Source organism: Camellia sinensis, chromosome 8 (genome assembly GCF_055761805.1).
Source record: "Camellia sinensis isolate YWXY chromosome 8, ASM5576180v1, whole genome shotgun sequence".
NCBI classification, from domain to species: Eukaryota; Viridiplantae; Streptophyta; class Magnoliopsida; order Ericales; family Theaceae; genus Camellia; species Camellia sinensis.
In genome coordinates this window covers 148,308,849-148,380,937 of record NC_138968.1, presented here as the reverse complement: position 1 = coordinate 148,380,937, position 72,089 = coordinate 148,308,849, and the positions used below count along the sequence as shown (strand labels likewise).

The following is a 72,089-nucleotide window of genomic DNA, read 5'->3' as shown; positions in this document are numbered from 1 at the left end:
TTTGGGTTTTTTTTTTCATTTGCAGGCGACATTGCGTAGAAGTACCTCTCTTGAATCGAAAATTAGGCAAGCCACGAAGGATGCTTTGAGGGAATTGAATTCGGAGGGTGTTGGTTGCGTTTGTCGGAGACCGGTGTCAGATAATTGCCGGAATTGTGTGCAAAATGAAATCTCGAATCGGCTTCGAACTGCAGGTCATAATTGTACCATTTGCAAGTCCAAGTGGAAGGGCTCTCCAGATATACCCTCAGGTAAATAGATATCTAGTTAATTTATTTATTTATTTATTTGAGATTTTCTTGATAAATTTTAGATTATGAGTTTGGGAGTGTTTTGGAAATGGGTTTTTAGCGCTTTTTTTGTTTTTTTTTTTTCGTGACTTTTTATGAGAAGATCTACAGAAAAATAAAGAAAAACAATTTGACAATTTATAATGATAATAAAAAGTCTACTACCCAAACATGATCACTATGCTCAACTCAACAAGGACGGGGTAATGGCGGTGTCTGGCTGTTTTGGATTTTTTTTGATTTTTTTCATTAAAAGACACAGTTTTTGCAAAATCAAAAAAAAAAAAAAAAAAAAAAAAAAAAAAATCCAAGCAAAATATCACATCCAACTCCATAATCATTTCATTTTTTTTTTCACAAACATCACATCCAACTACAAAAAAATTCAATTATCTTCCCAAACACAAAAAAAAATTTCTTCAATAATATCCTACAACTAAAAAAACTTACATAAAAACCCATCTCCCAAACACCCACAATGTAATATAATAAATAATTTATAAAATTACCAAAATACCCTTGTTGCTGTCTTTACAGAGGACTTTGTTTTTGGTTTTCTATAGGGGAGCATACCTATTTGGAAGTGATGGACAATACAAGTTCAAAGAGAGGAGAGACGATAAGGGTGGTCATTGAGCTGAATTTTAGGGCTGAATTCAAGATGGCGAGAGCTAGCGAAGAGTACAACCACTTAATCCACCAGCTACCCGAAGTGTTTGTGGGGAAAGCCGAGAGGTTAAGAGCCCTAATCAAGATATTGTGTTATGCAGCCAAGAAGTGCATGGAAGCTAAAAAGATGCATATGGCTCCCTGGAGGAAGCATAAGTACATGCAATCTAAGTGGTTTGGCAAGCACGAGCAAATCAATAGTACTAATAGTACACTAGCACCAATCATGCCAGTTAAGCATTTAGACCGGCCACCAAAGCAGAGGGCCTCCATGCTTACCTTTGATCTGCTAGAGAATATGCCTAGTTTTCATTGTAGTGCTGCTATTAGAGTTGTTTGATGATGAAGAAAGTTTTGCTACTCAGATCAGTTTTGTCCTTCAGATTATGAATATTACATTGTATATTTGCGAGATAAGAGCTTTTGAATGTCCCAAAAATAAGTGGAGTAATCTTAATGAAAGAGTCTTTGTAATGGTGAGCCCACAATTCCATTTGTACGGTTATAATTATTTTTTGTACTAATGTTGTGGTTGGTTTTGTTTTGAGACTTGTTGATATCTCAATGTTAAAAAATCAAGGTCTAATTGAGATTGTTGTTTTGGAGATATTTCAAAGGTTTGTGTCTATTGGGGAAGATGCTGAAAGAGAGAAATTTGATAATAATGACTTGGTCATTCGAATTTGAATAGTGGTACTAGCCTAGGTACCACAGATGGTTAAATATTTTGGAGGTTTATTGGGTCCGATGCAAGGATTGGCGAGATGCCACAGCTTTTTCCTATAATCAAGTGGGCCTTGAACCTCATCCTCTTTATCCGAGAAGGAAATGGAAGAATAAAAAATGCAAAACATGTTCGACCTTTCAAGACATTTGGCCTCAATTTGTTCATCTCTTTTACGCCAGTTAGTTACTTGTCCGGTTGCATTCTTGATCCCCTTCTTTTTTCTTCGCTTCTCTTGGTTGGGACACCGATTCTCTCATTTTTTTGCTTCTATTCTCCTGGGCTGGACCCTATTCATTTGAAGGGAATTCACTCACTACCCTGTTTCTTACAAACTTGCTTTGTAGTATGTTATTAGAAGAGGGGCATGCAATTTGGAATGTTCAAAAGTCTATCCATTTTCACATCTCTTGGGCTTCCGAAAAGTTTCAACCTTAATTTCGCAAGGTTCACCATATCTCAAGACAAGATTAAAGGATTTGGGAAATATCATACTAATCTTGGATTGTAACACAAATCCAAGAAAAAGTGAGCTTAGTCCTAGATTCTGTAGCTGATTGTGTACAAAGGCCAGCATATATTGCTAGCAACAAAATTCAAAACTCTTTATCATCCATAGCTTATATAAATTTATTCAAATTTAGACACTAGTGAACTCTTGCTTCTTTAATTGGACTTTCAAAAACAAGTTTTTAATTATCAAAAGCTTTCCACCAAAGTGCTAAAGGGCCATTTTCAATTACCTTGTTTAACTGTTTCATCATCTTTAAAATTAAAGATGATGAAAACCAAACTAATGGAACGACTCTGTTTTTGTAATTTGTAGGAGAGGCTCCTAATAGCTGGTTTCTTGCCAACTGTTTTTCTCCTCTCACTTTTCTCTGTAATGTTTTACTCATTTATAAATAAAACATTACTTTTTGCCAATTGAAATTCATATTGAGCAAGAAACAAAAATCTGTTTTTTGTTTTTCAAAATTTTGATCTTTCAAAATAAACCTGTGTTTTTTCATCATTATTTATAGAGCAACAACAAATTCATACATAATGATATGACTTATTGTGATGAATTTATTTATAATTATGACATTATTAGGATGACTATTAGTTCAATGGTAAAATCTTGACCTGATAACCTTGAAGGTTATGGGTTTAAGTTACGGGACAACCATTGTGTACTATACCAAAAGTTATGTGCTTACCTAATATTTTCTCTTTCAAACATACATTAATATGTACTAACTGAGCGTTGTTTTTTCATGGCATTACCACATCATTCTTATTATTTTTTTGTATGAATTTTATATAGAATTAGAATTTTCCTTTAATATATATTTGGAGAATCCAAAACCACAAACTTATTGTATGGCTCCTTATACCTAGGGACTTTATTTAGGGACATCTCAACCACAATTTTTGCAGGGGCCACTTAGCCCCAACTAGACATCACAAGATCTTAAACTCAAAATTAAACAGATCATCAACCAATAATAAAAGAAAATTTATAAATTTGTGGAAATAAGAAAAAATAATTTTTTTTAAAAATGACGATATAAGATGCATTCGGACTGTGTAATCTTTATTTGTAAGGAGAATAACAAATCAGTGTATATTTTGAAAAAAAAAAATTCAGATTAATGATAAACTTTACAAACTTTAATTATTAAGAATATAAACTTTTTCATGTGTATGTAATTATATATTTGGAAGTACATCCAATTTGTAATTTCTCCTTATTTTTATCAAAGCACAAAAAATATTCAATTGTGATAGAGACCCCCACACATACATGACCCTTACAAACCCCACTCTCATCCCAACCACTCATAATATATGACCTACACATCTATGCGTGAATCTCATACACACATCAAGAGCCAAAATCAAATTTGAGGTCATGGAACTCCCAAAAAAGAGGGTCCCAAACATTTCTAAAAAATATTTATATTTTTACAATTATTTTTATTTATTCTCATTGATTTGCAATTCCCTAATAATATAAAATTATCCTAAAAAAAAAAAAAACTACACAACAAACATAAGTTGGGATTTGCAAGGAAAGAGTTATTGGATCACACATTGAATTCCATGAAAGGAGATACACCTACGAGACATTTTCCTTATGTCAATTCTATGCATTCATTTCAAACATCATTTGATTGGATTATACCACTAACCCCTACTTTCACTTTTCTTTTTCTCTTTTTACTGTTTTACAAAATTTGAAATAGTGCAAAATAAGCACAAAAATACCAGTTTATGCAAAACCATTATTCAAATGTACTTTTAGCAAAGGAGTGGGAAGAGTTCTTTTTTTTTTTTTTGAAAAAAAAAAAAGGAAGTGAAAGGTGAAAAGTGAAAAGTGGGTATTGGTGGGGGTACATTATCAAATGATTTTGAAATTAATACATGCAATTGAGAAAAAGTTCAAAAATATAATTTTCTTATCTCCTTTCATGGAATCAATGTGTCATCCAATAAATTTTTCGTAGTGGTAAACCCAAACATTTGTTTGTGGTGCTGTTTTAATAAGGATAAGTTAGTTTATTATTAGTCCATAATCTATTCCGAGATTAAGATCTTGTCATCATATCTATGTGGAATATTGGCATCAACTTGGCTAAATCACCCTCCAAAGATATATAAATCAGCTGAGATATACATATCCCTTATTAAGTTGTTATTTGATACAATTAAAAATTGAAAAAGTCGGGCTATGCTGCTAATATTCTATTTTCTGTTTAAATAGAATAGGAAACAATTCTTATCCTCATTTGTAGATTTATGCAAATAATACTGAACACCCCCCTCTTGAAAAAGAAAAAAAAAAAAACCCTCTCTCATGATGATAAAAAAACACAAAGGGTTAATGCCAATGGTTATTTTGAAAGATCACAAGTTGAAGTAAAAAAAAAGAGAAAAGACGTCATTCTTTGCTCAACATGAATTTCAGTTACCTTTGAATTGGTTAGGTTTTTCCTTCTTGCTCAAACATTGTCACTTTGGTATTCCTGTTGAATATCCCCAAAAAAAAAAAAAAAAAAAAAAAAAAAAAAAAAAAAAAAAAAAAAAAAAAAAGAGGACAAACCCCAAAGTTAGCTTTAGCTAAATGGGAAAAAAAACTATGAATAAGTCCGAGTCACTGCATAGTTGGCATGATAACATTGCAGCCTTTATCACTTAGGGGCTCTTTTGGGAACAATGGTAAAGAGCCAAAAAGTTGGCTTTTTAGCTTTTTTTAGCAAAAAAAACCAACTTTTTTACCCAAAACAACCCAACTTTTTGCCAAAAAAGCCACTAAAAAAGCCAAAAAGCCAAAAAGTCAGCTTTTTACCAACTTCCCAAAACACCCCTTAGTATGTACTGTAGAATTATTTATAGATGCGACTAAAATACAATTATATAATTCATAAATAATGATATGATTTAATATAAATTATTCACTTTAAAACAAAACACTCACAAAGAGACATTTGTTTACCAAAATAGAATTATCACATCATTTTCGTGATATTTTTTTATATAAATTTTATGTATAGATAGTATTTTCCATTATGTAATTCATCAATACCACAATTTTGAGCTTTCCCGTAGTAGTATCACATGATGACACTATTATAACTTACGGTGGTGTTACATGCACCAATTAGTGTACACATTAGTGTACCAACTAGTGTTATGATATTATTATTAGTCACATTTATTATATAAGTTATAAAAATCCAAAATCATAAAAATGATGTCATATCATTTGTTAGTACACTATTGTGTACATTAATTAGTATATAGCATTATTCTATAACTTATACTCGAATACTTATGAGTTCTTTCTGCCTTCTCACTTTCTACTATTCTTTGTAATAAATTTATCATTATTTGTAATAAATTACAACTAAAATCCCATAAAAAAGTGATAACTCCTAAATCCCCCAAAAAGAAAAACACAATCTCCATAATTTATTGATTTAATCCATTGGTTTGTCCAAACTCATTATTATCACATTTGGTTTTTGGAATAGAAGTGGAGGTCCTACTTGCATTCACAAGCCCAAACATCAGTGCCATGTGGCAATTGATTGCAATGAGTTGTTGTGGATACGCGTAATTACTAGTCATCACATTTTTTAATAAATTTTTAATTTTTAAATTCAATCCTACCAACTTTAAACATGTTAAAATACACTATCGGTCCCGAGTGTCTTCCAAGCATATCCAGAACAAATTCTAGAGCAGATATGATTGGCTAAGCTGACTTGGTATACTTACCCAAAAAAAAAAAGCTGACTTGGTATCTACCTGTCCAGTCTGTAACCCAACCTTTTTACTATTTTTAGTTTAATAATCTTATGCCACGCCAGAAAAACCACTTGCCATGATTGCGGAAACTTGTTGGTCCTCCAGTCTTAATATAAATATGTTAGCCATCGACTATTGACTCTCCAAAAAAACAGAGGTGGATAAAGGTCTAACGATAGCAGAGTCCATGGCTAGAGCAACCGTGAAAATCCCCATTAATCGCCTGAATTCTGATGAGGCTGTTAAATATTGTGGCAGACAAGAAAGTGTGGTTGATCTGATTTTCGGGTTTTTAGAAGAGGGTGATGTGTCCTCGGATAGCTCTTGCAATTCCTGCAATAGCAGTAATTATGGTGGCAGCCTAGATGATATGGATGTCGATGACGAGTCGGTGGATAATAATGTCAATAGTGTTGAGGAGGACAAGGCTTTTTGGGAATCTAAGGGCCAACTTCTCCAGGTAATTAATTTTTCATGCCTGGAAAAGGGTACTTTTGGTATGCAAATTACTTGTTCATCAGGACATATAAAGTTGTCAAATATTGAATTAACATATGATCCATTTTTTTGCAGGAAGCCTTGTGTAGGACAACTTCAATTGAAACAAAAATCAGGAACGCCACAAAAGAAGCTATGAGGGAATTAAGTTTGGGCGGTATTGCTTGCACTTGTCGAAGACCGACGACCGAGAGTTGTCAAAATTGCCTACAAAGAGAAATTTCCGACCGCCTTCGAAAGGTCGGCTACAACTGTGCCATTTGCAAATCTAAGTGGAGGAGCTCACCAGATATCCCCAAAGGTACATAACAATGTTCCTCCCACCTTAATGATCACTTATATGTTAACCGTATAATTATTTTGAAGGTTATATACTGTTCTCTTTCCATACCCCTACGTGCTAATTAATCATATATTGTGTTACTAAATAGTTTCATATATTGTGTTACTAAATAGTTTGTACATTATTTTTCAGGGGAGCACACATATTTGGAAGTATTGGACAACTCTAACTCAAAGAAAAAGGAACTAAGAGTTGTTATCGAGTTGAATTTTAGGGCCGAGTTTGAAATGGCCAAAGCTAATGAGGAATACAACCGATTAATTTTTCGGTTGCCTGAAGTGTTTGTCGGTAAGCCTGAGAGGTTACAGGCCCTAATTAAGATATTGTGTTCAGCAGCCAAGAAGTGCATGAAGGATAAAAAGATGCACATGGGTCCATGGAGGAAGCACAAATACATGCAGGCTAAGTGGTTCGGCGAGTGCGAGAGAACAGTACCACTAATCCTATCAGGTGGATTTTCAGGCCAATTGCCTAAGCCTAGGGCCTCCATGCTAACCTTCAACTTGATAGAGAACTTGCCTGTTTTGAAATGTACAGCAGTTAATTGAAGTTGTGTGATCGCTGTGATGAAAAACAAGTTTTGTCTCTCTGTTAATAAGTTTTGTCTTATGATGTTGCACTTTGATTGCTTGAGCCGTTGGGGCTTAGATTCACGGCTATCCTCTTGCAAACATGTGCTAGCTCTCTTCAAGTTTGAGTTGTACTTTTGGAATTTTGGCGTTTGTGGGTGAGCTTGAAGTAAAGAGGCCAAGGATATAATCGAGATAATGTACAGTATTCAGTTCAAAAAAGAAAAAGAAAAAGAAACAAAAGACTACGTACAGCATTGAATCATGTAAATCTATGTTTTAATATTTGATAAGGGAACATCAAACCAAGGGAAATCATCACTTGTAATATTTAAAACCATCAAATTTTGAAATGAAACAATAACGAATATAAACATAGAATAGTTCAACAATCAAGTCATCCAACATTGTAGAAGTAGAAATCAAGATTTCAAGACAACCAAAATAATAATTGTAGAGTGTTAAAATTCAGTGTCATCAATGAATGAGGTAATAAATAAAAAATTCATACAATATCAAGATGTTGTTAAGAGCATGTCTAGATAAATACACAGAAACAGAAATTAGAAAATTATATTCAGAACATACAATCTAAGGTCAAGATGATAAATTTTGGGTTTTCTTTTATGTGTTGATAAATTTTCTCACAATTCCTTCCCTTATCTTCTATCCCCACCCAACTCCCCCATCATTACAGCACTGTCACCAACCACCAACACTATTAACTATTTATTTTTATTTTTTTGGGTGCAACTATAACTATACCTATTATGTTGACCATTGAATGCATCATAGAGGGAGTGAAAGCAATCTTTCAAATTAGGTTCTGTATGTGCCATCTCTCAGGCATTATCTCAAATACTTGAGATGCATATCAAGTTAAATAACCAACAACCCATCTCTCAGGCATTATCTCAAACATCTGATGCATATAAATAACCACACCCAGGCCTCCATTGTCACGCCCACCCTACCCCCACATCAGTCCTCCAAACCTCATCCCTTTTCCACCTCAATCCTCAATCCTAAAACCTTAAACCCACAACCAAAAAAAAAAAAAAAAAGTAAAGTGAAGGATTGCAGAGAGAAAGAAAACGAAACAGTGAAACCATAGAGAGTGAGAATACACCTCTGTCGCCGCACTTCCGCCGCTATCCACTACGCCGTCGCACACCTCCGTTTCCTTCGACCATCAACGCTAACACCAGACTTCTCCCTGGTTCACTGTTAGCAAAAAAAAAGTGAAATTAGAGAAAATGTAGTAATATTCTTATGTTATATTAAATGTTTGATATAGGTGGGACACTCAAATGATGTGAGTTCAATTAGGTGAGACATTTAGGTGCCGTTTGGTAACACTTACGTTTTCAGTTTTTTGTTTATATTTATAAAAATTTAAAAAATTCAAATAAAAACTTGTTTGGTAAAATTTTTGATTTATAAATCAATGGTCTCAGTTTATAAATTTGACCAAAAAATGAAAACACAAAAAATGTGTTTCCGTTTTGAGTTTTGAGTTTTTTTTTTTTTTATCATCCAATACTAGCCACCACCCGCTACCATTTTCTACCACTGTCTTCCGGCACCACCGCCCACCACCCACCACCACCACCTGCCACCACCACTCACCACCCACCACCCACCTGTCACCACTAGCCACCACCCACCACCACCAGCCACCACCCACCTGTCACCCACTCGCTGCCACCACCCATCCCTTGCCGCCGCCGCCGCTGCCATCATCACCCACCACCCACCTGCCACCCACCTGCCATCACCACCCACCACCCACTCGCTACCACCTACCACCCGCCACCGTCACCCACCCACCCACTACTACCACCACCACCACCCGTCACCCGCCATCCACTACCCACTTGCCACCACTACCCACCACCTACCACCACCACTGCCACAACCACCCACTTGCTACCACCTGCCACCGTCACCCACCCACCCACCACCCACCCGCCACCACCCGCCATCCGCTACCCACCTGCCACAACCACCAACAATCACCACCATCCACCACCCGCCACCGTCACCCACCTACCCACCACCACCACCCACCCGCCACCCACCTACCACTACCACCTGCCACCACCACCATCACCACCCACTCACTACCACCCACCACCCGCCACCGTCACCCACCCACCCACCACCACCACTCGCCACCTACCCGCCACCACCACCCACCCGCCACCCACCATCCACCACCTACTTGCCACCACCACCCACCACCTGTTACCACCACTGCCACAACCACCCACTTGCTACCACCTACCACCTGCCACCGTCACCCACCCACCCGCCACCACTCGCCATCTACCACCTACCTGCCGCCGCCACCAACCACCACCACCACCACCACCCACTCGCTACCACCCACCACCCGCCACCATCACCCACCCACCCACCACCACCACCCACCCGCCATCCGCCACCTACTTGCCACCACCACCATCACCACCCACTCACTACCACCCACCACCCGCCACCGTCATCCACCCACCCACCCACCACCTACCCGTCACCCACTTGGCACCACCACCAACCACCCGTCACCATCACCACCACCACCCACTCGCTACCACCCACCACCCGCCACCGTCACCCACCCATCCACCCACCATCACCACCACCCACCCGCTACCACCCCCCACCAGCCGCCATCCGCCACCCACCTGCCACCACCACCACCAACCTCCCGTCGTCGCCACCACCACCACCATCCATTCGCTACCACCCGCTAACCATTTGTCGCCACCCATTTGCCACCACCACCAACCACTCGCTACCACCCACCACCCGCCACCGTCACCCACCCACCCACTACCACCACCACCACCACCCACCCGCTACCACCCCCCACCACCCGCCATCGGCCATTCGCCACCCACCTGCCACCACCACCCCCAACCTCCCGCCGCCACCACCACCACCACCCACTCGCTACCACCCGTCACCGTCACCCACCCACCCACCCACCAACCACCAGCACCACTACCACCCACCGCCACCAACTACCCACCACCCACCGTCACCACTTTCCACCACCGTCTTCCGCCGCTACTTGCCACCACTTGCCATTTCTTACTCTTTTTTATATTTTAAATTTTTTTTAAACATTTTGTCAATTACCAAACGCGTTTGTAGTTTATGTTTTTCTAAAAATAAACAAAAAATAAACAAAACTAGTTTATAAAATTTTTGTAAATATAAACTGAAAACGTAAACGTTACCAAACACACCCTTAGTATGTAAAACATTTACAATTCATAACATTAATCTATTTTATTTATATTTTATCTTTTTTTTTGGTAATGTCAGAGATATTAAATTTTCTATCAAATAAATGATCAAGTATTCACATGAATGTAAGGTCCACACCCATAAACATGTGAGATATTTAGTCATTTATTTAGTAGAAAATTTGAGACTTCTATTTCTTTTTCTTAAATATCTCAACCAAACATAACGTTAAGATTTGAGTCAGGTTATTGGGAGTGAGAATTTAGGTTACTAAGTTACAAGATTTTATTTATTATTATTGTATTTTTAGGATTGATATAAGTAAAATCTGTCAATTGACCTACAGGTGGAATAACGATGGGAAGAAATTCTAATGCATTTTAAAATTTCAAGGGGCATACAAAACTATGTAAAATAAGAATTATTTGGTAGAAAAGAGGGTGATCAGGAAAATAAATTATTGCAATCTAATCAATGTAATCACCATAAATAATTCAGGCTTTCCCAATTAATTTTTTGTGACTCTCGTAACTGAAAAATTGGAAGATTAATATTTGCTAGAGACTACAATTAATTCTCATTACTTTAAAATAGAGTTTTTTTGAATTTTTTTTCTGTGAGATACTCAATCCCCTATGCAGTAATCTTTTTAAGAAAATTACTATTTCTTGTAACGAGTTGTAGTAAAATTTGCTAATGTGCCTAAAGAATGAAGATATCAAAAAAATAAAATGTATTATCATCACATTTGGTTTTTGGATGGAGAAGAGTTCCTACTTGTATTGGTAAGCTCAAACATCAGTATCAGGTGATTCGTGAATTGTAATGAATTGTATTCATGATCATATTTTAATCATATAATCTGTATGGAAAATTTTTCGACCACACTGCCAACTCAGTAATTTAGCTAGAGAGCACTGGCAGAATAGATGACACCTGACTGACCTGCAACAGAAATATAAGAATCCCGCGGTGATTCGTCCATCCGGGGGCACTCCGACGATCAAGTCAGTATATCTCTCAAAGATAATCAATTATTCAACTCACAAGCTTGAGCCTAAAAAGTATACCTTAGACCCATGAGGGTGCCTCTCTTTTATAGCCAACATAAACCTAGTCCCAATAGAAGCCTAACTTCTATGGACTCAGGATTACTGCTAATCTTGGACTCCCAGTAAGATTAGGATAAACTCTCTAAGAGTCTTATCTTAATACAAACTGAAGTCTTCTCTCATTCTAGGACTCTTGTCCCTCATCCAGGTTGAGTTCCCTTTTCATTCTAGGACTCTTGTCCCTTATCCACTTATCTCAGATTCCGATATCTTCGGAGATAACCTCGGCCTTGCCGAGATCACCTCGGCATCACGACCAGGACACGTGGCACCTCGGCTGACACGTCGACGTCACCTTGCCACGTATTGGTACTCAGAAAATATATCCCCACAACTGCCCCTAGGTTCTATTACGTTGGCATTCTGAGGTGATGGAACCTACATTGTTCGTTCATCTGTGCCCCTCTGTCCGAGATCAAACTCGCCGACCTCAAAGTTCCCTGGACTTTACTGTCCACTGGTGTCAAGAATCAAGTTTCATGCTTTCCAATCTGCTTGAAATCGCACCTCCTAACCGAGGTTCTGGTTCCATTAATTCATAAATTCCAAGAGCTTTGTAACTGCTCCACTCACACTCTCTGGTGAGTTCCCGATTTCCAATCATCTATTTGACTCCTGCAATTTTCATATCGGCGTTCATTTCACTTTGTAGGTTCATAAACTCTTTACTTGCTATTAAGCTCAATCTTTCATAACTCTTCTGAATCTGTTTACTTGCCATCTGTTGCCTTCTACTTTCGTCTGTCTTCAAGTTTTGAATTGTTTGAATGCCTGGCACTGTTCTTGTCATATCCGTTTTCTGCTGCTAGCATCGTGTGTGGGTCATTACTTTTTTGTTCTTCACATACTTACTTAGTGCCTGTGCACTTGGCTTTATTCTTGAACTTTGTCGTCTTCTTGACTATTTTTCTCTTTTTTCATTCAATCCTCTGACTTTTTCTTTTTCTAGCTCTTTTGCTTAAATCCGTCATTGTTCAAAGCTTTCAAGCTTCTGCAACTGTCTTCGTTCCTTTCCTCCGGTGAAGCTTACGTCATTCTGTCATTGTCGTCAGACTTCGACAATTCTCATTCCGATTTCCCTCTTTCTAGTTAGCTACTGTTCCTCCTGGTTTTATTTCTTGTTGTTTTCCAAGAAGCTTTGCTTCATTGTTAATCACCATTGCTGTTTTACCCGTTGTTTTCAAATCATCTTCTTGAATACACACTGTTCACACATCTGTTGATTTCTGCCACTGTTCTTGGCTTGACACACTTGTGCAATCTTTTTGTCTTGATTTCCTGATAGCTTCATCACCATTCTTGATTACGAATTACATTCTTGTTTCTGTTTTCTGTGTCTTTTTCCAGATTCTTGCTTTCAATCCTTGCTTTCAAACTCTGAGGTGCCAATCGCCGAGAATAGCCTTGATCAAACTCTTCGAGAGATCGATGCTGAGCTCGAGGCCGAGAAGGCTGCTGAGAAGTCTTCCCAACTGTCTTCTATATCCTGCCATTGATGCCGAGTAGTTTTGTTTCCTTCTTTTACTCATTGTGCCTTGTACCTTGTACTTTGTCTGTCTTTGTATGCTTTTAATCCGACCGACGTGCCATTTTTGTAGTCTGAATAATTTATTTTTCAATATTCAGGCCGAAGTGCCTTCTTTCTTCTTTAAATGCATTTCTCTGATTTCTTCTTTGAATGTATGTCTTCTTTTTTCTACTCTTATATGATTTTATACTTAGAATAATTTGCATGTCTTCAAAGTACACCTTGACTGTGCAATCTCTTCGGGTAAAATACTTCTGTCACAACTTCTAATCTTGCCCATCTCGGCCTTGTCCTAACACTTGAAAATATTGTAACAAATATTTTCACAAGTGTTGCTTAGGACTTGCCACTTTCTCAATGTCTTCTATCAAGACTTCAGTTTTCCATATTTCAAGTTTTGACAGCCTGGTAGTCTCGGCAAGTACGCAGATATTGCTTGAACTTGTAAATTTTTCTCAAAAATTTCAACAAGTGTTTAACCATCATCCTTTATCATAACCTCGGCTTAACTTCAGCTTGTAAATTTTTCTTAAAATTTCAACAAGTGTTAAACTATCTTCCTTTATCATAATCTCGGTTTAATTATAACTTGTAAATTCACACAGAATTTCAACAAGTGTTTAAACCAATCTTCTTCCGATACGACCTCGGTTTAACTTCAACTTGTAAATTCACACAGCATTTCAACAAGTGTTAAATATCACATCGGTTTAACTTCAACTTGTAAATTCACACAACATTTCAACAAGTGTTAAATATCACATCGGTTTAACTTCAACTTGTAAATTCACACAGAATTTCAACAAGTGTTAAACATGACCTCGGTTTAACTTCAACTTGTAAATTCACACAGAATTTCAACAAGTGTTAAACATCATCTCGGTTTAACTTCAACTTGTAAATTCACACATAATTTCAACAGATGTTAAACATCACATCGGTTTAACTTCAACTTGTAAATTCACACCGAATTTCAACAAGTGTTAAACATGACCTCGGTTTAACTTCAACTTGTAAATTCACACAGAATTTCAACAAGTGTTAAACATCATCTCGGTTTAACTTCAACTTGTAAATTCACACAGAATTTCAACAAGTGTTTAAATATCACATCGGTTTAACTTCAACTTGTAAATTCACACAGAATTTCAACAAGTGTTAAACATCATCTCGATTTAACTTCAACTTGTAAATTCACACAGAATTTCAACAAGTGTTAAACATCATCTCGATTTAACTTCAACTTGTAAATTCACACAGAATTTCAACAAGTGTTAAACATCATCTCGGTTTAACTTCAACTTGTAAATTCACACAAAATTTCAACAAGTGTTTAAATATCATCTCGGTTTAACTTCAACTTGTAAATTCACACAGAATTTCAACAAGTGTTAAATATCATCTCGGTTTAACTTCAACTTGTAAATTCACACAGAATTTCAACAAGTGTTAAATATGACCTCGGTTTAACTTTAACTTGTAAATTCACACAGAATTTCAACAAGTGTTAAATATCATCTCGGTTTAACTTCAACTTGTAAATTCACACAGAATTTCAACAAGTGGTAAACATCATCTCGGTTTAATCAACTTGTAAATTGCTACAAATTTCAACAAGTGGTAAACATCATATCGGTTTAACCAACTTGTAAATTGCTACAACTTTCAACAAGTGGTAAACATCATCTCGGTGTAACCAACTTGTAAATTGTTACAAATTTCAACAAGTGGTAAACATCATATCGGTTTAACCAACTTGTAAATTGCTACAAATTTCAACAAGTGGTAAACATCATCTCGGTTTAACCAACTTGTAAATTGCTACAAATTTTAACAAGTGGTAAACATATTCTTCTTCTCTGTGCCCCCTACATGGCTTCCACATATTCCTTTGCGAACCTTATAAAAGGTTTTCAACCTGGCTAACTGCAGTCCAACCTTGTGTGTTTTCTTTTTTATCTTCTGGGATTTGAGATTTGCTCACTGAGCTCTTCTCTTTTCGGACTTAAGTGCCGAGATCTTGTCTGCTAGAATCTTAGATCTACTCACTTAGGTTGAGCTCTTCTCTTCTCGAACCTACTCATCTAGGTGGAGATCATGTCTTCTAGGATCCGGAATTTGGAATCCGGGATCTGCTCACTTAGGTTGAGTTCTCGTCTTCTCGGGCCTACTTGTCTAGGCTGAGATCATGTCTTCTCGGATTCGGGATCCAGGATCTAGAATCCGGGATCTGCTTACTCAGGATGAGTTCTTCTATACTTGAATGTTATCTCCTTAGGAGCGCTCACGCCCCCTGTCTTTGCATCCCTTCTGGAAGGGTCTTCGTTCCTCCGCAGGTATCTATCCTTCCATACATGGAGGTCATCTTCGTTGTAGTATCCGCTTCGATCTATTGTCTTTGGTCCGTCACCTTCCTGGCCGGTGTCTTTTACTCCGTGACTCTGGTCACGAGTTTCTGTGTTGTTATTGTCCCTTTCAACATCGAGGTTGATAGATCTCCCATTCCCAGCAGGAGCGTTGTCTCAAGTCTGATCCTTCTGTCCGTCATTGGCCATCTATTCTTCTTTCTTTCCCACAGACGGCGCCAAATTGTATGGGAAATTTTCTGACCACACTGCCAACTCAGTAATTCAGCTGGAGAGCACTGGCAGAATAGATGGCGCCTGACTGACCTACAACAGAAATATAAGAATCCCGCGGTGGTTCGTCCACTCGGGGGCACTCCAACGATCAAGTCAGTATATCTCTCAAAGATAATCAATTATTCAACTCACAAGCTTGAGCCTAAAAAGCATACCTTAGACCCATGGAGGTGCCTCTCTTTTATAGCCAACATAAACCTAGTCCCAATAGAAGCCTAACTTCTATGGACTCAGGATTACTGCTAATCTTGGACTCCCAGTAAGATTAGGATAAACTCTCTAAGAGTCTTATCTTAATACAAACTGAAGTCTTCTCTCATTCTAGGACTCTTATCCCTCATCCAGGTTGAGTTCCCTTTTCATTCTAGGACTCTTATCCCTTATCCACTTATCTCGGATTCCGATATCTTCGGAGATAACCTCGGCCTTGCCGAGATCACCTCGGCGTCACGACCAGGACACGTAGCACCTCGGCTGACACGTCGGCATCACCTTGCCACGTGTTGGTACTCAGAAAATATATCCCCACATAATCTTTAAACATTTTAAAACACAATTCTAAGTATAGTCGAGACTAATACTATAATCATCATATATTGTTATTAGTTTATATGTCAATTTAAAATTTCGGCATTAACCCATTATTACAAATATGTATGAATAAAATAGTTAAATGATAAGTAAATGTATAGTTTATTGTTAGGAAGATGTTGATGACATTGACAACTTCATAAGATATTATTGAGCTAAGCTGACTTGGTGTCTATCTGATCCAAAACTCTTTCACTATTTTTAGTTTAGCAAAAATGTTAGAGGTCTTGAAAATTTTACTAAAAATTTTATCAAATGTTTCATATGGATGTAAAACTCGCATGGGACCAGTGACAGAGCCACATGGGGACTAGGGGGTCATGGCTCCCGCTGGATTTTTTTTTTTTATGTATATAAATAAAATTTTAAACAAAAATAATATTTAGAATAAAATATCAAAGGCCTTTTTAAACTTATGAAAATAATAGTGATTGTTTTATTGAAAATAAAGTGACTATAACGAATTATATTTTTATGTAGGATAATTTTGTGAAAAAATCTCAATATAAAGGCAATATCCATCATTATTGATATGCAAATATAATTAATCGTACTATATATATGTAAAAATTACTAGAGTGCTAGTGTGGGGGCTGAATAATGATATATTGAGGAAGGCCAAGATATTTGAAGACATCCGGCCGAAGTCAAATCGGCTATAATCTAAGGGCTCTTGAAGCTGAATGTACAGTTGGCCATATGAAGAGCCGAATGGAAACCAGCACGCAATCGGAAGGCTGAGTAGCAATTAAGTGCGAGATTAAGAGTGAGCCCGACTCTTGGGCCCAAAAGATAATATAAAAAGAGGAACGTCAACCAAAGAGAGGTATGTGAGAATATAGAAAATAACTTGAGATAGAAGTAAACTTGAGAGCATACTAACTTGTCCGTCGAAGTGCTAATTCTGACACCCCGACGTCTGACTGGATCCTGGAGTATTTCCAAAACACTTCTCCACAGTTAGTTATATTTGCATGTGGAGTTCACCCTTCATATGTTGTTTTACTATTGGTTGGTGATATCATATATCAATAATGACGTGATATCACTATTATATGAAATTTTTACTCAAATTTTGTAAAAATTTGATTTATCTTACCATTATATAATTTATTTTACAACTTAAATATATGACTTTTTACCATTGTCTATGATACACTAGTTACACTTAATACTTTCTTTTCGATTTTACTTGAAATTAATTGTAAAATTTTATGTGAAATACTTTTGTAACAATTTATTTAATTTTTTGTATTTAATATTAATTCAAAAATTATTATTATTTTCTTATTGTTGGTTAAAAAAAAATTGTAATTAATAACTGCCTCTTTTGATTTAATTTTTAACTCCTCAACTGCATGGGACTCACATTGTGTGGGTTCCACACCAATGTGAGACATTTGGTAAAACTTTTGGTATAATATTTAGACTCTCTAACTTTACTCTTTAGTTTAGTAGTCTTTTTATGCCACGTGAGCAAGACTAGCTTGCCATGTTCGCCGCAACTCGTTGGTCCACATTGGACTCATACTATAAATACATTAACACATCAACTAATGATTCATACAATAAAACAAAACAAAACAAAATAAATTTACACTATATTTTTTTAACCAAAAAAAATTGTTTATTAACAATGTCATTGCAATCTTTAGGCGTCGGTGTGTAGGTCATATTTATCCCAACCTAAAGGAAAGAACCCACCACCAAAGTAAGAGAGGAATGCATCAATCCCCAACACAAGAGGCAGAGTCATGATCAGTACAACATAGCTAGCTTCACCATTTAAAAAACGGGCCACTAGTTGTGGCCCCAGGAGTTGAGCCTTACTCACTTGTGTAGAAAAAAGACAATTTTCCACTCCACCACCACCCCTAGTGGTAACAAGCTAACACCTGAAAATAGGGGTTTGTGTGGGTAAAGTTACAACAATAGCAAAGTCCATGGCTGGAGCAACCGTGAAAATCCTAATTTATCGCAAGGATCCTGATGAGATTGTTAAATACTCTAGCAGACAAGAAAATCTTGTCATCTTGATTTTTTAGTTTTTAGAAGAAGGTGTCGTGTCCTCTGATAACTCTTGCAATTTCGACGAAAGTATCAATTATGGTAGCCTAGACGACATGAATGTCAATGAAATGTGAATGTCGATGAGTCATCCATAAATAATAATCTCAAGAGTGTTGAGGAGGACAAGGCATTTTGGGAATCTAGGGACTAACTTCTCCGGGTATATTAATTTTAATGTTGGGAAAAGGGTACTTTCGGTATGCAAATTACTTGTTCATAGGGACATATGAAGTTGTCAAATATTGAATTAACATATGATCCTTTTTTGTTTTGGCAGGCAGCCTTGTGTAGGACAACATCAATTGAAACAAAAATCAAGCATGCCACAAAAGAAGCTCTCAAGATTTAAATTTGGGTGGTATTAGTTGCACTTGTTGAAGACCAGAGGTTGATGGTTGCCGGAATTGCTTGCAAAGAGAAATTTTCGACCGCCTTCAAAAGGCTGCTACAAGCTTACAACTGTGCCATTTGCAAATCTAAGTGGAGGAGCTCACTAGATATTCCCAAAGGTACATAACAATATTCCTCTCATGCCCCATCTAATATGTACTACACCAGGAGTACATACTAATTTATATATCGTGTTACTAAAATAGTTTGTACATTTTTTTGCGAGGGGAGCACACCTAGTTGGAAGTGTTTGATGACTCTAGTTCAAACAAAAGGGAAGTGAGAGTGGTTATCGAGTTGAATTTTAGAGCCGAGTTTGAGATGATCAAAGCTAATGAAGATTACAACCAATTTAATTTGCTAGTTGCCTGAAGTATTTGTTAGTAAGGTTGAGAAGTTACAAGCCCTAATTAAGATAATGTATTTGTTGAGGATACTAACTCTGCAGCACCTGAATCTACTCAGCTCAGCCTAGCACCTGAACCTACTCAACTCAACTCAGCCCATCTCTCACTCAGCTCAAGAGGAGTTGTATCAGTTCTATCAGCTCAAGTCAAAGTAGTTTACCATGCAGCTCAATTGCTTTGCTAACCACACCAATGGTGGTTAGAGAGTTTGTTAGAAGATCTATTACCAGTTATTAGCGCACATGTAAATCAGTTAGACTAGTTAGTTAGGTTATTAGATACATAATTATTGTATAGATTATATGAGTTGTATAGATGTATAAACAAGTGATCTAGTATCACTGATAATTCAAGAAATGAGAGATTAATATTTTATACATGGTATCAAAGCTTCTGAGCTCTTACGAGCAAGATAACAATGGCTACCACTTCATTTATTTCGTCTTCAATTCCATCAAATTTAACTCTTTTAATTTTGATCTTTCTTCATTTGTTACTGTAAAGATGGATTCAACAAACTTTATCATTTGGAAAAGTCAGATCTCCAACATTTTTCATGCTACCAATCTTCTTGGATATGTTGATGGTACAGGTCCTTGTCCTTCTTCTACAGTCATTGATAATACTGGTATTGAATCTGCTAATCTAGATTTTCTTCAATGGACCTTAATCGATGCACATCTCTTGAGTCGTCTTACTGCCACTTTATCTCTTTCCATTTACTCAATTGTTCGTCAATTTCATCACTGTACTGAAGTTTGGTCTGCACTCCATAAGAAATTCACTTCACTTTCGCAATCTCATATTCATCAACTTAAGAATAAATTGAACTTTGTTGTTAAGAATTTGATTCAATGGAGGCGTATCTCTCAAAGATTCAAGAGATTGTCAATCAATTGGCTCTTGCTTCAGTAGTTATTGATGATGAGGATCTTGTTCTGTTAACCTTGAATGGTCTGCCAGATAAGTTTGATACATTTAAAACTATAATTCGAGGTAGATCAAGTACTATCTCCATAGAAGATTTGTCTTCTCTCCTATGTTCTGAAGTAGTTCATATCGATACCAAGACTAAGAAGATGTCAGAACCAACAGTTGCATTCTTCTTAGTGAAGAAAAGCTTTTGTCTTGAATCTTCTACTCAGTTTCAACCTAGAGGCTATAGTTTTGGCTATTCTAGAGATCGAAATTCTTGTTGAAGTAATAGAGAAATCAGATTTTATAAAGGCAATGGCCGATCTAGCAATGGCAATGGCAGATCTAGCAATTCTACTAGAGGCAGAGGGAGATATTCTTCTTCTCACTTTCAATCTAATCTAGTTTGTCAAATATGTGGCCGATCTGGTCACTTAGCTCTTAATTGCTGGCATAGAATGGACTTTTATTATAAATCTTCCCAGTCTTCTCCTCATTATCAGGATTCACATACTATGCCTAATTCCACATCTAGAGCTTTTGTTGCTTCCTCTAATGATGCATCTTCCTCTGGATTTCCAGGTCCATGGTATTTGGACTCTGCTGCCACTAACCATATCACTAATGACTTGTCTAATCTTACATGCTATCAACCATATCAAGGGGCAAATCATGTTACTATTGGAGATGGAAATTCGGTGCCTATTACTCATACAGGTAATGGACTTTTACCTACTCCTCACTATTCCTTCCACCTTAAAAATATTCTACATTCACCATCTATTTCCTTCAACCTAGTTTTAGTTCAAAAATTAGCTCAGGATAATCATTGTGTTATCATTTTTGATGATTCTAACTTTGTGATTCAGGACAAATTTACCAAGAAGGTCCTTCACAAGGGAACTAACATCCATAGTCTTTACCAGTTGCTCATATCTACTTCATCTCTATCTATTTCCCAAGCTCTATCTATTTCCCAAGCTTACATCACTAAGACTAGTCCTGAATATGCTATTCTTTGGCATAATCGATTAGGTCATCTTTCATCCTTAAAGTTTCATCATCTCAAACATCACTTGCAGCTGAACTCTTTTCATTGTGATAGTCTAGATTGTGTAGATTGTTGTGTTGCCAAAAGCCATAACCTTCCTTTTCACTTGTCAAATACCACTATAAATAAGCCTCTTTCTTTTATTCATAGTGATGTATGAGGCCCTTTTCATTCTTCTTCTACTTTAAAGTATTATGTTCTTTTTGTTGATGAATTCAGTAAGTTCACTTGGTTATATCCATTGACTTACAAGAGTGAAGTGTATGATAAATTCTTAGAATTTAAAGCCTATCCTGAGAAATAATTTGAGACTGTTTTGAAAATCCTTTGCACTGATGGTGGTACTGAATATTGTAATACTAAAATGATTTTTTTTTTTTTTAACTCATGGAATTGTTCATCAACATTCATGCCCCTATACTCCACCACAAAATGACACTGCTGAGATGAAGCATAGACATATCACAGAGACTACTGTCTTTCACTTCATCACTCCTTTATGCTTCTCAAATTTTGGTTTAAGGCCATAGCTACAGCTACTCACTTGATTAACAGACTTCCTTCCACTCAATTAAATCATAAATCTCTATTTGAAGTCTTGTTTCATCATGTTCCTGATTATTCTTTTCTCAAGGTGTTTGGTTGTCTTTGTTATCCTTGGCTACAACCATACTTCTTTCATAAGCTACACCCTAAATCTCTTCCTTGTGTATTTCTTGGTTATCATCCTTTTGCTAAAGGATACAAATGTTTTGACTCTACTTCTGGAAAAATCTTTCTTTCTAGAAATGTCATCTTAATGAGTATGTCTTTCCTTTTGCAGCTACTTTTTCTTTTTCTTCTTCTTCTTCTCTCATTTCTTTACCTCAACTTCAGTCCTTCTTTTGGTTACTATTTCTCCATATGTTTCTCTTTTCAATCTTGTTTCCCCTTCTTCTTATGCTGCTCCTAGTCCTACTTCTTCCAATCAGCATTCTGTTATCCCTTCTCATTCTTTTATTTCCTCTCAACCTATTACACCTCCTAATCCTTCTCTTGCACCTCAACCTATTCCCATTTCTTCTATTTCTATTAATTTGCCTTTTCCTCCTCCTTCTTCTTCTAATGTGCATCCCATGCTAATTAGATCCGAGTCTTCTTCACATTGTTTTCTTTACACTCATCCTTAGCCTTCTGTTGTCTCTCCTTCTCTTTATTCTAATATTGAACCTCCTTCCTATAAGGAAGCTCTTCTTTCCCCTATTTAGTATAAAGCTATGCAAGAAGAATTTGATGCCTTACATAAACAATAGACTTGGTCCTTGGTTTCTTTGCCTTAAGATAAAAATACTATTGGTTGCAAGTTGGTTTATCGGGTTAAAATAAATTCAGATGGCACAATTGCTAGGCATAAAGCTAGACTTGTTGCCAAAGGTTACCTTCAACAAGAAGGGTGGACTTTCAAGAAACTTTTAGCCTAGTGGCCAAATTTCCCACTATTAGAATTTTGATTTGCTTGGCTTTTCATCATAACTGGCCCTTAAAACAGTAAGATATCTCTAATGCTTTCCTGTATGACATCCTAGAAGAAGAGGTATTTATGCTTCAGCCACCTGGGTTTGTCAATTCAGCTCATCCTTACCATGTCTGTCATCTCAAGAAAGCTTTGTATGGCCTAAAACTGGCCCCCAAAGCCTGTTACTCAAATTTTCAACCTATCTTCTCTCTCTGGGATTTCACAATAGCAAGTCTGACTCTTTTTTGTTCATTCAAAAAATTGGGCACTAACCTCACTATTCTTTTGGTCTACGTTAATGATATATTGCTTACGGGCAATAATCCTTCTCATATCCAGTCACTTATCTCTCATATGCACACTGCTTTTTCCATGAAAGAACTGGGTGATCTATCCTACTTTCTTGGCATTTCTATCACCACCATTCCTCAAGTTATGTTTTATCTCAAACCAAATATGCTCAAGACATTCTCAAGAAATCAGGTTTAATTGAATGTAAGCCTTGTTCCTCTCTCATTTCTGTCAAGTCCACTCTTCCTCCTAATGCGGATCACTTATTTGCTGATCCTGCCCTTTATCGTAGTCTGGTTGGTGCTCTTCAGTACCTTACCATCACTAGACTAGATATTCCTTTAGTAGTCAATCAGTCTTGCTAACATATGCATTCTTCCACAGTTGGCCATTTTGCTACTATTAAAAGATTGCTTCGATTTGTCAACGACATTCTTGCTCATGGTCTAACTTATTCTCCTAGTTCCTTTGATGTTCATGCTTTCTCTAATTCCAATTAGGCCGGTGATACCATTGACCGTAAATCCACTTCAGGTTATGGCATATTTTTTGGCAGTAATCTTGTCTCTTGGTCAACCCAAAAGCAAGCTACAGTTTCCAGATCTTCCACTAAGGCAGAGTACAAGTCCCTTGCTCATACTGCTACTGAATTAGCTTGGATTGGTATGCTTCTTCATGATCTGTCTATTTTCTCTCCTGTGCCTCCTACACTCTGGTGTGATAATGTTTCAGTTATTCTTCTTTTCCACTCATGCTCTAAACAAATTGAGGTAGACTGCCATTTTGTGCATGATCAGGTTTTGGCTAAAAAGTTTCTCCTTCAGTATATTCCTTCCATTGATTAACTGGCTGACATCTTTACTAAGCCTCTCTCCATATCTTGATTTTTGTATCTTAAAGCCAAGCTTGTGTCGTGTCCTTCTCACCCTATTCGCTTTCCAAGGGATCTTGCGGATACTAACTTTGCAACGTCTTAATCTACTTAACTCAGCCCAGCACCTAAACCTACTCAGTTCAGCCCAACTCTCACTCAACTCAAGAGGAGTTCTATCAATTCCATCAGCTCAAGTCAAAGTAGTTTACCATGCAGCTCAACTGCTTTGCTAACCACACCAATGGTGGTTAGAGAATTTGTTAGAAGATCTGTTACCAGTCATTAGCACACATGTAAATCAATTAGACTAGTTAGTTAGGTTATTAGATACATATCTGTTGTATAGATTATATGAGTCGTATAGATGTATAAATAAGCGATCTAGTATCACTGATAATTCAAGAAATGAGAGATTGATATTTTCTACAGTATTCATCAGCCAAGAATTGCATGAAGGATAGAAAGATGCACATGGGTCGATGGAGGAAACAAATATATGTAGGCTAAATGGTTTGGCACATGTGCAAGAACGTTGCAACCAATCCTTTTTACCAGAAAGAATTTCAGGCCAACTGCCTAAGCCTAAGGCCTCTATGCTAGCCTTTGGCTGGATAGAGAACTTGTTAGTTTTGCAATGTACATCAATTAATTGAAGTTGTGTGATTACTATGATGAAAAACTAGTTTTGTCCAATTGTTTTTTAAGTTTTGTCTCACTATGTTACGCTCCTATTGCTTCAGCTGTTGAAGTTCAAGATTTTAAATAGTAGTATCACGTGATCAATTCATAGTTGAAGGCCATGGACATTGATTACAAGGATTCCATTGCTTTGGAGGTTCTAATCTGCTAGCACGCTTCATGTTTGAGTTGTGTTTTAGGATTTTGGTGTTACTTGCGGGCTAGATTAAAGTAGAGAAGTCGATGATGTAATTAAGAAGACTTATTTTGGGGATATTAGTGGTCGAGGCACACGCGATGAGTGTGTAAATTCAAATAAAAAAGTTGTAAATCAAAAAGTATTATGACGCAGCGGATGGAAAATTTCATAGTCATACCTTTAGGTGATAGAACCTGAAGCGAAAAATCTCGTGGGTAAGTCACGTGCTTCCAGGATGTGAACAACCAGCCCAGCAGTGGAGTGATACTACAATATGAGTATCACCCACACAAGTCACAGTGTAGAGGCTGGATTGTTCTCATATGGGAGAGAGTTAAAGAGAGAGTCTGGGAAAAAAAGTTATGGGTAAAAATCACATAACGTATCCGATATACGTATCTCACATCATATCAGATACATATTATTAAATATATATAAACCAATATCTATCTATCCATCCATCTATATCTATTGATATGATAAATGTAGATATCCTGAATGATTATCCAAATAAGTTTTGAATTCAAATTCAAACTTACATAGATAAGATTCAAAAGGTTCAAGTTCAAAAGGTTCAAAGGGTCATGCCACATAGGCGCCCAATTTCTAACATCTCCTACTCGCACATGAGTTGGCATGACACTGCCACATCTCTATCTCAATCTTCCAAAAAATGAACAATCTCATACTAGCCAATGCACCGTGCGACTGTTAAGAATACCTGCATGTAGGAGCTCTATACTAGAAACTCAAAATGAGCCATCATAGAGACATCAACTCAAAAAGAATAAAAATAGTGTCTCATATACCCCAGACCCATCTAATAACACCGGTCCAATAAAACATCTCTAATCCCTCAAAAAAGAGCATGTTTGACCCTTTCAATTCTTGTAATATATTTACACTCAATCCGCCTCTCATACAGAGTGATGTGAGTTGCCGGCAATGAATATACAACAGTGGTGTAATACTAGATGATCTTCCTTTTGCCCTCATGCCATTTAGTTTAGGATTGACCGTTTTCCCAGTGATGTCCCTTAAGGCCGAATCATATATGACCGCAGGCAACATACCAAAGTAGCAGAACATCAACCCCTTACCTTATGACATAGTCAAAAGTCACAAAATGGTACATAAATGAAAGTCATATCAATAATGACACGTAAGACCCACACGGTGAGGAAATAAGGATCCATTCTCTCACCTCATTACTTGGTCGCCAAGCACATGTAGTATGAATACATGTTACGATGAAGTAACTCTTCCAAAAGAGTGACGTCATACTCGATACACCGTACAGATCTTAGTCTAGTCGCTTTCTAGCGCCTAACCCGAATTTTCTATTTGCTCGCCTTCCAGGCGCCAAATGAGATCTCGCATTTGGCTAATCATAACAAGCACAACATGGAAAGTGGGTACTGATATCCATATTTGGTTCTTAATACGACCTCATCTTAGTTGTAACCAAGGCGACATACATAGTAGATAATTTAAGCCTTTCTTGGCTCTAAAAAATAAACTACTAGTTTCATCCTTGCTCGCTTCCAAGCGCTAAGGGCGATTGCTCGTGTGAGTGAGTCAATCTTGCCTGCTGACATCATCATCTGCTAATCATTATGACACAAACCATAATAATGTCAACAACCCATCATGTAATAACAAATAAGTGATCGATTTTTTTTTTTTTAAATGACCACAGCTTGCGCAATTCTAGATTCCAAACATAAGCCTTATCAACACCTCTTGCGATAAGTATATATAACTGAATCCACTATGTGCGCCTCACTTGAAGTGATTCAAGATCACTACCTCTTGCGTAATTACCTCTCTAAAGATATTTTGGTGACCAATTTGCGTTCATTCTGGATGCGCCCAACTAGCGTAGATACGCCCAACTAGCGCATTGAATCTTACAAAGAGCAAAGTAATATACTACTAGTAAAGCATTTTATCCACAATCTAATGAGCATGGTCAATGTCTAAACAACTCAGTTGACCATTTACCAAAGATAACACTTATCATGCCGAATACGCCCACATAGCGTACTTCAGGCTCTCACAACAAAAAAAAGATCAAGGAATATAGGTCATCTGTTTCTCCCAAAGACAATCCGAGGATTCACTCAATAGCTAAGGCTCTGGCTTTTACCGATAGGTAAGTCAATGGGTTTACAATTTTGCATCTAGAATCGTTCTAGGATATTCCTTATGTAAGTCATCGAAGACAAAATAGGAATTCTCCCAAAACAATCCCTAAGGATCGTACATCCGAGCATATAAATTACATCACCCATGTCCATCATATCTAAAATAGAGGACTGCCCACCCTAGGTGGCGACAACCCTATAAATTCTTGGCTCATAATGACTAAGTAAGGAAAAACTTCTTTTGGACCATTGATCACGCTTCAGTGGTCTTCATCGATCATCGTTGGCCTATCATGGCTTGACGAAATCTAAGAACCACTATTTGGATAACTGTTTTAGGCTGTAAAAGATTTATTGGAACTAACAATCTTTTTGCACTCCTAACTTTTCACCATAAAAGCAGAAGGTAAATCCCTACGGATCTACTTATCCAATTCTCTGACGAGAAAGTTGGGTCACAATGTCCACAAATCAATGTTCCGAACTTATGTCAATCATAGCCTAAGTCAAAATAACCTCACTCCCCAGGAGGAAGTCTTCTCATGGTCTACACTTTTCTCAATGGTGCGACTTTTCAGTATTTTGCGAGCCTTATGCGTCATAATGGAAAGTCAACCAAATTATAGAAATTGTTAATCCTCAAAGACTTTGTCTTAAACTGCGCAACATTGATCCACTTTCTGAAAACAAGGGACTAGAGCCTTTGGCATTATCCTAGGCTCTTTATCATCTTGCGGAGCAATCATGAATGTTTCCTTCTCAATCACCCAGTGATGACGTGGAAAATTTTCACATTCGCTACCACGCAACTAAGAATGTAGAGTATTCTTCTATAATGGAGTAATCCATTAGTAGGCACATCGCTCCTACTGTCCCTAGGATATTGGAAATTTCTTTCCATTCTCAACTAGGCTACATAAAAGCGCTATGCTTAGAATTCTCTATCTTATAGAGTTCCAAAACTCTATTCACGTCACCTTTACTAAGAAAACTTTATGTGACTTAGTTACACTACCACAAAGCTGCTTACCTATATGCACATGACCCGGAAGGTTTACATGACCGCATACAATAATGCGCCACATGACCCAATGCGTTTACAAGATAGCATACAATAATGCGCTATAGAACCCTAGGTCTTAACTTCATAACCTTACGAGAAGTAAAATAAAGATAAGCTGCTTAACGGTTACAGATCGTCCATAGATGGCTCTCCGCTATCCCATTACTCAAATGGAGTGTAAAATCTAATATGGAGAGCACTTAGTTAGGGATATAGGCAACAAACTAGTGCAATTCCCAATTGGAAAACATTTTGCGTCATTATCCACCTAACATTAACAATATTTAATTCATTATATCTACTACACCATTGTGTTGTTGAGTACTAGGAATAATCAATTTTCTAAGCATCCATTTCTCTTCATAGAGCTTTCTAAAAAATAACTCAAATAGATACTCGCCACCTTGGTCAAAACTAAAAGCACAAAAGCTCTTATCTAATTGATCTCGACCTCATATGTACAATGTCAAAAATCATCTCAAAACTTTTGACTTATGGGAAATCAAATAGTCTTGACTCAGATGCGTATCATAATCTATAAATGTGTCGAGATTGAGGCTTAGCTATTATACCCTTACACATATCTAGTTACAAATATCATAGTGGACTAAATGTGCCAATACAAATGACCTTCTACGGCTTTCCTACTTACTTGTGCGCAACCATTGCGAACAAAGTTACACATTCATATGAGAGCAGGATGTCACAAGCGAGTGGGCCCAAGAGGGCCTACTCAAAACATCCATGTATCTTCTCATTAATGTGATTAAGTATAATAAGCCACCGGTTCATACCAATGTCATAAACTAATTCCAATCATCCTAATGTGTGAGTTTTTGAAGACAAGTTTTAAAGGTTTAGGCCCAACTAGGTAATGACTCACGACTAATTCATATTCACTAGATCATAAAAGGATGTCATGGAGATACTAAGTGCGCCTAAGTCGCAAATTTTACTAGTAAGTGCTAATCCCCTGCATTTTCAAGTTAATTTTATTCTCTATACACTTTACTGCATCTAATTGAAAGATGACGATACTCCTCTTGCCATCTCTGTTTCTTGCTTTATAGTTACTTGCAATTAATTCTACTATCCACAAGAAGGAGAGAATAAGCTATCAATCTATGACAACTCCCGAAGTAACTTAAGCGTGAATTAGGCTAAAGAGTCTAATTCAACACAATGCTCTCACGAGCTAGGTGTCGAATTCTTAGAGTCATAACAACCTTGTCAGCCTTGACCTTTTTATTACTATGTTGCAACGTTTGCGTTTAGTGGTAAACATTATTCAAAAACGTTAGCCTAGCTAAGGAACCATACAAAGAAGCACCTCCTCATATCTCACACTCAAGTATGGAAACATTAAGTGTCCAGACTTAGACAAGTTGGCAATGCTAATAGATTTTGCAGCCACTTGGCGCTAATCTTTTCACTTAGTGTTAATAGATTTTGCTGCTACTAAGCGCTAATCTTTTAACTTCAAGTGATACTTTAATGCACACTATTATAGTGCGTGAAATTTTGCTCCATCCATTCCCAATAGTTGGGTAGAGAACAAAACACTGCTCATACTAGCTACTCATCTTACACTTAATGACTAATTCATTTAAGCTCGCATTTCTTGGATGACGTGACTCTTGAATGTTACTTCGTCCAATAATGCAATATCATTACAAGTGAAAGTACAAAGTCAATCCGCGCAGCTCATTAGTCAAGATCATATACAGATCTATTGAGGGCTTACTAATTTCATAACTCCAAAACTAGCCAACCAAAACTACGTAGCGTACCGCTAACCATAGCGCACACATTAGTTTTTATTATGCCAAACAAGACAACAAAACCACAACGACTTTGAGTCATGCTTCCTTACTTTGGCTCAATTAAGGTTTGACCTAAAGTCTCTAAGATTTTTGCTCATCTAAAAAATGGGATTACATTATTCACATTTGAACATCTCTACTAAGTCTAGGTCAACCAAATTAACTTCCATAAGCTAAATCAATTTAGAGAGAAATTCGCATTGGGATTAATTTGATTAGCATAATATAATTTTACCACAAAAATCTAAATTAAATAATGACAATATTACACAAGTCGTAAGATCGAAAATCTGCTATGCTCGTAATCATCTCTTGCGCCGCAGGTGACAATTATCCAGAATTTAATTTAATTTATGCGCAAAATATTGGTTTTCGGGAGTTAATCTACAAAGATTTCTCTCAACCGAATAACCTCCCACTGACTATGGCATGTAACGCCTCCAAAATAAAACATATAAATCCACATTCTTAACATGCATAGACATAAGAGAATAAAGCATAATTTCCATTTATCAGAGTATTCATTACCAAAGTATTACATGTTGACAACAAAAGTAAATGCGCTACGGGCTTACAACTTTTCAAGCCAACACCTGGTTACAAAAAGAGAGTACTAACTCAAATACACTTTAAGCCCTTGGCTTGAATTTACATGTAATACCAAAAGAACAAAACGACCAAAAGAGTCTTCAACTCCCAAAACTTTTCAAGCTACGTCCTTGGAGGTGGCATATCACCTAAACCTGAAAATGATGTCCCATATAGGGTGAGCCAAAGCCCAGCAGAGATATACTAAACCAGATATGAGCAATAACTAAAACATTAGCATTTGATAAATGGCTAACACTTATAAACCAACTTACAACACAATCCAGTTCCACGACAAATATGTACATGTTTCATTCCACTTTCCTTTACTTAACAAATTCAATTCATAAACATGGCTCAGAACCTGGCCAAACAATTAAATGAGACTACATCCCATATTAAAACACTTTCTTTGTTCACAATTCAAATGAGACTACAACTCATGTCAAAAACATTTCCAATACTTCAATTACCTACGTTATGCAAACGTAAGTAGAATTTCGGGACTTTCATCCTGGACACTCCGGCTAACTTAGTTATCAATGAAGTCCATCCCCTATCTCCTCCCAAACAGGTTTGAGAGTATATCCCCTATCTTCTCTCAAACCATGGAGTACATCCCCTATCTCCTCCCAAACAAGATATATATACAATGTATTTAAATATTCAATCATATACAATGATCAATCAATACATATATTCAATGTATTATTCTAACTGTCATATTCAATGACATATTACAAGTGATTAGTTTCACTTTTCCCTAATCAACATACAGTGTCTACAACAATCAAGACTATCTTCCACCGATAGCCTAAAGCAATTATTTCTAAACAGATAATAAATGCATTAAACAGATAAAATAACAACATTTTCATAGGTGAGTGATTAATTTATCCAACTACACTAATCAACCTCATAATTTCCCAATTTCACAATTTCCAACCCAATTTCACAATTCCCCAAATTAATTATTCAACATAATTAGGGCATTTTTCTCCTTTTTCCATTATCAACCCTAGGGTTCAATTTCATCAATTTAACAACAATAATCCTATTTCCCAAGGTCTCACATACACATGGAGTTTAACATTTGAAAACCCCCTTTTTCATAACCTCATAACAAACCCTAGCTTTCCCAAAATCACCATGATCCACCATTTATACAAAATACATAATATCTATGTCAAAACCCATAGAAAGGAGTAGGTTATCCCTATCTCAAATGGAGAGACCAAATGGAGAAGATGATGAAACTCGAAATGCTCCAAACCCAAAGATTTTCAGATTGAAATGAAGCCTACACCAAGCTCTACACTTTATACAAAAGAACTAGGGTAGGTGTAACAACCCTCGTACTGTTTACTGATTTATGACCGATTGATTACCGTTAATCACCGATTACTGTTAAACGAAACTGATAATGACTGATAACTAACTGATAATCGAACTGAATGAAATACTGAACCGACTGACTGAAGTTGAAACTGAATTGACTGAGTATATGTTAGTTAATTGCATTCTATCTGTTTGATTGTCTGATTATCTGTTCATGTTTATATGTTTAAACTGCTATTTGAAGGCCTTATCGGCGGCCGAACTGGAAACCGATTGATGTTCCGTGACCCTCATAATTAATGTGATTTTATGGTATAATTTTCTGAAAACTGATTAGGTATGATTAAATTAGATTAAATAAGCCAATTGAAGAGTTGGACTTAATTACTGTTTTGCCATTGAGTGGGCCACTATCTCACTCACATACTTGAGCCAAGAACAACATTTCCTCAGCCATTTTCCTTCTCATTGCCGACCAAGAGGGAAGAGAGGAGAGAGAGTGAGAGGAATTGAATTCTACCTTGGGTTTTGCTTGGAGAATTGAAGGAATTGAAGTATAGATTGCATATTTGAGCTCCTAGTCTTCTAATTCAAGCTCTAGGTAAGGATCTTATCTTCTTATTGATGCTATTGAACTAGTTCTTGCATGGTTCATGCTTCATTGTAGAACTAAGTCATGATTTGGGTCATTAATGGTGAATTGAAGCTCATTTCTTGCATGCATGGTTGAATTAATGAGTTTTGAGTTGAATTCATGGTAAATGGTTACATGCATGTCCATGTTGTAAGAGTAGACCATGTTTTCATCTTGTTCTGAAAAGAATGAGCTCATTTGAACAAGCTTTGAAGCTTTGATTTGGTTTAAATCCTTGCATGTTTGCATGTTCTTCATATTCTTGAAAATGGGTTTGATTATGGTTTTAATTGACTCACCTTGGGCTTTGATTTCTTAAAATTGAGCTTTGAAACATGATATTCTATGTGTTTATAAGAGTTTTCCAGAAAATGAGCCCAAGGGGATCGGTTTTGAGTTGTTAACAACTTGGTTTTGAACTTGGAGGTGCAATCTGGGTTTTCCAGATTTTGCACTTCCGCTCGAGCGGAGGAAGTGCTGCTCGAGCGTAGAATTCGAGCATCTAGTATCTCTGCACTGTTTTACCTTACGCTCGAGCGGGCATCGAGCGGAGATTTCACCCATCCAGTACTTTTACAGTACGCTCGAGCGGGAAAGTTTACGCTCGAGCGGGTACCTTTGTTGCATGACCGCTCGAGCGGGGAAACGTGCGCTCGAGCGGGACTCTGTTTTTCTGAAAATGCTTTTAAATGTACATCTTTGCATCCTCATTCCATTCTAGGCATTCTTAGGCCTAGTTTAAGGCATCTTATTGAGGATATAGATGTAGAACACACCAAGGCAAATTAGGGATTAAGTTATGAGATTTCCCAACTGTGTAGCTTAGTGTGTTCAACCTGTTAACTGTGTAGGGTTGGCAACTGGGGAGACACGCTCTAGCATACTGTAGCCCAGAACTCTGTGAGTAACAATTGTGTAAAGATATGTTCAACTGATTATCTTCTGAATACTGAACCGAACTGTTTACTGAACTGGTATTATTTACTGAATGAATGTATGTCCTTTATTTCTGAACTGTACTGTGGCATCCTTAGTATCTACGGTTTACTGTTACTGTTACTGTCACAGAGATCTCTGTCGGTTCCCTCGTGGAACCACTACTGTTTACTGACCGATGGCCATCATTACTGTTCGGTCTTTTAAGACCTACTGTTACTGTTATGCTAATGGATGTACCACATATGACTATTTACTGTACTGAACAACTGAATGACTGATTGAAATGAACTGTTTTCATACTGTAAGGACATTCATTCTTAACCTCTTTACATATTGTGTTATTCACTGGGCTTTAGCTCACTGCTCATATATATATGTAGGTGTACAGGCACCAGACCGCAGCTAGAGGCGTCAGGGTTACTCCAGTTTTGTCAAGCCAGCCTTTGTGCCTCACTGTGAGGTTCCGAGTTGCCATGCTATGGCTTGGGGGTGTTTTGTCTGTTTTTCCCCCTTCTGTACTGTTTTACTGTTTTGTATAGACCGTACTGTTTTGTACAGGCGGAATGTTTTCTGTACTGTTCTGTAGGGTTGAGTCCCTAGTTGAATGGATGTGAATATTGTGAATACTGTTCTGTACTGTTTATGTATAAATGTGTGAAAAGCCTTTTTGCATACAGACTGTCACAGCTCAATGGACACTATTTATTTACTGTATTGGCTTCCGCCAGGCCCTGTACTCTGTTTTACTGTATTACTGTTCAGCAGGCCTTCGGTAATCTCGGATTACTGGCCGGTTACGGTGCTAAACCCATAGGGCCGGGTTTGGGTCGTGACAGAGTGGTATCAGAGCGATACTTAACCACGAGTTATACCGCACACACGTGTCCAAATGAGCTATAGGGTGTCCTAGAAAGTGATTAGGGCATCTCATGAGCATGTTAAGTGTGTGATTACGTTATGACTGAATATCTGCTAATGTGTTAAACTGGTAAGCAAATGACTGCTTATGTTTAAAACTGTTATAACTGCTTATAGTGAAATGGACAATGCAAATGAACCCGAATCCTCGTCTACCGAGGCAAGAATGGAAAGAATGGAAAGAATGATAGAACTGATAACTGCTAGACTTGAACAACAACAGAACCAACTGCCTCCTCCTCCTCCGGTACAGCCGGAACTTAATGCGAATGCGAATGATGGGGACATAATTGCTTTGACCCAGAAGTTCAGCAAAATGAAACCGCCATCCTTTCAGGGAGGCCTTGAACCGCTAAAAGCTGAAGCTTGGGTTCTGGAAACAGAGAAATTATTTGAAGTGTTTCCGTGCTCAGAAGCAAACAAAGTATTGTTAGCTACCTTCACCCTACAAGAAGAGGCTAGAAGGTGGTGGATGTTAATCCGTGAAACAAACACTGTTATGACTTGGGCTCAGTTCAAGGAGTCCTTCTTTGAAAAGTACTTCCCTCAGTGTGTTAGGGATAGAAAAGTGACTGAATTTGAACAGCTGAAGCAGGGCACAATGACTGTTGCGGAATATGAAACCAAATTTACTGAGCTTGCTAGATATGCACCGCATATGGTGGATACTGAGTATAAGAAGGCCAGAAAATTTGAAGGTGGCCTTAATGTGGCAATACTTGACCGGATAAATGTTTTGAAACTACCGACTTTTGTGGGTGTTCTCGACCGGGCATTGATGGCCGAGTCGAACATTGCAGCAGTGAAACAATCTGAGACACCAACAACTGAATGGCATGGTAAAAGGCAGAGTTTCAAATTTAAGAAAGGCAAGCACAACCCAGCCAACAAGAAACAGAATACGGGGTTGGCAACTAGCCCCAGCCAAGGGAGTGGTTTCATACCACCCTGTTCTAAATGTGGCAAGAAGCACAAAGGGGTTTGCTACAGAATATCTGGAGCCTGTTACAGGTGTGGCAAGGTGGGCCACCTGGTTAAAGACTGCCCCTCTGCTCCACAAGTCAGTAGTAAAGCTGCACCAAGCGCAGCAGCATCAAATGCTCCACCAAAGCCTAACCCCAGAGCTACCGGGAAAGAGCCTATGAGGCAAGGCCGAGTGTTTGCACTAGTACCGGGAGATGTGCAGAATACCGAGACCGTTGTGTCAGGTATTCTCTCTATCTGTACTCAAAATGCATATGTACTGATTGATTCGGGGTCTACGCATTCTTATGTATCATATGCTTTTTCACGGAAATTGGATAGACCCTTAGAACCTATGAACTATCTGCTAGCCGTATCATCACCCGTAGGGGGATCCATGACATGTGCTTATATGTACCCCGCATGTGAAATCATTGTTGGGGATATGCATCTGTTTATTGATTTACTGCCATTGAACATTGATCATTTTGACGTAATATTGGGGATGGATTGGTTACAAAAATATCATGCCACTATTGACTGTGTGACCAAGCAAGTTGTTTTCCGTCCACCTGGTCTACCTGAATTTGTGTTTAATGGGAGTGGAGTAGTACCTCCTCCGTATTTGATTTCGTCAGTAAAAGCTGTTAAATTAATTAGAAAGGGGTGTAAAGGATATCTGTGTTCTGTACTGACTGTGTCTACTGATGATAGTGTTAAAACTGATGTGAATTGTATTCCTATAGTCAGGGAATTTCCAGATGTTTTCCCAGATAATCTTCCAGGAGATTTGACTGACAGGGAGATTGAATTTACCGTTGATGTGATTCCCGGAACACAACCAGTTTCTAAAGCTCCCTACCGAATGGCTCCAACTGAACTGAAAGAACTGAAAGTGCAACTGCAAGAACTGTTAGACAAAAAGTTTATCAGACCTAGCACTTCACCATGGGGTGCTCCTGTTTTGTTTGTCAAGAAGAAAGATGGCTCACTGAGACTGTGCATTGACTACCGTGAACTGAATAAGGTAACTGTAAAGAACAAATACCCTTTGCCACGCATTGATGATTTATTTGATCAGTTACAGGGTGCACAAGTGTTTTCTAAGATTGATCTCAGATCGGGGTATCATCAACTGAAGGTTAAACCGGAAGACATCGATAAAACTGCTTTTAGAACGAGGTATGGACATTATGAATTTCTAGTTATGCCTTTTGGAGTCACGAACGCACCAGCTGCTTTTATGGACCTCATGAACAGAGTTTTTAAACCGTACCTTGATGACTTTATTGTTGTATTTATCGATGACATATTGATTTACTCCAAAAGTATAGAACAGCATGAACATCATCTGAGACTTGCCCTACAAACCTTAAGGGAACAGAAACTGTATGCTAAACTGTCTAAATGTGAATTTTGGCTTGACCATGTTATATTTTTGGGGCATGTTGTTAGCAAAGATGGAATTTCTGTTGATCCGCAGAAAATTGAAGCTGTGGTGAACTGGCCTAGACCAACAAATGTGACTGAAGTCCGAAGCTTTTTGGGATTGGCTGGATATTACAGAAGATTTGTCAAGGATTTCTCCAAAATTGCCCTACCATTGACTCAGTTAACTCAAAAGGGGACATCATTTGACTGGACCGACCAAAGAGAATCTGCTTTCCAGGAGTTGAAAACTCGACTTGTGACTGCACCAGTTTTGACTTTACCCTCAGGTACGGATGGTTATACTGTATTTAGTGATGCTTCTCATAAGGGTTTGGGATGTGTTTTAATGCAGAATGGGAGAGTTATTGCTTATGCTTCCCGACAACTGAGACCACATGAAAAGAACTACCCGACCCATGATCTGGAACTTGCTGCAGTAGTATTTGCCCTGAAAATCTGGCGTCACTACCTGTATGGGGTAACATGTGAAGTATATACCGACCACAAGAGCTTGAAGTATTTCTTCACACAGAAAGAACTGAATATGAGACAGCGGAGATGGCTAGAACTGATAAAGGATTACGACCTACAGATCTTGTACCACCCAGGAAAAGCCAATACCGTTGCCGATGCATTGAGCCGGAAATCGATTGGAAACTTAGCATGTTTGCTCACAGGACAGAAAGAGTTGCTTTGTGACCTTGAAAAATCTGAAATTGAAATTGTTTTGAGAGAACAAAGTGGAACTTTAGCTGCTATTTCTGCTCAACCGGCACTGATTGAGGAAATTAAAGAGAAACAGCAACTGGATGATTTCTTGAAGAAGATCATCGAGGAAAGAGAATCCAAACCGAGACCGGGATTCAAATTTGAGAACAACGTACTGAAATTTCAAGAAAGACTGTGTGTACCAAATGATACTGAACTGAAAAGAAAAGTTCTGCAAGAAGGCCACAATTCGAATTTGTCTATCCATCCGGGGAATACGAAAATGTACCAAGATCTGAAACAGAATTTCTGGTGGCCGGGAATGAAGAAAGAAATTGCCGATTTTGTGTCCAAATGTCTTCATTGCCAACAGGTCAAAGCTGAACATCAGCGACCTGCCGGATTATTGCAACCTCTACCCATACCAGAGTGGAAATGGGAGCATATCACGATGGATTTTATCGTTGGGTTACCTCGCTCCAGAAAAGGTATGGATTCAATTTGGGTTATCGTTGATAGACTAACCAAATCTGCTCACTTCTTACCTGTCAAGACAATCTATAATGCGGACAAATTGGCTGTTATCTATATTGATGAAATTGTTAGACTGCATGGAGTGCCTGTGTCTATTGTTTCTGACAGGGATTCGAAGTTTACATCGAGGTTTTGGCAAAGCCTACAAGCTGCACTGGGTACTGAACTGAGACTGAGTAGTGCCTATCATCCTCAGACAGATGGCCAATCAGAAAGGACCATCCAAACTCTGGAGGATTTACTGAGAATGTGTGTCCTTGATTTTCAGGGAGACTGGGAAAGCCATTTGCCCTTAGCTGAATTCGCCTACAACAACAGTTACCATTCGAGTATTGGTATGGCGCCTTTTGAGGCATTGTATGGCAGAAAATGTAGATCTCCAATTTGCTGGGCAGAAGTTGGAGATGGGCCTTTGCTTGGGCCCGAGATTGTGTATGAAACAACTGAAAAAGTGAAACTGATACAGCAAAGACTGAAAACTGCACAGAGTAGACAGAAAAGTTATGCAGATGTCAGAAGACGGGACAGAGAGTATGAAGTGGGTGATCACGTTTTTGTGAAAGTGACACCAATGAAAGGCCAGACTCGTTTTGGAGTCAAAGGCAAGTTAGCACCGAGATACGTCGGACCTTATGAGATTATTGAGAAAATCAATCCGGTGGCGTATCAAGTTGCGCTTCCTCCTGAAATGGAACACATGCATAACGTCTTCCATATCTCTATGTTGAGAGACTACCTTCGGGATCCTTTCCATGTAATAGAGCCTACTCGTGTAGTGTTGAGTGATGACTACACTTACGAGGAACGGCCTATACAGATTGTTAACAGACGGATCAAGAAACTGAGGAACAAAGAGATCCCGTTAGTGAAAGTTGACTGGCAAAACCACGGTGGCGCGTATGCCACTTGGGAAAGGGAAGATGACATGGCCAAACGATATCCTGAACTGTTTCCACTGAATCCTGTTTTCTTCCAGAATGAAGGTAACTCGAGTTTAGAGGACTAAACTCTTTATAAGGAGGGGAGACTGTAACAACCCTCGTACTGTTTACTGATTTATGACCGATTGATTACCGTTAATCACCGATTACTGTTAAACGAAACTGATAATGACTGATAACTAACTGATAATCGAACTGAATGAAATACTGAACCGACTGACTGAAGTTGAAACTGAATTGACTGAGTATATGTTAGTTAATTGCATTCTATCTGTTTGATTGTCTGATTATCTGTTCATGTTTATATGTTTAAACTGCTATTTGAAGGCCTTATCGGCGGCCGAACTGGAAACCGATTGATGTTCCGTGACCCTCATAATTAATGTGATTTTATGGTATAATTTTCTGAAAACTGATTAGGTATGATTAAATTAGATTAAATAAGCCAATTGAAGAGTTGGACTTAATTACCGTTTTGCCATTGAGTGGGCCACTATCTCACTCACATACTTGAGCCAAGAACAACATTTCCTCAGCCATTTTCCTTCTCATTGCCGACCAAGAGGGAAGAGAGGAGAGAGAGTGAGAGGAATTGAATTCTACCTTGGGTTTTGCTTGGAGAATTGAAGGAATTGAAGTATAGATTGCATATTTGAGCTCCTAGTCTTCTAATTCAAGCTCTAGGTAAGGATCTTATCTTCTTATTGATGCTATTGAACTAGTTCTTGCATGGTTCATGCTTCATTGTAGAACTAAGTCATGATTTGGGTCATTAATGGTGAATTGAAGCTCATTTCTTGCATGCATGGTTGAATTAATGAGTTTTGAGTTGAATTCATGGTAAATGGTTACATGCATGTCCATGTTGTAAGAGTAGACCATGTTTTCATCTTGTTCTGAAAAGAATGAGCTCATTTGAACAAGCTTTGAAGCTTTGATTTGGTTTAAATCCTTGCATGTTTGCATGTTCTTCATATTCTTGAAAATGGGTTTGATTATGGTTTTAATTGACTCACCTTGGGCTTTGATTTCTTAAAATTGAGCTTTGAAACATGATATTCTATGTGTTTATAAGAGTTTTCCAGAAAATGAGCCCAAGGGGATCGGTTTTGAGTTGTTAACAACTTGGTTTTGAACTTGGAGGTGCAATCTGGGTTTTCCAGATTTTGCACTTCCGCTCGAGCGGAGGAAGTGCTGCTCGAGCGTAGAATTCGAGCATCCAGTATCTCTGCACTGTTTTACCTTACGCTCGAGCGGAGGATTGGGCGCTCGAGCGGAGTCAGGTCTCACGCTCGAGCGGGCATCGAGCGGAGATTTCACCCATCCAGTACTTTTACAGTACGCTCGAGCGGGAAAGTTTACGCTCGAGCGTGTACCTTTGTTGCATGACCGCTCGAGCGGGGAAACGTGCGCTCGAGCGGGACTCTGTTTTTCTGAAAATGCTTTTAAATGTACATCTTTGCATCCTCATTCCATTCTAGGCATTCTTAGGCCTAGTTTAAGGCATCTTATTGAGGATATAGATGTAGAACACACCAAGGCAAATTAGGGATTAAGTTATGAGATTTCCCAACTGTGTAGCTTAGTGTGTTCAACCTGTTAACTGTGTAGGGTTGGCAACTGGGGAGACACGCTCTAGCATACTGTAGCCCAGAACTCTGTGAGTAACAATTGTGTAAAGATATGTTCAACTGATTATCTTCTGAATACTGAACTGAACTGTTTACTGAACTGGTATTATTTACTGAATGAATGTATGTCCTTTATTTCTGAACTGTACTGTGGCATCCTTAGTATCTACGGTTTACTGTTACTGTTACTGTCACAGAGATCTCTGTCGGTTCCCTCGTGGAACCACTACTGTTTACTGACCGATGGCCATCATTACTGTTCGGTCTTTTAAGACCTACTGTTACTGTTATGCTAATGGATGTACCACATATGACTGTTTACTGTACTGAACAACTGAATGACTGATTGAAATGAACTGTTTTCATACTGTAAGGACATTCATTCTTAACCTCTTTACATATTGTGTTATTCACTGGGTTTTAGCTCACTGCTCATATATATATGTAGGTGTACAGGCACCAGACCGCAGCTAGAGGCGTCAGGGTTACTCCAGTTTTGTCAAGCCAGCCTTTGTGCCTCACTGTGAGGTTCCGAGTTGCCATGCTATGGCTTGGGGGTGTTTTGTCTGTTTTTCCCCCTTCTGTACTGTTTTACTGTTTTGTATAGACCGTACTGTTTTGTACAGGCGGAATGTTTTCTGTACTGTTCTGTAGGGTTGAGTCCCTAGTTGAATGGATGTGAATATTGTGAATACTGTTCTGTACTGTTTATGTATAAATGTGTGAAAAGCCTTTTTGCATACAGACTGTCACAGCTCAATGGACACTATTTATTTACTGTATTGGCTTCCGCCAGGCCCTGTACTCTGTTTTACTGTATTACTGTTCAGCAGGCCTTCGGTAATCTCGGATTACTGGCCGGTTACGGTGCTAAACCCATAGGGCCGGGTTTGGGTCGTGACAGTAGGAGACCACTAGAACTAGATGGGTTTGTAGAGAGAAGTGATGGTTTAGAGAGAGAGGCAGCCGTTCTAGGGTTTGAGAGAAAAAGGAGATGAAAAAGTGAAGTGTAACCCGTTGCTGCCAACTGATATATTCGAAGTTCACTCGAGCAAAGGAGTGGTTGCTCGAGCGACCAGACACAAAGAAACCTCGCTCGAGCGCAGAAAGCCTCGCTCGAGCCAACAATACGAACCTTCAGGTCTATAACCCAGAAGCACGCTCGAGTGAAGGAAAGCTCGCTTGAGCGAAGAAACCCAAAACATAGTCCTCCCTCGCTCGAGCGAAGGAAAGCTCGCTCGAGCCAAGAAACACAACCTTCAGGTCCAAAACTAGACACAGACGCATGCTCGAGCACAAGACTTCTCGCTCGAGCCACAAGACACAACACTCAACTCTAGCTCGAGCGAAGGAACCCTGGCTTGAGCGAAGGAACCAAAACACAGAGCTCGCTTGAGCGACAAAAGCCTCGCTCGAGCGAAAAAGCAAAAATCTGGGTAGCAACTATTGGTTTAAACTCACTACCAACCTGTAACACACCTGCCCAATACATCCCAAAATTCGAATACAAGGAATTAAAGGACATAAACAAGATATAAACAACAACCAACACCATGGAACCTAAGTCCAGAATACAATAACAATGGAGAGAAAACCGGGATCGCTATAACCTCCCCTCCTTAAAGAATTTCGTCCCCGAAATTAGATATAAGATACAAAATTGTGATTTTTCAATTCTCAACAATATTGCAATTCAATATTCCACATCCTGACCCATTACCAATCATTCCATCTCTATTCAAGAGGCAATCACAATATATGCTACAACATGCATTTCTTTGAAATTCAACAAATTCCAATACCATATTCCACCATTTCATAACATATTCAATGTTAATGATATATTTGCATTCCTACCACACATTCAACATATACAATGCTAAATTATCTTCCATTTTCAAGGCATAACCACCATTACAATACTCCCATAAATCAAAACATATACAATGTTTTACAACTTAAGACATATTCAATGTTCTTAAAGTTTATCAATAAAACAAAACTTCCAATACATGGTTAAACATTATCAAACAAGTCTAGATATTTCTCACGGACATCTAACTCGCGTTCCCAAGTGACTTCCTCAATCCCGTGATGTTTCCACAAAACTTTTACCAAGGGAATGGTCTTGCCTCGCAAGACTTGATCTTGCCTATCCAAGACCCGCATCGGTCTCTCCTCAGACGAGGCATCCTCATCAATCTCTAAGTCGGTCCAATCCAATACATGCGATGAATCCGGCTTGTATTTCTAAAGCATACTAACATGAAACACGTCATGCACTCCGGACAACTGCGGCGGCAATGCTAAACGGTAGGCAACCTCTCCAATCCGCTCAAGGATCTCAAAAGGGCCAATAAACCGAGGGGATAACTTTCCAAACCTCATCAAACCCCGCCTAGGTGATATTTTCAGAAAAACATGATCACCCACCTTAAATAACAAAGGCCTCCAATTTCGGTATTTTCTGGTCCAATTTCGGTACTGCCAGACTCCATTTTCCAAAATTAATACATTTATGGCATTAAAAATGATATTTAATGAACATAAAAATGAGGTATTTTACGTTCTTAATCTAATGAGAGTGAACATCTTCTTCCTTTATTAATATTCATGCATATATCATGTATATATATTTATATAAAATATACACATATTTTAATGCATAAAAATAAGCATGAAAATACCCATATTGGCTCTGATACTAATGTAAATAAAAAAGTATTATGACGCAGCGGATGAAAAATATCATAGTCATACCTTTAGGTGAAAGAACCTAAAGCGAAAAATCTCGTGGGTAAATCACGTGCTTCCAGGATGTGAACAACCAACCCAGCAGTGGAGTGATACTACAATATGAGTATCACCCACACAAGTCACAGTGCAGAAGCTGGATTGTTCTCATATGGGAGAGAGTTAGAGAGAGAGTCTGGGAAAAAAGGTTATGGGTAAAAACTACATAACATATCTGATATACGTATCTCACATCATATTAGATGCATATTATTAAATATATATCAACCAATATCTATCTATCCATCTATCCATATCTATTGATATGATAGATATAGATACCCTGAATGATTATTCAAATAAGTTTTGAATTCAAATTCAAACTTACAAGGATAAGATTCAAAAGGTTCAGGTTCAAAAGGTCATGCCACATGAACGCTCAATTTCTAACATAAGTTATATTATGTGATTCATATTTTTCTCTAATCATGTACATACGTATCATATTTATAATATAACGTAGGACAAACATTTCTAATTATGTGCAATGTAATATTTAATTTTAATATATTTGATAAATAAAATATGTGCAACATAATATGCACAAACCTTTAAAATATATATATATATATATATTTACTAATTTTCACAAATTTCTTTTTTATACATTATGAATCCATAAAAAAAACAAATCAATTCGGCACATAAGACTGGGAATTATAAATTCTACAAACAATATAAAATACAAAAAAAACATATATATATTATTATTTTTATTTGTTGTACAAAGATTAAAATGAAATTTTATGTTATTAAAATGAGAAATAATTGTAAACATACGTATTTTAGTGGACAAATGAGCAAAGTACTTGAACAATATATACTTTAGATTTGACATTCGTATGGAAGACCAAAAAGCAAATCTATAAGGGAACAATTGAACAAAAGTACTTGAAATTTTAAATTTGATAAACACACAGAAAAAATAATAGTGAACCTCTTAATTCAAGTGAACCTATTAATTCTGTTTTTTTATTTTATTTTATTATTTTTTAAAATTTTAACTTTATTTCTTTTAAAATTTATTGTCATTGCACTACAACAAAAAGCAAATTTCGCGACTAAAACCGGATTTTTCGTCGCTGAAAGTAGTAGAATTGGCGACTAAAATGGAATTAGTCGCCAAAATTGATCACTTTTGCCGACTAAAAGAGTTTAGTCGCCGAATATAAGGGTTTTAGCGACTAAAAGTCAGTTTAGTCGCCGAATATAGGGGTTTTAGCGACTAAAGGTTTTTAGTAGCCAAAAGTGACAGTTTTTGGCGACTAAAATAATTTAGTAGCCAAAGTGTAGGTTTTGGCGACTAAAAAACAGTTTGGTCGCCGATTCTCCGTGTTTTGGCGACTAAAAACAGTTTGGTCACTGAAAGTGAAGTTTTTTGGCTACTAAAAAAAATTTAGTAGCTAAAAACAGGCAATTGGCGACTAAAGTTCAGTTTAGTAGCCAAAAGGGGACGTTTTTGGCGACTAAAAACATGTTTAGTCGCCAAAACTGATTAGTTTTAGGCGGAATGAATTTTTTTAGCGACTTAAAATTAATTAGTAGCCCAAAATTATAGAATTGGCGACAAAATAATTGATTTAGTCGCCAAAAGTGAACTCAATTTTTTTTAGTAAATAATTTATTTTTTACATAAATTATATTGAATAAAAATAATTATATTTATATATATAGTTTTATATTAATACGGCAAAAATATACTATATAAATAATATATATTGCATATATGTAGTCATGTGGTGTTGTAGTGGCATAGTGGAGAGAGTGTGTTGCTAAAGGTTTAGAAAGTGGGATAGGTTGGTGGTTCAAATCTCAGAAAAAACAAAGAAGTTGGTATTTTTTTTTTTTCACGGAAGCACCTTTGGCGACTAAAATTTTAGTCGCCAAAAGTGTTTATTTTGGCGACTAAATAGTTTAGTCGGCGATTCAGTAAGTATTGGCGACTAAAAGATTAGTCGCTAAATGTGTGATTTTAAAAATTGTAAATCACTATTGGCGACTAAAACGTTGGTCGCTAAAGAGTTGTTTTTTGCCGACTAAAAAAATTTTAGTCGCCAATACCTCCGGCGACCATGTATACGCGACAAAACAGGCGACTAAAAATTTTAGTCGGGAAAAGTAAAAACTCGACTTTCAGCGATTAAAAATGGACCTTTTAGTCGCCAAAGGTGATTTTTTTTGTAGTGTTGTATGAATTTTGTGTAAAATCCTAAATTGATTTACGGATGTAAAAATAGTTTTTACATTTTTAAGGTTGTGTTTAGTTGAGAAATTTAAGAAAGATTAGAAGAAAAAAATAAAAAAAAAAGGAAAAGGTAGTCAATAATTTCTTTGCAAATCTCTCAACCAAACACAACTTAAATTGATTTAAGATTTTACAAATTGTTAACCAACTGTGAAGGTAATCAACAATTTTTTTTTGTTGTAACTTATCAATATTTTTTAAACAATTCATGCATTTAACAACTAATCATCCATTACTTCTAAATTATTTAGAATTTCAATTATTTTTCAAAAAATTTAATAGAACTTCATTTTTGAACTATTAATATTATAGAAACATATTGTTCAGGGCCGACCCTGAGGTGAGGCGACTAAGGTGGTTGCTTCGGGCCTCCAATTTTGAACAAAATTTAGGGCCCCTGACTAGGGCTGGCCTTGGGGTGAGGCGATTAAGGCGATCGCCTCGGGCCTCCAATTTTGAACAAAATTTAGGGCCCCTAACTAGGGGAGTGTATCATGTGGTGTTATTTCATAATTACTTAAATATTAGCTCAATTAATTTATTTTCATGTTATCGTATGGTATTATTTTGGTTCGTATCCGATTGATATTTAATGTAAAAATTTTTACTTTTAGTTAAAAATAACTTAGCAAGTGTATAGAGAAATTAAAATTTTTCTCATAAGTTGAATTTTATAAAATTTATTTCTACTAAATGAAATTATTCATAGAATGTTTGATTTTAATTCAATTGCATTTTTCTAATTAAAAAAATTGCACCTCATTACCATATATTTTTTACTAGATTGACTCTAAAATAGATAACAAAAAAAAAACATATCTTAAATAATTAAAAAAAAAAGATATTAGCCTTAATTATTATTTTACATATTTTTTTATTCAGTTATATGGAGTTAAATAAAAGATTAAAAAATGTCATGGAACCTCTTAGTGAACATTAAAATATATAACTAATAATTCATGTTATTGAATCGTTTCATACTTGGATTCATGTTGAAAAATAGTCAACCATAACTTGCTAATTTTATATATTGCTTGAATTGTGTAAAAAATTCTCATCCTTACCCCCAATTAATTTTAGTTATTATAGCATTGGTAAGCTAAAAAATAAATGTTCGATTCAACTAATTGAAGTTCAACTATTTTATATATATATATATATTTGTTATCTAAATTTTGTTAAATTGTAATGCAATAGAAATAAATTTTTATCCTTTTTGTTTTGTCTAAACATTTTTTTTTATTTTATTTGGGTAATGATATATGAAGGACCCAATTTTAAAGGCCCCTAATAGCTCAGGGCCGGCCCTAATATTGTTTGGTTCATTGAAATGAAATTGAATATATATATTTTTTTAATCTTCTCTATAAAATGACTATTTCTTCACAACGATAAATGATAATTTTTTTTATAATATATATTTTAATCATTCTTTTAATGAACCAAATGTGAAAATAAATATTAGAATGAAATAATTATTTCATTTCAATAGACGAAACATAACATAACATAAGAGTAAAAAATATATAGAAGTCCTATTTTTTTTGGAAAGAATTCAAAATTACAACGCTGCATGATTGCAATGAGTTTTTATTTTTTATTTTTTATTGCAATGAGTTGTACCCACCACGAAGCTGATTAGGATAAGTATATGATTGAGAATAATCACTTTTGCAATTTTTAATTCAATCAAATGAACTTTAAAATATGTTAAAAATACATGTACTAGTGTATATTCGAGTAATATCCTCCATAAAATCTTCTTCAGCACATACATGATTGCTAGGCTGACTCGGTAGGTATCCATCTGTCTGATCCAATCTCTTTTTCTATTCTATTTTTAGTTTACAGTCGTTTTATGCCACGTAACCTAGATCAGCTTGCCATGTTCGCCGCAACTCGTTCCTCCGCGTCTGACTCATCATGGGTCCAATCTTATACTATAAATAAGTCTAAACATCAACTAATGATTCACAAAACAAAACCAAAAAAAAGCACCTGAAGACGCGGGTTGTTGTGGTAGAGGTCTAACAATAGCAGAGTCCATGGCAAGAGCAATGGTGAAAATTCCGATTTACCGACGCAATTCAGATGAGATTGTTAAATATTCCGGCAGACAAGAAAGTCTTGCCGACTTGATTTTCGGGTTTTTGGAAGAAGGCCATGAGTTGTCGTCGGGTAGCTCTTGCAATTCCAGCAAAAGTAGCAATTATGGTGGCGTAGACGACATGGTTGTCGATGATGATGAGCTGGTGGATGATAATGTTAAAAGTGTTGAGGAGGACAAGGCTTTTTGGGAATCCAAAGACCAACTTCTCCAGGTAATTTAATTTTGATTTTCATGTTGGGAAAAAAGGGTACTTTTTGTAGGCAATTTACTTTTTCGTAGGCCCATATAAAGTTGTTAAATGTTGAATTAACATATGGTCCATTTTTTGCAGGCAACCTTGTGTAGGACAACTTCAATTGAAACAAAAATCAGGCATGCCACAAAAGAAGCTCTGAGGGAATTAAATTTGGGCGGTAATGATTGTGCTTGTCCAAGACCAGTGGCTGATGGTTGTCGGAATTGCCTGCAAAGAAAAATTTCTGACTGCCTTCGAACGGCTGGTTACAACTGTGCCGTTTGCAAATCCAAGTGGAGGAGCTCACCAGATATCCCCAAAGGTACATAATCACTTACATGTCAACCTTTTAATTATTTTGAAGATGATATGTGGCGCTCGTTTCTCTCCCATCTATGTTGTGCTACTAAAATTGATTGTACATTTTTAATTTTTTTTCCAGGGGAGCACACTTATTTGGAAGTGTTGGATAGCTCTAACTCAAATAAAAAGGAAGTTAGAGTGGTTATTGAGTTGAATTTTAGGGCCGAGTTTGAGATGGCCAGAGCTAATGAAGAATACAATCGATTAACTAGTCGGTTGCCTGATCTGTTTGTTGGTAAAGCTGAAAGGTTACAAGCCCTAATTAAGATATTGTGTTCATCAGCTAAGAAGTGCATGAAAGATAGAAAGATGCACATGGGACCATGGAGAAAGCACAAATACATGCAAGCTAAGTGGTTCAGCACATGCGAGAGGATAGTGCCACCAATTCAACCGGCGGGATTTTCAGGACAACTGCCTAAGCCTAGGGTCTCCATGCTAACCTTCGACTTGGTAGAGAATTTACCCATTTTGCAATGTACAGCAGTTAATTGAAGTTGTGTGATCACTGTGACCAAAAACAAGGTCTGTCCCAATCGTTTTTAAGTTTTGTTTGCCTGGGAGGCATTTGAGTGGATATTCTAAAGAGGGTTGCAGTCAAAGTTTTTTAGAGTAGTATTGGAAGATTAATTTATCGTTTAAGGCTATGGATGTAAATATAATTTATAGGATTAGGGTCCTCCAGTGACGAATAACACCCTCCAAGAGGAGGTGATACATAAGTTATGCTAGCTAATAAAGAAAAAAGATTGGGACCATCTTTTTGGGAACCCCCACCACCCCAATGCATTGTAATTGGTTAACTTTTTATTTTTTTTTCCACCCTATATATGTGTCTGTGGAAGTTGTGGGGATAAAAAAAAAGCGGAGGGGGGGGGGGTAAAATGCCTTCAATTTAGTCTGATCAATTATACACTAGGATCTTATTAATATAGCTCACAAAAAATATATGAAATAATTCAAATAAATATTAAGAATGACTGATATAGATTTATCTATTTGTTTTCTTACTAGAATTTTAAAACACTTGCGTTAATTATCTTTTACCAAAAACGAACTTCTTTTTTTCTAAATTTACTTTAGTCCTTCTAAACAAAAAGTTTTGACTTCATCTCCTTGATTTAGTATTGATTTTTTATCCAATAAGTTTGTTTAATATTGGCCTATGATCTATTCGGAGGTTTAGATCTGTCAAATCCATTTAGAATATTACCGTTAAGTTGGCTAAACGACCATCCAAAGATATGTATAGCAGCGAAAATTGAAATTTAAAAATAAAATACTAAAAATTGAAAGTTGATTTTTTTTAATTTCAAAATCTGTTTGGTATATGTGCAAAAATATCCTAAATTTAATTTAATCGTTTCATAAATACAAGAAAATAAAATTTTAATTTTTTTATTTTTGAGGTAAACAGTAACATGGTGATGATGGCAGCAACAACAATATTAATGGCGTTTGTAGAGTGATAGTGGCCATGATAGGTGAAAAAGATAATGGTGGTGATGGTAGTGGTGGATGTGAATGGGCAGTGGCAAGGGCTGTAGAGGTAGGGATAATTAAGGTAGCAGAGTGACTGTGTGAGTGAATTTCTGTCCACACTGCCAAATTAAGTATTCAGCTGGAGAGCACTGGCAGAATAGATAGCACCTGACTGACCTACAACAAAAAGAGAAGATTCCGGCGGTGGTTCGTCCACCCGGGAGCACTCCGACGATCAAGTCAGTATATCTCAAAGATAATCAATAGTAGTACTAATCTCACTGTTCAGAATATAAATTACGTACCTCAGACCCATGAGGGTGCCTCTCTTTTATAGCCAACTCAATCCTAGCCCTAATAGAAGCCTAGCTTCCATGGACTTTTAGCTCAATGCTCATCCTGGACTCTCCAACGGATAAAGATAAACTCTCTAAGAGCTTTATCCTTATCTAAGCTGAGATCCTTCTTCATTCTAGGACTCTTGTGCCTTATCCGCTTATCTTGGATTCCGATATCTTCGAAGGTAACCTCAACCCAGCCGAGATAACCTCGGCATCACGACCGGGACACGTGGCACCTCGGCTGACACATCGGCGTCACCTTGGCCACGTGTTGGTACTCAGAGAATATATCCCCACAACTGCCCCCTAGGTTCTATTACCTTAGCAATCTGAGGTGATGAAACCTATACCAGAACTTCCTTCTAGTACGTCGGCTTAAAATTTCTTTAGCTGAGATCATCATATAGGCTGACATGTCTTTTTTAAAGAACATGAATTTCAAGAGCTCCTTCACGCGTATGAGCTATCATACACAATAACTCAACCGTTTTAGCCACATGTCTTCCCCTTACTAGATTGTACTTGATACGCATTTGTAAATTGTCTTACGCCTGTGTGCGCCGTCTGACGCACACGTTGTTTTAGGCGCATTAATTACCTTTTTGCCGCCGTTTCGAGTTTTGACAAAACTTCTTTCTCCTTTCGTCTTTTCACTTTACATCGTCTTTGTTCAAACTTTTTCTATCTCTTACTTTCTCTAATCGTCCATTGTTCCAAGGTCTGAAGCTCTGCTGCCACCGCTGTTTCACTTCTTTCGGCGAGGCTCTTTTTCTGCTGCCGCCGTTCATCTGACTTCGGCGATCTCAACACTGGCTTCCCCTCTTCGGTGAGTTACTGTTTCCTCTTGATTTAACTTCTTGTTTCAATTTTTGATGGTATCTTGAATCTCTGTCATTTTTGCGAACTTGCTTATGACCTTGATTAGTTTAATCTGTTCATGTATCTGAGTATGGTTGCCCCGTGATTCTGTTTTTGCCCAATCTTTTCTTGAGTATTCACAACCTGCACACACATTTGTTCACTTTTGCCATTATTCTTGGCCTTGTACCCTTGCACACACTCTGTCATAGTGTTCTTGGTAATTCATCCTTGTTCTTGATTCTGAAACACGTTCTTGTTTTCTGTTTTCTGTGCCTTTTCCAGATTCCTGCCTTCAATCTTTGTTCCTGTAGATCTAGGTTTGGGATTTGTTTGTAGAACCCACAAATTTTTAGGAAAAACTGAAATGTATTTAGTCGTTAATTTTAGCCGAGGTCATTCAAAATCATCACAAAACATTCCCTTCCGAAGTCTCACATTAAGCCGATATTATGGGTATGTGGAGGCATAGGGTAGACACCCTGACCAAGCTAGAATACTTTAGGCAAGAGTTTTCCATTCCTGCCGACGTAAATCTGAGGTTGGCTGGGGAGGATGACTCTATCATGCCCACAGCTAATTCTATGTCCCTCCAGTTGTAGCTTTCATCGAGTGCGGATTTCGGTTCCCACTCGATATCCTTTTTCGTGAGATAATCCATTATTATAAGTTGAACCCAATACAGCTTGCCATCAATTCCTACCGAATCATAAATGGTATAATTGCCTTAGCCAAACAAGAAAATGCTAAGGTTACCTTAGCCGACATCCAATATTGCTATGCCATGTGTGGCCTCAAAAAAGATACAGGCTATGTTTACTACCTCAAACCGAGGTCCACGGAGTACAAAATTATTGCCGACCTCCCAGACTCCAACAAAGGAGCTGGGGATGATTTCTTCATTACCTCGAGAAACTGAGAGTTCGGTCCAGACGAGGACCTCCACCCCTACCCTCTTCCTCGAACAGTTTTTGTAGAGGGTGATGGTAAGAGCCCTGTGCTCATATTTACTTGTTTTTAAAGTCTTCAATACTTTGTTTATTCTAATATCTATTTTTTCTTGCAGCTCTTCCAAAACCAGAAAAAGGCTTCTGAAAGTCTTTTTTCCCCAGCAAAGGTCTGAAGAAGCTACTGGACCTTCTAGCCACAAGCGCAAAGCTCCCCTGCTACTCAACTTTATCCCGACCTATAAGTCGGTTCTTCCCAACGTTCCAAAGAAGAAGAAGAAGAGTCTGTCTCCTCTTTCCACCACAACTCCTCAAGCTGCCTCCACATCTCGGCCAGATCAAGGATCGACTTCTGATCCAGCAGAGTAGCCGTCAACTTCGGCTCCTTATCTGATCCCAATATCCCAACGTTAACGCCGGCGACAAACTATTTTTGCTGCCGAGATGGGCCGCCAGAAGGCAGTTGCTAAGGATCTTTTGGCCAATATTCCTGACGAAGTTGGTGATCAACCAGCACAAACCCAGCCTCAACCAAAGCCGAAAAAACGCCTGAAGAAGGCTCAACCAAAGGCAACGGTGACTCAGATTGACACTGAGGACGCCTTGCCAATCTCCAAATTGTCTGAGAGTGATAAGTCCAATTCTGCTGCTGAAAAGAGGCCTGTCGAAACCCAACCATCCGAGTCTGCTAGATCCAAGAGGCCGAGGTCATCATCTGCAATCACCTCGGGGTCTTTGAAGCATGATTCCCCCTGGGCCCCCCAAATCACATTAGAGGACAGGCCAGTCAAAGCTGGTGATAGCGCTGACGATGTAAATGTCGGCGTCGCCCTTAGTACCGCTCTGTTTCTTCCCGGCGATCTCAACCGGAACGCCGATATGAGCGAGTATGAAAATTTTGCCCTGATGCTCCGGCACTCTGTTCAAGTAAGTCTTTATACCTGGTATCCTTCTTTCTTTTTTTTGTACTTTGAAAATGTTCTAATAACTTCTGCTCTGTTCACTTTCAGGCCATCCAACATACTCATTCTTTCTCACTGCAAGCGTTTGAGAATTGGAGGGAGCTGGCCGATAAGAAGAGGGAGGCTGCTAGTCTACAGAAGACTAATAAAAACTTGCAATAAAAAATGAAGACCTTGGAGGATCAAGCCAAGGCTGCTATCAAGGCTAAGGATGATGCCGAGAAAAAAACAGAATCCGCTGAGGCCATCAAGAAGGTTCTTGTAATGACCCCAAAACATGTGTCATATTTATCAGTAATTAATTATGTGTTTATGCGAATTAATTGAAGAATATCTGTTTAAATTAGAAGAATATCTATTGAGATGAGAACTTTGGGACTGAAATTGATGACCGTAATGGGTTCAGAAAACAAAAATTGATGACCGTAATGGGTTCAGAAAACAAAATTGAGCACGCCTATGTGATACCAGGAATTTTTAGAGCCATTTGGGAAAATAAATTGAAGACTGAATTTCGTCTGATTCGTTAAGCCTTGTTTGGCTCAAGATTATGGCACAATTTTATTTTTATGACATATATGTACATATAGATAAGGATGTTGACCATGTTTTGACTCAAAATAATAAAAGAAAAATCTAGAAAGAGAGAGAGAGAGAGAGAGAGAGAGAAGAATTCGTGGAGGGGAGAACCAAGGGAGGAAGAAGAGTAAAGAAAGGGGAAATCAAGCTATCTTCTTCATTTAAACAATCAAGGTAAGAATTCCTCTCTAATTTCTTGAAATAAGGTTGATTCATGCATGACCTCATGGTAAATAAGTGGATTGAAGAAGAAATATGTTTAATTTGAGCATGTATGGCATAAATTGATTATTTATGTTTATATTTGGCATTCTTGAGGAAAAACCTCCATGGATATGAAGAAATGAAGCTTTTACATGAATAGTTATGATTCTTCACCTCAATTCATGGTTTGATCTTGTACATGATGCATGTGGGTTTTGTTGAGAAGTTGTAAGGTCTAAATCAAGTGGTTTTCAAGTGTTTTGGGACTTGGGTTTCATCACTTTGAAGTTGTTTTGGCAAAGGATAAATTGAAGCTTGAGGAGAGTCCAGAATTTCAGATTTTCGCGTGGTCCGCTCGAGCGGAGGGATTCCCGCTCGAGCGTGAAAATCGGCCTCCCAGCAGTTTTAGATTTGTGCAGTCCGCTCGAGCGGCCAAAGTGGCGCTCGAGCGGGGGACTTATTTCAGGAAGTTTTCAGAAGTTGAATTACATGATTTTCACATGTCATTTGCATCATTTAGCATCTCATAATCATGAAATAGAGTAAAGAAAAGATAGAATGGCATGAATTAAGTGATTTAATGATAATGTGTATTGAAGAAATGTGTTATAATGTTGATAATTGCAGGTCAGGAGGCGAAGACCGTGCAACCGGTTTTGGAAACCCACTGTGAGTAACATTTCTGTAAAGATATGTTAGTATGATCTATGTTTAAAAGTGCTACGTTATGCTATGGTTTTGAAATGATAAATGTTTTCTGTGAACGAATGTCCAGTTTGCGAATCTAGTATGGCATCCATAGATAGTCCTAAGTGGACCAGTTTACGAGATCTCGGTATGTGTTTAATCGGTGTCCGGGACCGGTTACTCTAGTCATTGGACGACAAATGTTATGTTCTATGGAGTATGCCATTATGTATGTTCTGATATGAGACGATTATGTTTATGAATGATTTATTTTATGGATATATGAAATGTGGAATTCGTTCACTACCCCTTTACTTTAATGTTACTTGCTGAGCTTTAGCTCATTGTTTGTATATATGTATTTATAGGTGAGCACTCTGGGAGTCAAGCCTAGGCGGAGTCCGAGCCGAGCCGCCGTTTTGAAGCCTACTCGGTGTTTTGGTGCCTCCGAGATGGGGCTAGGCCTCGAAGGCCGTTAGGAAGCTTGGTTTTGGTTGTACATGTGGCGTGAGCCTATGTTTTGTACATGAATTTTGATTATATGTGATGTAATGTAGTGGGTAAATTAACATTTTTGGCATGTAATGTATGTTCATATAAATGCACAGCTCTTTGGACTATTAGTGTTTTGTTTCGCTTCCGCAAGCCCCGGTTATATATGTTTTGTACAGAAAGGCCTGTGGTAATCTAGGATTACTGGCCGGTTACGATGCCAACCTTCTCGGGGCGGGTTTGGGTCGTGACAGTTCTCGAGGCCGAAAAGAGAGAGGCCGAGGAAAAGATGACTCAGGCTCAGAAGGAACTTCAAGAAGCCTTGGCCACAAAAGAGGTCGAAGTCAAGGCCGCCGATGAGAAGGGATACAACGAGGGGGTGGCCGACGTCACGGCGGATTACGAGAAACAAGTAAAGCAAGAATGCAACAAGCGTTTCACCCTTGGTTGGATGACTTTACTTAAAAAGCTCGAAATCCCCAATGACTGATGACTCCCCCCTCAAGAATACCGACGTCCTTCCTCTGCCATTCTCCCCGACTCCAAGCCATTCCGACGACTACTCTGAATCTGAAGATGAGGTTTTGGTGAGGAAGCCAAAAGACGTTGCTGGGGCCAAGTCCATTTCTCAAAATCAGCAAGTCCTGGACTTGACTCAAGATGAGGAGGGTGAGGAGGTTCCCATGAATGCTGCACCTCAAAAGGTGATATCGGATGTGCCTATTGCCGACAAGAGCCTTGATCAAACCCTGCAGGAAATAGATGCCGAGCTCGCGGCTGAGAAGGCTGTCGAGATGTCTACCCAGCAGTCTTCTGAACTTCAAACCCAACCATCTACTATTGCTGAAGAGTCTTAATTTCGATGTCCCTTTCCTTTATACTTTGTACTTTTGTTTTTCTTCTTTTGGGACAATTGTAAGCTTTGGCCGACATGACTCCTTTTGAATGTTAGTACAGTTTTTTTGTTTTGCTTGCATATTTGTCTTTCCTTTGCTCCTTTTGTATGATTCCATACTTTAGAATATTTTGCATATCTTCAATGCACACCTTAGTCTTGTGCCACCTTCTCGGGGTGACATACCTCGGTTATACAAGCCCATGGTGTACCTCGGCATGTACATAAGTACCTTTCCTGGTACAATCTTGTAAACTTTTCTCAAGTTTCAACAAGTGTTAAACATAACCATAGTTTAACTTCAACTTGTAAATTTTTCACAAATTTCAACAAGTGTTAAACATAATCTCGGCTAACTTCAACTTGTAAATTTTTCACAAATTTCAACAAGTGTTAGGCGTATCCATAGTTTAACTTCAACTTGTAAATTTTTCACAAATTTCAACAAGTGTTAGATGTATCCATAGTTTAACTTCAACTTGTAAATTTTTCATAAATTTCAACAAGTGTTAAACATAATCTCGGCTAACTTCAACTTGTAAATTTTTTACAAATTTCAACAAGTGTTAAACATTATCTCAGCAAACTTCAACTTGCAAATTTTTCACAAATTTGAACAAGTGTTAGACGTATCCATAGTTTAACTTCAACCTGTAAATTTTTCACAAATTTCAACAAGTGTTAAACATAATCTCGGTTAATTTCAACTTGTAAATTTTTCACAAATTTCAACAAGTGTTAGACGTATCCATAGTTTAACTTTAACTTGTAATTTTTTCACAAATTTCAACAAGTGTTAAACAGTATCTCGGCTAACTTTAACTTGTAAATTTTTCACAAATTTCAACAAGTGTTAGACGTATCCATAGTTTAACTCCAACTTGTAAATTTTTTACAAATTTCAACAAGTGTTAGAACCATTTTCCAACTCTCTGCCCCCGAATGTGAACTTAAGTTCCACTTGGGTTCTCATTACGCATGTATTCTAGAAACATCGGCAAGTATCTTATCAGTCATAAATGTAGAAGAATTCTGCTAAAATTTTATTCATTACTTCGGAAAAAAACAAGGAAAATCTAATGATAGAAAAATTTCAGATTACAAGTATTCTAGGGTCTTGGCAACTCTTTGCCCTTATTATCTTCAAGTCGATATGCCCCATTGCCCAATACCGAAGTGATTCTGTAGGGTCCCTCCCAATTTGGGTCAAGCTTATCCTCTCTGGGAACCTTTTTGTTGTGATAACTTTTCTCAAGACCAGGTCGCCGACTTGGAACTCCCTTGGGTTAACCCTCTTATTATAAGCCCTAGCAAGCTGCTGCTGGTATGCTGCCAGCTAAATTGCAGCTCTCTCCCTTCTCTCTTCTAGTAGATCCAAACCTCGGGCTAATAATACATCATTGGTCCCATTTTCTACTCCCTGGGTTCTAATCCCTGGGATGCCGACCTCTAGAGGAACGACTGCTTCTGTGCCATAAGCCATGGCAAATGAGGATTCCCCAGTTGATCTTCTCGGTGTAGTCCGATATGCCAGAGTACACTTGGCAGTTCATCCATCCACTTTCCTTTCGCTGCCTGCAGCCTTTTTTTATTCTATCCAGGATAACTTTGTTGGATGCTTCTGCTTGTCCATTGCTTTGAGGAAAGCTTGGGATTGAAAAATAATTTTTGATCTTGAATTTTGCACAGAAGCTCTTGATTAGCTTACTGTCAAATTGTGTTCCATTGTCGACAACTATTTCTCTTAGAATCCCAAATCGGGTGATGATGTTCCTCCATATGAAGTTCTTCACGTCCACATCTCGGATCTTGGCTAGGGGCTCAGCTTCTATCCACTTGGTGAAGTAATTTGTTGCTACCAGTAGGTACTTCCTTTGCCCAATTGCTTGGGGCAGTTGCCCAACGAGATCCATGTCCCATTGGGCAAACGGCTAAGGACTGGATACTGGGTTCAGGTATGCTGCTGGTTGGTGTATCAGTGGCGCAAACCTTTGGCACTTTTCACACTTCTTGACATAGGCCTTTGCATCCTTCTACATGTAGGGCCACCAATATCCTTGGGTGATGGCCCTATGAGCTAGTGATCTGCCCCCAGCGTGGCTTCCACAAATTCCTTCATGTATTTCATATAAAAAAATCTTCAACTTGTGAAGGATGTACACACCTTAAAAGGGGTCCAATGAAGGATCTTCTGTAGAGATGTCCTTCCGCTGTCAGACTGAATCTTGCCGACTTCAATCTGATCTTGTGTGCCTCTTTGTGGTCATCTGGCAGCTTTCCTTCCTTTAAGAATGCTACAATTGCATCCATCCAGCTTGGTCCCTTATCCACACACATTGTTTCACGCTTTGTGGTCAGTGGCTCGATGTTGGGGCCCGACAAGTAGTCAACTATAATTGTTCTTGCTTTTCCAGGTTGTATTGCACTAGCCAAGTTGGCCAGTGCATCGGCGTGACTGTTATTATCTCGGCTTACCTGATGTAGTCGGCAATTCTGAAACCAACCTATTGACTTCCTTTGCGTAGGCCGACATCCTTTCATCTCGGGCTGCGAACTCGTCCGTTGTTTGGTTGACTATAAGTTCTGAATCACATAAGACTATTACCTCATCTACTTCTGTTACTACTGTCAGCTTTAGTCCTGCAACCAATGCTTCATACTCTGCTTCATTGTTTGAGGCTTTAAACTCCAAATGAATGGATTATTCTAATATCTGTCTATCTGGAGATACCAGAACTACTCCTGCCCTCGCTCCTTGTCGGTTTGAACTCCCATCAACAAACAGTCGGAAGGAATCGCCGATGTAAATGCTGCAGGGTCTGAGTTTTTCTTCCTTCCTTTGTTCCGTTACCTTCAGCTGGGCTCCTCTTTGCTGGTTTAGACATCGTCCACGTCAGCTCAACGGAGCCCGATGTATGATGGATTCAGGCGTGAACTCGGCCAAGAAGTCGGCCAAAACCTAGCCTTTGATTGCTGTTCTGGGTCTGAACTCCAGGTCATACTGGCCCAAGGCCACTGCCTATCTGGCTATTCTCCCTGTCAGGTCTCCCTGCTGCAACAGGGACTTCAATGGGTATTCTGTTAACACCACAATTTTGTGGGCTTGGAAGTAATGGTTCAGCTTCTTTGAAGCCATTACTAATGCCAGCGCCAACTTCTCTAGGGGTAAATACCTGGTTTCTGCGTCAGTCAGGGTTTTGCTTACATAATAAACAGCCCTTTGTTCCCCTTTTTATTCTCGGATTACCACTGCACTTACCGCATGTTCTGAAACTGCCAGGTACAGGAACAACTCCTCTCCAGGTTCTGGATTTGAAAGAACTGGAGCTGTGGTCAGATACTTCTTCAAGTCGGCCAAGGCGGCTTCGCACTCCTCGGTCCATAAGAAGTCTGTTGCTTTCTTCACTAAAGTTGAAAAAAGGTTTGCACTTTTCTGAGCTTCTGCTTATGAACCTGTTCAGGGCTGCGGCCCTTCCAGTCAACATTTGCACTTGTTTTGCCGACGTTGGGCTCTTCAATTCCAGGATGGCCTTGATCTGATCTGAGTTGGCCTCTATGCCCCTTCTGGTCACCAAGTACCCTAAGAACTTACCAGATCCAACTCCAAATGCACACTTCGATGCATTGAGTTGGAGCCAATATGTTTTAAGGATTTCAAAGACTGCCTTTAGGCCGACCAGATGACCCACAGGTTCCTTGGTCTTCACGACCATGTCGTCGATGTAAATGTCAACCGTTTGGCTAATCAGGTATCTGAACATCTTGGTTACCAATCTTTGGTAAGTTGCACCTACATTTTTTAACCCAAAGGGCATCACTCTGTAGTAATACAGCCCTTTTGGGTGATAAATGCAGTCTTCTCTTTATTTGGAGCGTACATGGCTATCTGGTGGTACCCCCTGTAGACATCTAGGAAGCTCATCATTCCATGCCTTGAAGTGGCATCCACCAGCTGGTCAATTAATCTTGGGTAAAGGAAAACTGTCTTTGGGACAGGCCTTGTTTAGGCTGGTAAAGTCTACGCAGACCTTCCATTTACCAACCTTTTTCTTCACCACTATTGTGTTCGATAGCCATGTTAGGTAGTTTAACTCTCGGATGGCCCTGGCCTCCAGAAGTCTGTCTACTTCTTCTTCCACTGCCTCGACGTGCATCAACATCGGTCTTCTTGCTCGTTGGATTACAGGTTTGGCCGACCTGTCAACGTTTAGTTTATGGCAAGTGACCTCGGGGTCAATGCCAAGCATTTCATAAGGCGTCCAGGCAAACACTTCAATGTTTGCTGTCAGGAAAGCCTCCAACTCTTCTTCCTCTTCTTCGGCTAAGCCCGAGCCGAGAAGGAAGAAGCGTTCTTCATTCCCCTCCTGGACGAGGATTTTCTTCAGTGCTTCTTCACTCTTCTCGGCTGGCTCCTTGCTGACATCTTCTAGGACTTCCACGTCCTCGTATTCGATTTCTGCCTTCTCTAGTTCTCATATGCTGCAGGTAGATTTCATTGCTGCCATGGAGCAATTCTTTTCCTACAGCTGATCTCTTCTGACTTCTTCTATCCCATGCTCTGTTGGGAACTGCAGTAGTTGGTGCAATGTTGAGGGAACAACCCTCATTGCGTGCAGCCATGGCCTCTCCAGAATTACATTATAAGAGGAGGGTGTGTCGATTATGGTGAACTCTGTCTGTATCTTCTTAGTGCCAGCCTGCACCTCCAAGCTCGTTGTTCCCAGTGGCCACGTCGACGTTCCATTGAACCTGACCATTGGGCCATTGGATTGCTCCAAATCGTCTGGGTGAAGGTCAAGCTCCTTGTAACACCTGACGTACATGATGTCACAAGAGCTGCCTTGGTCGGTCGATTAGGATGCGCTTCACTTGGCACTCCCCGACCTGGAGGGATACTACCAAGGCATCATTTTGGGGATGTTGGACCATCTCAAGGTCGGCTTCAGTCAAGGACACTGTTGGTCCTTGGTACACCTCGGCCCAATGTCATTTTTTCCCGACCTGGTACACGTGCTGCAAGTGTTTTATCCTTTGGGTCTCTCCCCGTATTTCGTTTTCGTTGACCTTCGAGTGAATTACAGTAATTACCCTAGGTCCGCCCGCCTGTGATTGTTGTGCTGGGGGGGTGTAGCTGCTGGTGCTTGAGGTAATCTTGTCTGTTCTTCCCTTGTCCTGGCCTTGTCTACCAGGTCCCTTAAATGGCCTTGCTTTACCAGGTCTTCCAGGTGTGTGCTTTCAGGGCTCTGCAACCCTGAGTCATATGCCCATCTTCGTTATGGTAAGCACAATGCTTACCAAGGCTTTTTCCCATAAATTCTCCTGGCACCCTGGCTGGTGCTCTGAAATAGGGCTGGGATCAGATTTTGTCTAGGACTTTGTGAATGGGGATTCGGAACACAATTATGACTACCTGTGTAGCCCTCAGTCCTATCTTTTTGTTGGATCCGTTGTTACCTCGGCCTCGCTTCGGGAGCCGTTACCTTTCTCTTGCTTTGTCTTTTTAGTTCCTGACGCGTCTTCCTTGGCTCTGGCATACTTCTCGATTCTGGCCATGAGCTCTTCCATGCTTTCTAGCAATGTCTTTGCCAAAGACTTTCATAGTGGACAGTCGTCTTTTAGGCCGTTCTTGAAAGATACGACCGCCACCTCTTGGTTGCACTCGGGTATTCGGTTGAACACCTCGTAGTACTTTTTTGCGTAGGCCCTAAGGCCTTCATCCTTACTGATTCTCAGAGCCATCAATGCGTCCACCCTTAATGGCTGTAGCTTGTTTGTTACGAACCTGGCGACAAACATCTCGGCCAGGCCTTCCCAGGTCTTCACACTTCCCTTTGGCAGTTTGTGAAACCAATCTGATGCAATCTCCCCGAAGGATGAGGGGAACACTTTGCAAAGTAACGACTCGTTCCCACTGTACAATGCCATTGAGTTCAGGTATAATCCAACGTGGAAGTTGGGGTTTGACTTACCATCGTATATTTGGAACCTCGGCATACTAAATCTCTTTGGAACCTCAAATTTGTCCAATTCCACCGAGAATGGTGTTCTCGGCTTAACAAGTGAAGTTACCTTGGCATCGGCTTTGTGGTGTTTCCTCTTGAGGTAATCTCTCAAGTCTTCCTTGCTTCGCCTAGGAACTCGGCTATCTCCCGACTTCAGTCTTTTCGGTATACTACTCTCAGCTTCGTTGTGGGCCCTTTTCAACCTTTCTCCATGAGTTGTGTCGAAGCACAACTCCTGCCATTGAACATGTCGATGTTCTCTGGGGTCTGCTTTTTTAGTGCGATGTATCTTTCGCGACTCTTCTCTCCTCGACTCTCCTCGCCCGACCTCCCTGGAAGGCCGGTGAGAGTGTTTTTCGTTTCTGGTGTGCTGAGGGGCTATTGGGATTGGTTTTTGCCCTCCCTTCTGGGTATTGGCCGCTGGAATCGGCGTGTCCTGAAGCGGGAATAGTGGCTGCATGACGTTATTTTGCATCATAAAATTGACGATCAATTGCAGGTCTGCCAACTTGTTTGCCATCTCTTTCACCTCTTCGTCCCTCCGCAGGCATCTATCCTTTCATACCTGGAGGTCGTTCTCATTGTAGTATCCGCTTCGATCTGGTTTCTTTGACACGTCGCCATCTTGGCCGACGTCTTTCTTGCCGTGATTCTGGTTCTGAGTCTCCTCATTGCGACCATCTTCCTCCACGTTTAGGTCAACGTGTTTACCACTCCTAGCAGGGATTTCGTCCCCAACCTTATCCTTCTGTCCGTCACTGGCCATCTATTCTCTTTTCTTTCCCACAGACGGCACCAAATTGTGAGTGAATTTCTGTCCACACTGCCAAACTCAGTATTAAGCTGGAGAGCACTGGCAGAATAGATGGCACCTGACTGACCTGCAACAGAAAGAGAAGATTCCGGCGGTGGTTCGTCCACCCGGGGGCACTCCGACGATCAAGTCAGTATATCTCAAAGATAATCAATAGTGCTAATCTCACTGTTTAGAATATAAATTCCGTACCTTAGACCCATGGGGGTGCCTCTCTTTTATAGCCAACTCAATCCTAGCCCTAATAGAAGCTTAGCTTCTATGGACTTTTAGCTCAATGCTCATCCTGGACTCTCCAACGGATAAAGATAAACTCTCTAAGAGCTTTATTCTTATCTAAGCTAAGATCCTTCTTCATTCTAGGACTCTTGTGCCTTATCCGCTTATCTCGATTTTCGATATCTTCAGAGGTAACCTCGGCCTAGCCGAGATAATCTCGGCATCAGGACTGGGACACATGGCACCTCGGCTGATATATCACCGTCACCTTGGCCACGTGTTGGTACTCAAAGAATATATCCCCGTAATGACAATAATGATAGTGTGCTAATGAGTGTCGCAGCACAACTAAACAATAACATATGTAAAAATAGTTGAAAATTCAATGTTTAGTAATGAATAAAAATTTTGTAGTTTAGACTTTTGTCTATTTTTAGGAGATATTTAAAATATTTTAAATAATATAAATTATTATTATTAGATTGACTTAATTTATTTTATTTAAAATATTTAATTTTAAATATTGAATTAAATTATTTCAAACACTTAATTTTCTTATTACTTTCAAATAATAATAATAAAAAATTAATTAGAGGACTGGATAACAAAAATAACACTCAAAATATGTATTAATCCCCAACTTTGATCAATGCAAAAATTAATGAAATTCACTTGGATCAGTTTGTTTAGGATGAAATAGGTAGAAAATGAAATAAAGAGAAAAAAATTAACTTCTATGAGTTTGTTTAGCTTAAAAGCAGTGAAAAATATAAGAAAACTAATTTTCTTGTATAATCCATATTAGCATTGTAATTAATTTTTTATTTCTTGAAAAAAAAAACACAAGAAAAATTGAATGTTAAGTTATTTATAAATAAACTTTTAAATTAGAAAGGTTTGGCCACAAGTCCCTAGACCTTTCGTGTTTTGTCAAAATGACAAAAAAATTCAATACTTGCAAAACTCTCCCATAGCTCCGTTTTTTGTTAAAAGGATAAAATTTTACTTTGATTCATAGTAAAATATTTTACTTCGAATCAAAGTAAATTTTTTTTTTTGAATTAGAATAAAATTTGTGATTTTGCCTGTGAACAAATAAAAATAAAAATAAAAATAAAAAGAACGAACAAAAAACAAGGGTATAAAAGGGAAGGAGTGAAGGGAGAGAGAGAGAGAAAGAGAGAAAACTATCGAATTTCAAATCTAATGTAATAAATCTCAGATTTGATGTCATTAATCTCATATGAGATAGTGGAAACAAATTTTCCTTTAAATCTATCTTGTCCTTTTAACAAGATAAGTGTCTCTTGAGAGATTTATGGCCAACTTTCCCTTTAAATTTTTCTATCTTTTTCTTATATAATTTTCATCTTAATCAAATGCTTGTAAGAAAATATATTTTCTTTTATATTTCTTTTTTTTTTTCACTGTCATTTATTTATTTTTATTTTCTACCAAATTTTCTTTATAATCAAATGGAGCCTTAGTATATCTATGCATTCAACCTTGTGTGACTCTCTTAATTGAAGAATTAGAAAATTAATCTTCATCAAAAACAATAATCGATAACCATTAATTGAATGGATTGTCCAAACACATTATAATCAAATTAGGCTTTTGGACCTGAAGGATACTTGCATTGCGTTTGATAAGCCCAGATGAAAGTGCCAGGTGGCAGACGATTGCAACATTATTCTTATTTTTTTTAACGATTGCAATGAGTTGTACCCACCACAATGAGGATTAGGATAAGTCTAATTGCTAATTTTTATACATTTTTTTTAATAATTTATTTATTTTAAAATTAATGATAGTAACTTTAAACACGTTAAAACACCGCCACAATGAAAATTAGGATAAGCCCAACTGCTAAACTTTGTATATTTTTTTAATCATTTTAAAATAAATTATAGTAACTTAAACACGTTAAAACATAGCCACTCCCTACTATATTCGAGCATATCCATAACAACAATTTGAGCAGACACGATTAGGTAAGCTGACTTGGTATCTAGCTGTCCAATTCAATATTTTTGCCTATTTTTAGTTTAATGTGGTTATCCAATTATAACATGCCATGTCAGCAAAAAAGCAGCCAGCAATGTTCGCGGCTACTCGTTCGCCTACATTGGACTCATGGGTCCAATCTTGTCCTATAAATAGATCAAAACATCAACTAAGGATTCACAAAAACTATTAAATAAATAAATAAAAATAAGAGATTTTGTTATTGACAATCTTTAATGTATTTAAAGAAAGAATTAAAGAAATGAGAGAGGTTGCTTAATTATAAAAATTAAAATAGTATATAAAAAAAATAAAACAATAAATTCTTATTTTATTACAAAAATAAAATCAGAATTTGAAAAGAAAAAATTAATAAAATAGAAAAGTAAACTAATTACTTATCCTATTATTTTTTCGAACAAAATTTTGATTAAGTCTAGTATTTAACACTGTGTTCTTAAGACAGATTCGTCCTCTCCTTGGTACTTTCAGATTATGGACGTCTATCTCTTAAGATAAAATGATCAACTATGAACAGTAGCAGCAATACAAACTATTCGCATAACGAATACACTTTGTGTTTATACACTTTCTCAGAGGAAAAATAAATGCAACAAAATACAGAGAGCAAAGCAAAAGCAAGAACGGAAATTATTGAATGCTAAATTCAAATGAGGAACTGCCTACTTATAGATGTGTCACAACCCAACCCTAGGGCTTAGGACTAGAATCACAACTTACTAATTAATTCTAAATGGCACAGGCGGAGACAGAGTGGTAGTAAGAAAATAATGAAATAGAAAATTAACTTCATAATACTATTTTGATAAAATAAAATACATCTATAGGGCTTTTATTATTTTATTATTCAGTGACAGACTATTAGTTAAAAAAAAATAAAAGGGAGAAAAGAAAGCAAAATAACATATCAGTATCAAATTTGTGTGCGGGTCCCATTACATGAGGTTACAGGTCTTCTTTATATCTCATCACCTGAAAGGAATAACAGCTATAAGCACACAGCAGAGCGAGAAATATTACGCCAAGAGTATAGGGGCACAAAATAACCATGAATAGTTATTTAACTACAATATTTAAAATAAAATAAAAATAAATACATAAATAAATAATAAACTAAAAAAATAAATATTTACCTGCGACGTTAGTCCTTTTATGTAAAATCTCACATTTGTACTATGACTAATTCTGGTGATACAGGAATGTCTGAGCTTAATCTGAATAAGACATTTTGGGAGGGGCTCAAGGCTATAAATTTGGAGGACATTTTAGCAGAGCACCACGCCCTTGCTTCGCTAGAAGGGTGGGAAGACTCAGAAGACATAGTTAGATGACTACATTTAGGCTTTGCCCAATTCATGAGTCGGCTAATATATGTACAGGCCGATCTTAATGATGTAGCATACTTATCGTGGAGGCAGAGTCGTGCCTACACGCGCGGACGATATCTCGAACCCACCCTCGTACTCGGCCTTGTCCTAGGATATGACCGCCCTCACTATATAATTGGCCATTTGCCCCTAGATTTTGCTGAAAGAAGGGGAAGTGTTTACCCCGAAGACTACATATTCACCAATATCCTTAACCCTTTGGAAATTATTAATATTCAGAATGTTGATTTTAACAATGACTTATCATACATCCAGATACCTGGATGGGTCGTTGATCGAGTGTTTTGGGGATACCTACAGTTTGTCCCTATTTATACAGTTCAGGCAGCGTAGGTTTCTTTTGGTATGGTACAGTTAGGATGGGAGGTTGAGTTTTTTATGCAATACTACTTTCCGTGGTTGTTTGACCCACCAATCTAGATTTTACAGAAGAAAATTCTTTTGTAAGCTAACCATGATGAGTTATGATCCCTATTTTTTTTTTATTTTTTTATTTATACCAAATGAATGAGACACTAACATAATTTTTTATTTTTCGGACAAGGATGTAATATTATATTTGTAAAATAGTAAAGTTAGTATTTTATATATATCCTACAATATATATGCTGCGTTATGAATGTAATGCCTCGTTTATTACTTTGTAGAATGACCAATAATGGTAACGGAAGCGGGTCATCTGTCAGTGGAACTGCATCAATGGAAAGAATCATGGAAAGAGTGGTTACTAGCTTTTTGAAGGCCTCGTAGACCAACATAAACAATGGAATGCCAAAACGGCGAGAAGAGCCAATTACCATAAAACAATTCTAAGATCTGAAACCCACTACATTTACTGGCAGTCCAAACCTAATGGTAGCAAAAGCTTGGGTTAAAGACATAGAGAAAAATTTTCGCGCACTACCCTGCATCGAAACATAGAAGGTAACTTTTGCCACTTTCACTTTCAAAGATGATGCGTGTCACAACCCAAACCTGCTCCTATAGGTTTAGCGCCATAACCGACCAGCAATCCTGGGATTACCAAAGGCCTCTGAGCAGGTTAACATATAATAAGGGGTTGCAGAAGCAAATATACAATATACAACGTCCATTGAGCTGTGTAGACAAACATGGTACAGGTAATTTAAACTTTTATATACATACATGTGATGTCATAATGCAACAATCTTATGTCACCCGCTGATACAGATAAGACAAAAGTGGGACTTAGCCTATTATACAGAAAGTCAGAAATTGTACGAAAGTCATGAAAGGAAAACAAAATAAGAGTTAAAAACATCATTCCCAAAACATGACCACTTGACTTGACATAATCCGAAACCTCATTGGGAGGCACAAAAGGGTGGTCAACAAAACAAAACTCTCCAGGCAGCAACTTAGGCCTGGTCACACGCCTGCTCACCTTCATACATAACATAAATAGTGAGTGGAAGCTTAGTGAATAATAACAAAGTAAAGGTTTTACTGAATGATGTCCATATAGAAACAGAGTCTTGTACACAATCAGATGTCAAAGCAGAAATAGATTCATATACATAATCATATTCGTATTCAAAGTTCATACATTTTACATGATAGTACATGGTACATCTAATAGCGTTGACAAATCCGATGACCCATGAAAGGACAGTCGTGAAGGCATTCCGATGACCCATAAAGGGATAGCCATAAGGCATTCCGATGACTCATGTGCATAAAGAAATTTCCAATGACCCATAAAGGGACAGCCATAAAGACATTTCGATGACCCATAAAGGGACGCATTCAAACAAAACATAGCATTCAGAAAACTAATCATTTCATATCATCAGAATAATTAAAGTTAAACATAACTTTACAGAGTTATTACTCACAAATGGCTTCGATAGCAAAATAGAGAAAGCGGGCGATTCGGATAGTCTATAGCGCGTGACCTATACAAACACATAGCAGATACACATTGAAACGCATGCTCAGAATATACTTAACTCATTACGTTTCGTTCTTAGTGTATTTCTCAGTCTTATCCTCATTATTATGTCTTAACTAAGGCTTAAGAATGCCTAGGATAAAACGAGAATACCAAAATGTGTTTCAAAACACTTGATCAAATGTGCTAAAAACAAGGTCCTCGTTCGAGCGTAGCTTTCTTCGCTCAAACGGAGGCTCAAAATAAATGTGGTTGCCCAAGCGTAACTTCTGTCGCTTGAGCGGTCTGTAAACTCTATAAAAGTACTGGTTGTGTGAATTTTTCGCTCGACGACCTCTCGACGGTCACTCAAGCGTAAGACTGAGGTCCTCGCTTGAGCACAACTTTTGTCGTTTGAGCTGTCTACAAAAAATGGTAGACTTCTGGAAGCATGCATTTTACGCTCCAGCCAACTTTTGGTCGCTCGAGTGAAAGTGCAAAAATACAGAGTGGTCGCTCGAGCACAGGTTCTGTCGCTCAAGCAGAGGAGCAGAAATCTAGAATTTCCAGATTTGCTTCCAAGCTTCAAAAGTCAAATTCAAAACCATTAAAATCAACATTTGGGCCTCAAAACTTGAAAAAACAAGTCTAAACTTTAAAAACATTAAGAATTCAAGATCATTTCATGAAATTAAGGCTCAAAAGCATGTCATTTGCTCAAAATCAAACTTGAATTGTATGTATGTAGAACATGCATAAGTTGTTATGAATTCAACCTTCCAAAACATGATCAAGCAAGATAAAATGGCATGAGACTTGATGAATTCTCAAAACAAAGGTAAGATGGACACATGCATGAGAGACTTCTTGAAATTGAACTCAAATTGTGATGAAATTGGACATACATGCATGGTATGATCTATACTCCTTCATTCTAGATTAATTTCAACTTAATTCTCTTGTATTCATGAACTCACCAACTCAAAAGCAAAAGCAAAGGCTTGGAAAAATCTAGAAATCCCCTAGATGTTGATTTGTGATTATGTATCAATTTTAAGCAGAATATAACAATCCCAATCAAATAATCAAGACAAAGAGACACAATGATTTTACGTGAAAAAACCACAATTGGACACCTCCAACGATGATAAAAAAAACCACGGGTAACAGCCACAAAAACAATCCACTAAGAAGATTTAAAAGAATTACACAGGTATACTCTCAATTACCTAGCAAATCCACGCCTAATTGAACCAACCTTTATATGCCTCTTCCAACCCGTCTTCACCTCGGAATTGTCTTTACAATGAGTTACCCCGGAATCCACCAAAGCTTCAGGCTTGAATTCTTCAGATTCCACCGAAGAACAACTCTCTCTTTTGTAGAACAAACAAATCTTTGATGTACTCTCTTTAAACCATGAGTTGAATACTCAATAAAACATCAAAGAAAACTAACAAAACATCCCCAGATATAAGCCTTAGAATCCAAAAACAAGATCTGGAGGACTTCAGGAGTAGTCTAGTTTCGGGAGAAAACCAACTACTTATAGAAAACCAAAAGTAATCCTAGATTTGGAAGAAAACCCAATCCTTATTGAAATCCAGAAAACTGTGTTCGCGCGGTCCGCTCGAGCGTGGGATGTCCCTCTCGAGCAGAGACTTCATATTCTGCAATTCATATGGGCTTCACGCTCAAGCGTCAGTTTCGACGCTCGAGCGTCGAATCACACCATCCAGTACTTTTTCAGGCATAACAGAGATGCTGTGAGCTTGCAAACCCCGCTCAAGCGGGGAGACCAAAATTGAATGCATTTTTGCATTTTGCTTCGGCCGCGAGCTGACTGGGCAGCTCGACCCCCGTCATAATCAGCGAAGTGGCAATCTTGAAAGTATTAACATCACAAACTTCTTTGAACGGCACAATTCGGGTTAGATTCGCATCTAAGAAACTCATAGCCTTACTAAAATAAAAGTGCAAAAACAAATATAACTAAAAGGAGTTTTGTCAAACGGGATTGCCAAAAATAAAACCTAACAGGCTTGAATTCTTACCTTATACCTTGGATTCACAAGTGTAGAGACTTAACTTCTAGACTCTCTTCAATTCTCCAACAGTTCCTAGCAATTCACCATTTCTCTCTTGTTGAACTCACTTTCACTCTTGGTCTCTCTCTCTCTCTCTCTCTCTCTCTCTCTCTCTCTCTCACTCACTCACATTTGTAGCTCAAGAAGGATCAAATGAGAGTGTAAAATGTATACACGGGCCCACTTGGGCCTTATATAGGTTTGGATTAAGGAATTCACTAATTAGGCTTAATTGAGCATTAATTATTCTAATTATTTCGTTCCGAATTGAATTCCAATTAAACCTACCATAATGTTCTAAAATTCCAACTAATACATAATTCAAGTCAATTTCGTGATCGGATACCAATGAGGCCTTCAATTCACAGAACAAAACAGAAACACAAACAGATATTCCTATAGCAAACAGATATAAACACAAATAATTCAATGCACATGTAATTAACTCATGATTTCACCTTAATTACTTATTAGGCATTCTTAATCATGGCTTAATCATGGTATAACAGTTAATCATGGGTTGGGGTTATTACAATGCACAGGAATGATGGCTTCTTACCCTGGAAAAAGAAGAAATCTTGACTTGGGCAAGATTCTTGGAAGTATTTTATGAAAAATACTTTCCAGATTCACTATGGGAACAAAAGGCGTCAGAATTCATGAATCTTAAACAAGGAAAAATGACGGTGGCCGAATACGAGAGCAAGTTCACATAACTCGCTCGATCTGCGACATACGTCATCCTCGCCGAAGCTTGAAAAGCAAGGAAATTCGAAGCAGGATTGGATACTAAAATCAAAGGTAAGCTTGAGGTTTTGAAACTACCAACCTATGCGGAAATGGTAGACTGAGCGTATATTGCAGAAAAAAGAATTAAAGCCTCACGTTCCGGGGAATCAAGCCAAAAGAAGAAATTTTGGGAAAGAGATAACAGAAAATCCGGTATTGCGCCTCTCAAGAGGGTAAATACGGGCATAACCAGTTCAGGCAATCAAGGTCCTACTAATCCTAGAGGTGGCACTATTCTAATTTATCCTACGTATGGGAAAGCTTATTGGGGACAATGTCATCGAGACATGGGAACATGCTTTAAATGTAGTCAAGTTGGCCACTTGTTGAGGGATTGTCCAAAGCTTACCAATCCTACAACGGGCCCCTCTGAACCAGCTAGAAAACCCGCAGGACCTGGAGAAGTGAGGAAGGATAAAAAACGCTAATGAGAAGATGTTGCCTTGGTGCTTGAAAAACTGAAAGTGTTTGAAAACGTTGTGTCAGGCACACTTTCTGTCTTTGGTTATTTAGCTCATGTTCTTATTGACTCTAGTTCAACTAATTCTTTTGTTGCGCCACACTTTACTGCCAATGTCACGACCCCAAACCGCCCCTAGTAGTTTGTTGCCGTGATGGCCAGTAATCCGAGATTACCGAAGGCCAACCTTCAAAAAAACACACACAATCAGAGTATAAATATATATGGGGCTCACAAGTGCAGAAGCAATAATTTAAAAATACAAATGGTCCATAAGAGCAGTGCGTAAGTTACATGGTATGGCATACAACCTTACATAATTTTACAACTTGAATACAAATACAATGAAGTACAAAATACATATTACATTTTGATCAAAAGGCTTCTCAAGCCGACATGTGTAAATTACAAGTATTATAAGCCGAGAAGCATAATTTTCAAGACTGTTGACATGAATACAAGTTAGGCCGGCATAACAAAAACCCAAAACAAGCTCGCGAGTCACACCTAGGCGTCACCGCCTTCCTGCTCATCACCTACATATATATATAGAGAGGGTGAGCTTGGAAACTCAGTGAATGGTATAAGTAATAAAGGGGTTTGCATGACTGGTATTCAAGATCTTTATCAAACAATACATAACATAATTAGTGCAAGTCAAGGGATGAACCAA

General features: G+C 38.1%; 3 protein-coding genes, 2 long non-coding RNA genes and 1 pseudogene across 5 annotated transcripts in view; 5 read left to right on the top strand and 1 right to left on the bottom strand.

Moving 5' to 3' along the window:
* LOC114291201 (uncharacterized) overlaps positions 1–1,447 on the top strand; it is a 1,983-nt gene extending 536 nt beyond the window's left edge. Inside the window, exons 2-3 of the mRNA XM_028235251.2 lie at positions 26–251; positions 854–1,447. Of these exons, the coding sequence (XP_028091052.2) occupies positions 26–251; positions 854–1,299 (672 nt within the window). The 3' untranslated portion in view covers positions 1,300–1,447. The remainder of the gene's footprint in view (positions 1–25; positions 252–853) is intronic.
* Positions 1,448–4,302: 2,855 nt separating this feature from the next.
* On the bottom strand, positions 4,303–8,661 carry LOC145797193 (uncharacterized). Its single transcript, XR_014338412.1, has 2 exons — positions 8,519–8,661; positions 4,303–4,694 (listed from the first exon to the last, which is right to left on the bottom strand). It is a non-coding gene; the product is annotated as an uncharacterized LOC145797193 (long non-coding RNA).
* LOC114291202 (uncharacterized) lies at positions 5,041–7,660 on the top strand. Its single transcript, XM_028235252.2, has 3 exons — positions 5,041–6,439; positions 6,553–6,778; positions 6,953–7,660. Exons 1-3 carry the CDS (start codon positions 6,167–6,169, stop codon positions 7,366–7,368), a joined length of 915 nt encoding a protein of 304 aa, XP_028091053.2. The 5' UTR covers positions 5,041–6,166; the 3' UTR covers positions 7,369–7,660.
* A 9,799-nt stretch (positions 8,662–18,460) lies between the features above and the next one.
* Positions 18,461–24,590, top strand: LOC145798173 (uncharacterized; annotated as a pseudogene).
* Positions 24,591–47,361: 22,771 nt separating this feature from the next.
* Positions 47,362–49,076, top strand: LOC114255878 (uncharacterized). The gene is made up of 3 exons (XM_028195412.2): positions 47,362–47,904; positions 48,025–48,250; positions 48,371–49,076. Exons 1-3 carry the CDS (start codon positions 47,629–47,631, stop codon positions 48,784–48,786), a joined length of 918 nt encoding a protein of 305 aa, XP_028051213.2. The 5' UTR covers positions 47,362–47,628; the 3' UTR covers positions 48,787–49,076.
* Positions 49,077–52,929: 3,853 nt separating this feature from the next.
* LOC145797192 (uncharacterized) lies at positions 52,930–54,971 on the top strand. Its single transcript, XR_014338410.1, has 3 exons — positions 52,930–53,634; positions 54,292–54,333; positions 54,720–54,971. It is a non-coding gene; the product is annotated as an uncharacterized LOC145797192 (long non-coding RNA).
* The last annotated feature ends 17,118 nt before the right edge of the window (positions 54,972–72,089 follow it).

Excerpts from the sequence above, each read along its gene's own strand:
- LOC114291202 (XM_028235252.2), top strand. The coding sequence starts at position 6,167 with ATGGCTAGAGCAACCGTGAAAATCCCCATTAATCGCCTGAATTCTGAT. Across the intron at positions 6,440-6,552 it reads CTAAGGGCCAACTTCTCCAG|GAAGCCTTGTGTAGGACAAC; the intron begins GTAATTAATTTT and ends ATTTTTTTGCAG. Across the intron at positions 6,779-6,952 it reads CTCACCAGATATCCCCAAAG|GGGAGCACACATATTTGGAA; the intron begins GTACATAACAAT and ends ATTATTTTTCAG.
- LOC114255878 (XM_028195412.2), top strand. The coding sequence starts at position 47,629 with ATGGCAAGAGCAATGGTGAAAATTCCGATTTACCGACGCAATTCAGAT. Across the intron at positions 47,905-48,024 it reads CCAAAGACCAACTTCTCCAG|GCAACCTTGTGTAGGACAAC; the intron begins GTAATTTAATTT and ends CATTTTTTGCAG. Across the intron at positions 48,251-48,370 it reads CTCACCAGATATCCCCAAAG|GGGAGCACACTTATTTGGAA; the intron begins GTACATAATCAC and ends TTTTTTTTCCAG.